Source organism: Micrasema longulum, unplaced genomic scaffold (genome assembly GCF_059751315.1).
Source record: "Micrasema longulum isolate JH-2025_06_02 unplaced genomic scaffold, ASM5975131v1 h1tg001584l, whole genome shotgun sequence".
Taxonomy (NCBI): Eukaryota; Metazoa; Arthropoda; class Insecta; order Trichoptera; family Brachycentridae; genus Micrasema; species Micrasema longulum.
This window is the reverse complement of record NW_028278767.1, coordinates 89,765-161,853: the sequence shown is the minus strand read 5'-3', so window position 1 is coordinate 161,853 and position 72,089 is coordinate 89,765. Positions and strand designations below refer to the sequence as shown.

The window sequence follows — 72,089 nt, the reverse complement described above, 5'->3', positions numbered from 1 at the left end:
CAAATAGTTTTATTCCCTTGTACATAAGGCAGTTCTGGGACATTGCTTTTGATTTCTTTTCCAGTCTTATATTTTTAGATCCTCTTGTTGCATAGTTATGAAAGAACTCATTATTTTTTAGTTTATGTTGAAAATATCTCGGAACTATTCCTTTAATAATTTTGTTTATTTCATTGGCAACATTGAATTTAATTCTTTGATCAATTGTCATGATATCTAGAAGTTGAATGATTTTCTTAACATTATGTATATTTTGTAATGTGTTGAAAATTAATTAGAAACTCTGTTGTGTTATCCATGTAACTAAAAATAAATAAATAAAATATATCTCAGTTTTTTTCATCGGCCAATACTACACTAAACTTTTAAAGTAAAAATGTGATAAATAATAATAGCTAGGGAATTTTTTTCTCACAAGTTTAATTATAATAATAAAAACACGTTCACAGTTTTATTTTACTTTTATGAATAATTTTTAACAGTCGTCGGGTTTTGTCGTGACCGACATCGTCAGACTGGTGGGAGACTTATCAAATTTGTATGTTTTAAACAGTGCAAACAGGGTTTGTTAACCGTGATTTTGTGTAATTATGGGAAAAAAGAGTGTAATTAAAAATAATTTAAGTGTTAAATCAAAACAATTATATGAATTAAAGTTTTGTATAAATCTATGCATTTTAATAAAAACAGATGTAAAATATATAATTATGTGAAGTTTTATAATAAAAATGTATTTGAATTATATGTACTTAAATTTATTTAAAACTATAACAGGGGCCGCTGGTTGGTAGTTCCTTTGACAGCCATTTTTCGTTGATAATTTTAAGAATTCCCAAACCTTTTAAAAATCCAAATACATTAAAAACTTTATACAACACTTTTGTACGCAGTAATTTGGACTTTGCATCCGTTTTGTGGAGCCCACATTACATTACAAATATGGAAAGGATTGAAAATGTTCAACGAATTTTTTCGCTCCCTGTTTCACAGCAATAGCTGCTCGATTGTGAAATGATTTACCCACTAATATCAAAGACGCCCCTTCTTTATTTACATTTATTAAAATGTCACAATCAAAATATTTGAGTTTATCTTTTCTCCTTCTTCGTTCGTTCCCATGCGCCCTCCTCTCTTCATAGTAAACTGTAGATTTTTAATTTATTTTTATATAAGACTCTGTATAATCATACTTTTTATTTTCTCAAACTGAACGGTTTAGGTACAAAGGTAGAAATTGCTTTAAATAAACCCGTCCATAAATGTATTCACATAAATAAATAAATATTTTATTGAGTGATTAGCCAAACAAACCATCACTTCCCCGTAAAGATAGGCAGGGATAATAGAACGCTATATCACTCTGTTTTTGCAGACAGATCTCGCTTCCTCTACATTCATACATATTCTGACGCATGCGCCCTGATTATTCAGACTTTTGACATGCCCATCTTCAACTATTTGTTGAATTTAGTCATGCCATTTCTTTTTGGTCTTCCTTTATTTCTGCATCTATCAACACTCGCATCGTCACTTTTTGGAGGCATTCTTTTGCTGTCCATTCGCTCTACGTATCCACACCCACGCAGAGCTCCTTTCTTGATTTTGTCGATAATTCTTATCTAAACTTTACACAATGTACGCATCTCGACATTTGTACATCTGTCATGTATAATTTTATAACATAATTGCCTAAGGAATCACATTTCGAGAGCATTCAGCTTACTTTCATAACTGCTTTTCCAAGTCTATACTTTGCTACCATACATCAGGGGTGGTACTTCTTTAACTTGATGTTTTGAATAAATTAACTTAGCCTTACATCAAATGTCTAGTAAAGATTTGACGCCATGTCATCTCCCATGGGAATAATGATCACATTAAAGTAATTGGCGAACTTATCGCAGTAATAAAATTGGAAATTGTCCCAAAAGACATTGTCGAACAAGATAAGACAAATGTAGATCCATCTGCCTTAAAGCTCCCTTGAGCCGTGTAAAACATCTATCTACAATCTCAACTGAAAACAGTCGAACAACCCCTTTAATTCCAAAACTTCTTACGTTTGTAAACTTAAAGCTGACAATAACCGTCGAACAACTAAATTGTTTTAAGCTCGTTCAAATTTTTGTAGACATGGGCTGAATTTCGACCCCTAGAGAGTTATTAAGATTAACGTTACACAAAAGAGAAATTACAGAAGGAAATATGGCAGTCTAGGCATTTACATTTTAAATCGGGTTATGGTCCCGTGGCTAATGTTGCGGACTCACGGATCAGAGGTCCTAGGTTCGAACCCCGACTTGATTTCCATTTTCTAATACCGAGTTATTTACAACTAATTGAAAACAAATTCCCAACTGATGAAACGGATGTCAAAACGTTGACAAAATCTTAAAATAACAACATGTGTGAAATGACCACAAACCAGCCAATGACAGGTCTTAAGCCCGGAAAATGCCTAAACTTTTATATTCCCATCTTCGAAATGTTCTTCATTTCCGTTGTAACACGTTTATCTTTTCTTTTCCTTAATATTACAGACCTTTTAAATTTATTCAAAATTGTAAATTCAATATGGGATTACCCTGAACTATTATCTCTCATCAACTTCAGGGTGCCTGGAAGAATAACTAGACAGGTGCCACCGTTTTGTAGCAACAATTCACGGACAGTGTATACTTGTAATGCCGTATTAAACAGATTTCATGAACTCGGCAATAGTTATTCCCACGGATCTGATATATTTAATGTAGGGTATTGTTCCTATAGAACAAACCTTTCGAACTTTTTCAAAGATGGTGAATGGTAATTATATTTATTTATTCATGCATTTCACAATACATACAGTTTTTTGTTCACTTTGCCCAGCTGTATGAAACAGTACTTATGATTTTCTTGTTGTATTACTGTAGAATGTTTTATTACTTTTTTTTTTTTACATTTATTCTTGAATTGTTTAAACTTTCTACGGAATATACTGTATATTTTTTGGGTTAATTTTTTTAAATATAAATCTTTTGTAATTTTTAGGTTTTATTCTATTTACAAATCTTGGGTATAAGGAAATTTATGTTTAAAAAAAAAAAAAAGTATTTTGTCAAATATGTTAGTATTATAAATTATTGTAAATGGCATATTTGCCGTTTAAATAAAATACAATAAGTAGGATTTTTATATTATTTCGTAAAAAATCAGTTGATCTTGGTTTTATAGGAATTTGTTCTACAAACATTTTTTTATAAATTAATTTTTGTATCTGAATTGAACACGTCTTTAAAATTATGTGTTTTGTTTTTTCGCAATTTTATGTTTAAAGATAAAGATCATTTATGATAACCTAAAAATTAACAATTTCAGATTGTCAAAAATGCGGTTAAAGTACTTACTTACGTAGAGCCCGACGATATTATAATTTATAATCGGAAATAAAGGCACTAAAATCAATTACTTACTGCAAAAAAATACAGTTCAATCACCCATTTCCACAATACGGAATATCACAATTTCTTTATTGTTTTTACATTATCAATGACAGTAATTAAATATCAGTCCAACATAAATGTCAAGCATTACAAATATTAAAGCAAGAGCCATTAAAAAAAAAAAAAAAAAAATACTAAACGTGATTAAATATTTGTAAATAACCACTTACCAATTTTTCTATTATTATTTTTCTATTATATTAAGTCAAATATGTTAGTATTATAAATTTTTGTAAAAGGCAGATTTGCCGTTTATGTTAATAAAATAAAATAAAAAAATAAAATATCTCTTCTTTTTTGTGTTTATTCCCTTTATCCAATTGAAGACTTGTATTGATATTGTTATGATATTAATTTGTTTGAAGGGACATACTCTTTATTTAATACATATTTTTTTGGTTAGTTTGATAATCTTTTCATGGTTTTTTTTTTAAAGCGCAGAACTTTCTCATTTTGTAAAAGTGTAAAAAAAAAGAACTAATAGGCTTTCTATTTCTAGCCTGTTCCCTAAACGAGCAAGTAAAAAATTCATGAAATTATTTGGTTTAAAGAGGTTATAATCGACCGTTAAAATTTATGGAGAAGATTATTTGAAGCAAATTTCAAATATCACAGCGGAATTATAATATTACAAAGACAAGATTTCGCAATTAATTGGAGATAATAATCTTTGTTGTAGTTACATTTGCATTAACTGTTTTCAAGGGAGATGTTTAAATAATTGTCAAATAATTATTGAGAATCTGTCTTTTAACAAACAAACAAAAATAACAAACAATATTTAATTTATCTAGATAAAAAAAATACGTGAATAAGGCTTTTTTCATGTCTTTTTCGGTCTTCTTCGTTTTCTGCATCCACCTACTAAAATTTGGACAAAACTCAAAATTTTGTTGGTAAATCCACCTGGTTCATAAAGAAGTATAGAAATTTAAAAAAAAATATGGCGTTGCCTAGTATGTAGGTGAAATAATTTAATTAGATGAATCTCAACCGCATCAATAAAGCTTTCAGCTCTTTAACTTCACAAACATCAACAGATGAAGGAATTAAAGGAATATACCGTAGATGTTTAAATATGGTGGAAGTTACACAGTGTAAGTGGCCACTAAAATATATATGTAATTGGATAATTTATATATCGCCATTTTCGTGAAAATCACCTCAAGGGCGCTCTACAATAAATACATATCCCAGAACTTCTTGCAGCTACAGAGCGCATGGACGGTTGGGATACTAGTTCCTCGTATTTAATTAAGATCAATTAAAAATTTTAACAGATTGGAGCTAGATTACAGGACGTCTTGCAGCTACAGAGCGCATAGACAGTTAGAAATTTAGCCCCCATTTACGCATTTAAATAATTTACAAATGAATTAAGTGTATTTATGATATTTAAAAAAAATATATGTGATTAATAAAAAGGAGTAGAGTACAACACGTCTTGCAGCTACTTAGCGCATAGACGATTGGAATTCTAGACCCCATTTACAAAATTAAGGTATTTAATAGTTGATATATGAAAGCCAGATAATTAATCATCGTGCAGCTACAAAGCGCATGGACGAGTGGAATTCTAATAATGTTAAAATGATATCAATAAATTTACGAAAAATGGAGCATAGTAGTAAACCAGCCAATGACAGGTCATGAGCCCTGTAGATGAATAGACTTCTATATTACTTTCTCTAAAGTGTCTTTCATATCTGTTGTAATATTTTAATAAATACGTAGCGTTTAAAACTGTCTTTTTTTTTAAAATTTCTCTCTGTACATTAAGTAAAAAATAAAAAATAATTGTTAACTGTTTTCGGCACGGTAAACTCCACCCCAGTCAGGTAACATTTTTTATATTGTTTAAAAAAATGGTAAATAAATTAACATATCAAAGATTTTAGAGATCTCTTGAGCTTTTGGCTTTGTGTGGAGTTTAGACACGAAGTTTGATAAAGTCCATTGATAAAACGCGTTTTTTTCTTACACGGGAAGTTACTTTTATTCATTACCTAAATTGGACTTCGTAATTCATGCGATCCTTTCAATCACTTTGTGGTTATCCAAAAATCTTTACATTTTCTAACTAAATAATAACTTATTTATCGAATTAGAAAAAGGACTTTGTTACGTGTATAATATTAAGCTTTTTTATTGATTGATTTGTTGTTTATTATAATATTAGAAATCAAACACTCATTTGAGTCTACTGAACACTTAAATTTATTTTTACAAATAAAAATTTTAAAAAAAAAATTTCTTGACAATTGTTTCACCTGGTTACAATTGCATTTATATATTTTGATTAGAAATTCTTAAAATAGAAATATTTTATAATATTATATTTATGTTCATATAAATTTCCTAATAATATTTCAATCATGTTTTAAAATTAAAATGAACAGCAACTTATTATAATATTAAACAATGTTTGATCCTATCCAAATGCTTGCAGACTGGCTGGATTTCATCCCTAGGGAGTTGTTCATATTTAAATTTATTTCAACAGAGAGGGAAAACATTTTTACTTCACAAAAGTCAACAGATGGAAGAATTGAGGAAATGCGGATGTTCAAACATGGGCAGAATAGTGAATGTTACACAGTGTGTAAAGTGGCCATTTAAACCAGCCAACGTCAGGTCATAAGCCCTGTTGATGCATAGACTTCCATATTCCCTTCTCAAAAATGTTTTTCCTCTCTGTTGAAATAAATTTATTATAATATTATTGACATTTTTTCGACAGCAATTATCTAAAGTTATAAAACTATAAAGCTTCATGAATTATCCCACAATACATACTTGTATGTCAATAAATACTTACTTTGTTATATTTTTCCCGAAATTCAAATATAAATACCTAAATTCCCCATTACCTATTAAACACTTAGCCTCACCCTTAACCATTGGTTTTTACCTCAATTATGATTAATGTACATGCTATAGTTAATAAGATGATTTTTATTTTCTACTTAAGTACCTTAATTTTTAAAGTATATAAGGACATTCAATCCATCTAATCTTTACATTCGTTTGAAAATGCCCTAACAAGGCGAAACAATTGTCACGAAATTTTTGTTTTTATATTTTAAATATTTGTAAAAATAAAATAAAGTGTTTAGTAGACTCAAATCAGTGTTTGATTTCTAATATTATAAGTTTAAGCTTTTTTTTCAATTCATTTTTTCAAAAATATTTAAATGTAATGCAGTATTAAATAGACTTTAAATTAAATGAACTCGGCAATAGTTATTCCCACGTATCTGATATATTTAGTGTAGGGTATTGTTCCTATAGAACAAACCTTTTGAACTTTTTCAAAGATGGTGAATGGTAATTATATTTATTTATTCATGCATTTCATATACAGTTTTTTGTTCACTTTGCATAGCTGTGTGAAACAGTACTTATGATTTTCTTGTTGTTTTAGTGTAGAATGTTTTATTATTTAAACTTTCTACTGAATATGCTGTATAATTTTAAGGTTATTTTTTAAATTTAGATTTATATCTTGTATAATATTAAATTTGATTTTTTTTATTTTTATAAATCTTGTTTTTAAAATTCATGTTTTTAAAGGGAAGGGAAAAGAATATTTAGCCAAATATGTTAATATTATTAATGTTTGTAAAAGGCAGCTTTGCCGTTTATGTTAATAAAATAATAAAATTTAAATAAAATAATAATCATGTTATAAATGTGTTCATTGGAGAAACGTAGAACTGATATTGACCTTAAATGCATGTTCAAAATACTTAATGCTTTAAGTGATGTCCCATCTCTGTTGCAATCATTGTCTTTTCATGTTCCCAACCGTGTCACCAGAAGTCAAAATCTGCTATTTATTAAATCTTCTAAGAGCAACTTTTGTTTTTATGCCCCAATGTCCAAAATATGTAGATTAGTCAATTCGTCACACAACTTGGAATTCTTTGGGATAGATCTTCCGGCTTTTCGTAAATTTCCTTGCGACTGAACAGTGTGGGATGAAGTTGTATTGGCATGGTTTAGCTCGAAGTCTTAAATTTGAGTTTTTATGAATATATTGTATAACATTATCGTATTGCCCTTGTTTGTCTTTGCTACATAGTTTCAAAAATATTCATAAAAATTCAAATCAAATAATTTACTTGGTTTTAAATAATAAGTCCGCTAAACCAAATATATTTTTCCATTTTAAAATTTTGATAAATGTAAATTTAGAAGATTATATTTTTGGACTTAAATTTACAAGACTAATTTTTTGTGTCTAGGCGAATGTAAAATACTGCTCTTTGTGTGAAAAAGAAACAGAAATCGACACGAGTGTTTTTGTCTCTTTTACTGCTTTTAGGATAAAATTCTGAATAAGGAAAACAAGTGAAACTAAGTCCGCCACGTTCTGTAAGAGTAGACCCATTCGCCTACCATTGTTGAGGTCTTGGGTTCGATTCCAGGGAAAGCGGATATAACATATTAATTTAAAAGGTGGTTTACACTCTTATATTTCATTATTCTGAACTGGAACTTGAAACATAAGAGTGATTTACTTATTTTCGTGTAACAAACTACTAATATATGCCGCATTTGGTGTACTTACGCAGTTTACTATGCACCCCGGGGTGCGGATGAAGACACGATGATGTTGATATTTTTAGGGAAAAATAAATCGCGAATCGGTATATATAATAAAAACTCCCATCTGTGATGAGATACCTTTCTAACCCGTTATAAAACCACCCGCTACCAAACTAATAAAAAGTTTTACAAATTCTTAAAAAAGCAGATAAGAAAATTTGTTATTTTTCTGGATTCTTTCAGTATTCCGTGAATTTTCCTGAAATGAGACCCCAAGGGCAGAAGTTACACCCATTTTGCTAGGCCATAACTCAACCCAACCCCGGGGTGGATAGAAACAGTGCCCAGGGGGTCGGGAAACAACTTTACTTCGAGTAATAAGGGTGCGCTTTACATTATACATACTTTGTACACAATTAGTGGCGTCCGTCTACTTGAAACTGAAAGAGTGTCTCAATCGAGCATTGAAAAAGATATATTTAAATACTCTTAAATTTATTTACTAGCGGCCTAAACCAATTTGTACAATATTATGTATCTTTTTTGGGTGATACCGTGTATGTTGGATTTGATCCGACGTTTCGGCTACCATTGCAGGAGCCATCTTCAGGGAAAACTGTGTGTTTTATAGAGAAATGTATGTGTTTATGTACTAGTAATTTGTACCGTGTCACAGTCAGCAGTAGGCATATTTCTAGTTTTGTAGGAAAGAATAATTAGGTTTATGTACTAGTAATTTGTACTATGTCGCAGGCGGCAGTAGGCACATTTCTATTCGTTTTTGTCATATGTAGTGCTGGGAACCATGTTGAATTTAATTTAAGCCCGTCGTCTTTGTTTATATTATTTGGATGTCTGTGTATTTCAATTGCCTCTTTTATTATTCGTGCACTATAATTACTAGGTTTATGTAGAATTTTTGGTTCAAAGGTGAAAAAATGTCCTGTGTCTATAAAGTGTTCCGCTTTTGCGGATTTGTCTGGATGCCCAAGTTTACACGCTCTTTTGTGTTCGTCAATTCTCTTCTTTGTTGTGCGCCCTGTTTGTCTAATATACAATTTGTACAGTTTACAAACGAGTACATGTTATTAAACAAAAAAGGATTAAACATATTACAACAGAAATGAAGAATATTTTAGAGAAGATAATGTAGAAGTCGAGGCATCTACAGGGGTTATGACCTGTTAGTGACGCGAGAAAGAGGCGCAAAAGTTATTTCCTCGATAGCTCAGAGAGCGCATGAACGTAACTAAGATGGTCCAACAAGGTCAGCCAGCACACACATTATTAAGGACGTTTACTGCTACTTAATATACAATGGATTCGAATCGACTCACCTGTGTTGAGGTGTTCCCCCTCGCTCCACCAGATATGATGTGCAGGAATGATGCGGATGTTTAGTTCATTCTTTATTCGGCTTTGTTATAAGGATTGGATATTGGATGCGGTGATGATAATAAAGCTTTAGCGATAACTTTATATGATAGCGGTAGGAAAATTTTATTTTTGTTAGTTTATCGCGCGGATCACAAAAGACATATTCATTTGTTTGAAGAAAATTACAGATGTCACTTTTATTTGAATATGGAATTTGTGAATTGTTGCAATGCGATAGGCACTGCCAGGCTGCTCAGATTCCAACTTCTCAAGGAAAATCCGAAAACCAAAACATATAAATGGCAGTAAACATTAAAAATATAGTATACTTATTTGTATGAAAAAATAAGCTGGAATCGGCTAGTTTCTTGACTCACCGCAGGCGCTGGGCGCGCTTTATTAAAATGTTTATCTATATTAGGATAAAAATACGAACGGTGGAAATGATTTAAAATAAATGTTCACTATTTATTTGTTTTTCTGTAAAAAAGTTACAATAAAACATCTTTATGGTTAGTCAAACATAATGGTAAGCTGCGCATAATCGCTTCTATACACGGTTCGCCCCTGACAGCTTGCCCACCACATACCGCACACTGCATCTGTAGACATAAGTCTCCATGGCGGTGCCCACATACACGGAAAAGTTGTTTGCTTCCGAACGAGAAAAACTGCTTGAAGAAGCTCTCTGTAATCTGGTAGCAAGGAGGTAATCCAGAAGTACATAATATGCTCTTCATTAGATTGAAAAAAAAGGGAAGTGACTTCTTCAATGATTGGAATTAAATTGATGAGACATGATCAATTCGCCGAAATTATTACAAAACTTTTTTAAAACTTTAAAAATTCTTTTTGGAAGCCACCAGATCTGTATATCTGACAGAACCTATGACAAGGCCACGGAAAGTAGAATATAGAAGTCCAGGCATTTTCAGGGCTTATGACCAGTCATAAACTGGTTTAAATGGCCACTTTACACACTGTGTTACACTCTCTATTCTGCCTTTATGTAAACATCGACATTCTTTCAATTTTTCCATCTGTTGATGTCTGTGATCTTGTCCCTCTATGATTACCGAATGAAGCTTCTCGCTACTATCCATGGTCCTGTCCTCTCGGATAAAAAAATCTGGTGGCTTCCAAAAATTATTTCAAGGATTCAAAAAAGTTTTGTAATACTTTCGGTGAATTGATCATGTTCAATCAATTTAATTCCAATCATTGAAAAATTCACATCCCTTTTTTATCCATACAATGACGTGCATTTTATCTATTTCTGGATTACCTCTTCTTCTTTCTTTTTTGCTACCAGATTAGATTACAGAGAGCTCCTTTGGACAGCTTTTCTCGTTCAGCAATCAGCAATCAGCAACTGTTTCGTGTATGTGGGCACCGCCAAAGAGACTTATGTCCTTAGGTGCGGTGTACGGTAAGTGTCAAACAAGCTGTACACAATGAAATAAAATCAGAAATCTCACCAAATCGAACGCTCTGTTGTTAAAACCGCGATAACATCTCCATAAGCCTATTCGATTTTACGATATTTTTCCTTTGATCATCATTATTGATTTATTATTTCAGAAAACATGATTATACATAATTTCATATAATGTTCCTAAGGAGTAGTTTCTGGGAAAACTCATTTACGGACAAGCATATAATAACACTTATTTATAGGCGTATTTACTTTGTAAACGATTATATTACTAACAAAAGCAGAATATAAATTATGGCATCGACACTTTCTACGTATAATATCGTAACCAACAAAACGCGAATTTACAGGAGAACGATTTAAAGATATTTTTGTCTGGTATAACTCTAAATATAGACCGATTTTTATTTATTTATCTTGTTTTATAAAAGTTAATAAAAAAACTGGAAACATTTTGTGGTTTTTGTAAAAATGCAGAAACGATATTGTGCTTCGGAAAATATGAAAATATCCATTTTACAAATGTCGGGGTTAATTAGAAAAAACATTATTTTATGTGTTACATAGGACAATTATTTTAAACGTGGAAACGATGTAAATAATCGTTAGTAGTACTAACGATATTAAAAGTTGTTATTATGTATAAAGTTATAACAAATATAAAATATTTATAATAAAATCAAAAAAATATAACTTTTTTTTTCATTGTATCAAGCAAAAAAAAAATACGAATTTCGAATTCGAATTTCCGAAATATAAATATAAGAACTTAAATTCCCTATTACCTATTAAACACTTAGCCTTAACCCTAACTATAAATTTTTCACACAAATATGATTATTGTACATGCTTAAGTATTTTGAATTATATAACAATAAAAGTATATTCAGTCCATTGCATCCTCAAATTCGTTTGGAAATGCCCTAACAAGGTGAAACAATTGTCACAAAATTTTAATTTTTATATTTTAAAAATATATTTAAGTAAACATATTACAACAGAGATGAAGGACATTTAAGATAAGGTAATATCTAATAATGTCTAGGCATCTACAGGGCTTATGACCCGTCAATGGCTGGTTTAAGTGGCCACTTTACACACTGTGTAACATTTACCATTCTGCCCATATTTGAACATCTAAATTCCTTCAATTCTTTCATATGTTGATGTTTGTGAAGTTAAAGAGCTGAAACCTTTATTTATGCGGGTGAGATTCATCTAATAGAATTATTTCACCAACATACTAGGCAACGCCTGAAAATGTTATTTTTTCAATTTCAATACCTCTTCGTGGACCAGGTGGATTTATCAACAATATTTTGAGTTGTGTCCAAATTTTAGTAGGTGGATGCAGAAAACGAAGAAGACCGAAAAAGACTTTAAAAAAGCCTTATGACCCTCAATGGCTAGTTTAAGTGGCCACTTTACACACTGTGTAACATTCACAATTCTGCCCATATTTGAACATTTAAATTCCTTCAATTCTTTCATATGTTATATGTAGATGTTTGTGAAGTTAAAGAGCTAAAAATTGAATTATTTCATCTACATAAGGCCTATAGATGCCTAGACTTCTATATTACCTTCTCTTAAATGTTCTTCATCTCTGTTGTAATATGTTAATATAAACAGCTCCCCAGGGAGTTGAATCCAGTCCTGTCAAAAATTTTAACAAACTCAAAATATTGTTGATGTATTGAAGTATTCAGAAGACTTAAATCAGTGTTTTATTTTACATATATTATAAGTGTAAATATGGAGTTCTACGAAATAAACGCCAAATCAATAAATGATAATATTTGTTCATGAGTTGAAAATCTAGACTCTCACGGAGTACAATCTCAAAAATCTAATCAGATCCCGGAAACAACGTCGTATCTCCAGTACAAACATGATTTTACGTCGCTTGCGTAATGATACGAATACAGGCACAATATATCCCGTTATTTCGTGACTCCTATTAGGGTATTTTCGGGGTTTCTTAATCAAAATATTCGGGATTCAACCCGGCGATAACCCCTGCGTGTGCGGCACGGAATTATCATACAGAAGACATGTTTTACATACATTATGGTACTACGTACGCTGGTGAAGTTGAAAGGTCAAAGAGGATTCACGAAATAGTTTTAAAAATGAAGACTGCGAACCACCGTGAAAAAATCAATATATCGAATTCACTAACAATGCGATTTTTCAACAATGTTTTAAAACCATTTTTTTATTTTATTTTTTTTTATTTATTTATTTACAATTTTAAAAAACCCGTTAGGGTTACATAAGAAACTTAATATCGTCTAGTCATTTTATGTCTCGTCTAGTCTAGTTAGTTCAGTCATCATGTACTTTTTCAGATTGATTTTAAATTTGTCTCCAGTAAAAGTTTTCAAGTAGTAAGGTAGGTCGTTGTAGTGTTTAAGTTGATTATGTAGTATTTTTGACTGTCCTGTGTTTGTCTTTGCTTTTTCAATATGATAGTGTTGTTGTTGTCTGGTGTTATATTTGTGTATGTCAGCATTTTTGACTAATATTATGTCGTCGTCTTGTATGTTTCCCAGTGTTATTTTGTGCACAATTTTTAAGGTCTCAATTTTAGTCAAGTAGTTTATGTCAAACTGGTGTGTTTTTTTGTACAGTTCAGTCGTAGAGGTCAGGTAGGGTAGGTTGTATGTTAGTTTAAGAATTTTATTTTGTTGTCTTTGTATTCTTGTTATGTCTGTCTTCTTACCAGTTCCCCAGAAGGCGATCATGTAACTCAATTTACTTTTGACATAGGCTTCGTACATCATAATTTTTTCCTTTCTTGGTTTAAAATCTTTAATTTTGTAGAAGAGGCTATGTAGTGATGCCATTACTTTAGTGAGTCCGTCTTTGTGTTTTGTCCATTTTAATTGTCTGTCCACTTTACACTTTATATACATAAAAGGGCGGGCATATTGCCTTAAGGCAATTTCTTCCTACCTACCCAAACCGTTCAGTTTGAGAAAATTATAAATACATGGACATATTGAATCTCACAATTTTATACAAAAATTAAAAGCAAAGATTAACAAAACAAATATATATAAAACAAATAAAAATAACACTATACTATGAAGAGAGGAGAGGGGGTGGGAAGGGAAGAAGAAGTATAGAGGAATATTTTTAATATTCAGATAGTGACATTTCAATCTTGACTTAAATGTAAATAAAGAAGAGTAAACAAACCATCATTAACACGAAAAATCTTCAAATTAAAAAAAAGGTGAAGAACTATCTTATAGATACTTTATAGTGCTCGTTTATAAATAAATCTGTAAAATATAAATAAAATAAATGTAATATAAACCTGTCATAAAAAAAAAAAAAATGTTTCCCACCGAAAAGTCTTAAGACTTAGTGGGTAACAAATTCTTATGTGTATTTTTTAATTATAAAATAAACGCTGCTCTGCAGCACTGAAACTGAATAAAACAAAAAATGTATATTTCTTACATGAGAGAAATAAACCAGTTTATTAAATAATAATTATATGTAAGGTTATTAATGAAAGTACAAAAAACAGAAAGAAAAAAGCATAAATGGAAGTTTTTTAAAAATAAAAGTAAAAAGAGTTATTTTAAAGTTTGTAGTTTGTAGTTAGTATTTACAAATGGAAATAATATTTAAAATGCTGAAAATTTGTAAAAGTAATTTAAAGTTAAGAATTAAAATAAAGAATGAAAAACATGCTCACATGTAAAAATAAAATAAAATATAGAAATAACATATTTAAAAATGAAAAACATAAATATACACATACATATTTTAAGGGATTCAATGAAACGATGAGAAGAATCTTTAAATAAGACAATACATTTAAGTCAATTTAAAAACATCTTCAAAATTATGACACATTATAGTAAGAGCAGCAATATATTGATTTTATAAACATATACAATATAAGTAATGAAAAGTATAAAAACATGTCAATGCAGCAGAGAAAAAAGAAAGATGTCTTTAGTAGAAAAACTGTACGTAACTCATAAAGTTGTAATATTTTTTTTTTTTGTTTTTTCACTAACGCCCGAGGGGCATTTACAAGAAATAATTAAAAAAAAACATACTCAAAAATAAAACACACAATATAAGAGAAAAAAGATTTGAAATCAGTCAAAAAAGTTAAAAATTTAGAAATAATTACCATTTCTTGTAAGAACAACTAGTTTTAAGTAACACCAATCATAAGATCTCTTAAAGGATAAAAAAGAAGCAGCTTTTTAAATAAATATTCCAAATCAACCATGTCGGGAATCGAACCCGAGACCTCTTGCAAGGTAGACAAACGCGCTAAATATTACTATAGATAACTTATAAAGCGCCTTTTTGTAATATAATACTTCAAGGACGCTCTACAAAGTAATTTATTTAGTGATATATCTTTAGCTTTTTAATCTTTTTTTTTCTATTGAATATGTTCTGTAACTTGAATTATAAAAAAAACCTTTTTTTTTTACATGATGGTTGGAAGAAATTGCCATTTGGTAATAAGCCCGCCAATGTACAAATAACATTATGTACAAAAAGTTAGATAAATAAATTATATAAATAACAAGATAGAAAAACAATGTACTTTGTCACCACATGCTAAGGATTTATTTTAATGATTTAGATCGATCAACAAGTGGGTTGTAAGTTTTTTCCAAAAAATCACTTCACTCTCACAGTTTCGCAAATCTGCTGATAGAGCATTTCATGGCGTAGGGCCTGCGACCGCCGCAATGGCCGGCTTCCGTGGTGTAGTGGTCAAGACGCTTGACTCACGCACGGAAGGTTCCGGGTTCGATTCCCGGTGAGAACATGAAAATTAAAAATTGATTTTTCTCAAGCCTGGGTGCTCTGTGATGTAATACACCACTGTAATTAGGCCTCCTGGCCTGTTGTGGTGCAAAAAAATGTAAAAAAAAAAAAAAAATGTAAATGCGCGTCCGCCGAATTTAGTGCGCTGTTTGCGTCGAGGTATAATAACTTTTCTTTTATTTATTTTATTAACAAAAACGGCAAATCTGCCTTTTGTAAACATTTATTATACTAACATATTTGGATTAATATATTATTTTATTTTTTTAAACATAAATTTCCTTTTACCAAAGATTTATAAAAAAAATTAAACCTAAAAATTATGCAAGATTTATATTTACAAAATTAACCTTAAAATTATACAGCTTATTCATTAGAAAGTTTAAATAATAAAACATTCTACGGTAATACAACAAGAAAATCATAAGTACTGTTTCATACAGCTGGGCAAAGTGAACAAAAAACTGTAAATATTATAAAATGTATAAATAAATAAATACAATTACCATTCACCATCTTTAAAAAAGTTAAAAAAGTTTGTTCTATAGGAAAAATACCCCACACTAAATATATCAGATACGTGGGAATAACTATTGCCGATTTCATGAAGTCTATTTAATATGGCATTACAAGTATACACTGTCCGTGAATTGTTGCCACAAAACGATGGCACCTGTCTAGTCATTTTTTCAGGCACCCTGAAGTTGATGAGAGATAATAGTTTTGGGCTATCCCATATTGAATTTACAATTTTGAATAAATATAAAAGGTCTATAATTTTTCTTCTATCGTTAAGTTTTAAAAAATTCAATGTACGAGTATTTATTAAAAAATCGTAATTTAAAAATTCATGCCTGATTCCAAGTATTCTTTTTGGCGTAGATGTAGCTGATCTAAGCTGACCAATTACACCATGAGGCCTAGAAGATTGTGTTTTAATCACTCTTTTAAAAAAATCTTTTTTGTATTTTTGGTACTTTTAACTATAAAAAGCTGTATAGGCGTTTAAATAAAATATAAATTTGAGGCAATAATAAACCACTTTGCATGGAAGCGCAAGTGAGTACGCGTCACTATATCCTTTGAATAAATTTTGCTCCTAGCTTCCTTAAAGGATGTATAAATCTCCTTATTCCTGGCGGGTAGAACAGATGTGCTGAATATCCCTTATATCCCGGAGGAAGATATTTAGCCCCGAGGGAACGAAACTTACAGCTGCAATTTTATATTTCAAACCCCGAAAAACGAGTGACAAATTTTATTTCGCTCGTCCCAGAATTTATTTCAATAATTTTTGAGAAACGTTGAATTAATTTTACTTGGAGGGTTGCTGATGACAAGTTCCGTTTGAATAATTTTAAATAGTTGTGAATTTGAATCTCGAAAAACGTGCGACTTAAAATTAAATATAATGGGCCCTACTTATTAGATTTCCTTATACCAGGTTTACATTAAGAAACAACTATACCCGATTTAACTATTTATAACCGATAAAAAATAAAGCTTACTAATAAAAAAAATATTACCTGGAATAACAATAAACTGGTTATTTCGTGCTTATTTTTTTAAACAGTCAACACTGATATGTGCGCGTGCGCGGTAACTTTTATATTCAACAACAAACAAACGTCAAAGTCAAATCGAGACTTCTGTCAGTGTAATCGAGAACATGGAGGAAACCGTTAGACAAATAAATCAAAATTAGGAAGAAGGGGAGAAGTTAAAAGAGCATTCTATAGTTTATTCGTGTTTCTTTTTTTATCACAATAAATGAAAACACAAACAAACATATAACATTTTTGATATTATTTGAAATTACTTGAAAAAGATTGAAAGACTTCGAAATTATGTAAAATTTAAAAAAAAACTGATAAACTATTTGATCTTTCTCCTATTTGATCTCCATTCTACAGGACTCATATTGACCATATCGAGTCTGTCCAGCACCGTTTTCTAAAAAAAGTGGCATGGTTGCTTGGATTACAAAGGGGTAGAACAATTTATTAATCTGTCTTCATTGGAGAGACGTAGAGCTGAGATGAACCTTATATGCATTTTCAAAATACTTTATGCTATCAGTGATGTTCCATTTCTGTTGCAATCAATTTATTTTCATGTTGCCAACCGTGTCATTTTTTTAATATTTTTTTTTTATATTTTCGCCTCTCATTACATGCCCAAAATACTCAAGTTTTCTTTTCTTTATAGTCTTCAGTACCTCTTTATCTTTTACCATCCGTCGGAGAACGTCATCGTTTCGGACTCTATCCAACCAGGAGATTTTTAATATCCTCCTGTAGCGCCACATTTCAAAGGCTTCGATCTTTTTTGGAGTGTTTTGGGTGAGTGTCCACGTTTCGACGCCGTAAAAAAGTACTGTGAAGACGTAACATCGAGTAATGCGCATTCGGAGGTCTAAATTAAAGTCTCTACTGCAAAGAAGGTCACGCATCCTGAAAAAGCAGTCTTGCGCCACCTCTATTCTGACTTTGATCTCTTGCGAGTGATCCCATTTATCATTCAGCCAGCATCCTAAATATTTATATTGATGAACTTGCTCAATTAACTGCGCTCCAAGTTTTAAAGTCATTGGGAAAGTTGGTGGCTTTTTCCGAATAACCATACATTTAGTCTTGGAAATATTCATCTCTAGCCCTTTATTCAAACTTGCCGTGTAAACTTTGTCCAATAATACTTGTTATTATTATTATTAATCAAAGTATTTATCTAACCTATCAATTTTAATTACTTAAACCAGGGCCCCGATTAAAATGGAAATTATCATTTATCTTCAATTTTATCTACAAAGTAAAAATAAGTTTTCCGTATGAAAAGCAGAATATGCATACAATTTTTCAATCAATTTTCAAATCAGGTTACCGACTAAGATATTTTAAATTTTGATGCAAATATTATACTCATTTTCGTACACAAATATGGATTTTTATTTACAGACAGTTGAAGATAACTCTGTAACTTCCTATTGTATCGGGGCCCTGGAGTATTTAAGCATCCAGGCCAAGGATTTCGCATCAATTATGTGGATGTTTAAATTGCACGAGTGTCTGATTTTAACTCTTTTATTAGTAAAATATATATGAATGCATTTTTTTTTCATAGAAGAAAATCTTTACTCCACATCACTCATAAAAACAGGTCAGATATCTGAAGAACCTCAGAGTTATCATTTTTTTAAACACGGCGATATAGTTTTAGATCGTATGCAAAAAGTAAATATTTTGTAAATTTTATGAGATGAACAGTATCATTAATGAAATTGAAATTGAAATTGAAATTGAACACCCGGGCTGAAAGGGTTCATTAATATTAATTTATAATGTCACAAAAAAGTTAACAGTAAAAGCCCTCCCTCGACACACAAAAACCACTGATAGCCGATCTCTTCAACAATAATATTTACCCGTAAATATGATAAAAATATGTCAATAATCTTTGTTGAAATATGGTATTGTAGGATGGGGTGGTGCATATGCCAATATGTTAAGCCCTTTTAAAGTAGTACAAAGATTACTTATTAAAGTGGTTTTAAAGAAACCCCCAACATTCAATACAGAAAGTCTACGTAACATATTTGAGGTTCATACAGTAGACACTCTTTATAAAATAAATTCCATTATACAAATTTATAAAGAAGAAAAATAAAAGAATTTGAGATGAATAAGTCACTCAGATAATAATATTGAAATTCCTAAATACCACCGCTTTGTCTTCAAAGGTGTAATAAATTATAATAATCTCCCAAATGGACTAAAAACGATTAAAAATAAAATATCAAAAAATAAATTTACCAATAACTGCATTAAAGGTTAATTAGTATGAATGTATATAATTTTATGTTAATTTCTTTATATATTCTATGTTTTTTTTTTCATATACGTTCGCATATTGTCAAACCTTATTTTATTGTTGTCATTATATCGTATTTACTGCATTTTGTGGTTACCTACCGTATTGTATGGGACTCGTCGCACATTATTCATTCGATGTGTATCAGTTAAATTTAAAAATAAAATGCTTTTTTTTCAGAAAACGGTTTTGAAATTTAACATACTTTAAAAAAAATAAAAAATTATAACATTTCTTGATTTGAATTTTAACAAAAAGGTTTCTAACTTTTTACTAAGCTCTTTATTGTACCATTTTTAATACAATCACAAATTTTAAACAATTATTTTTTTATACTTACGCACCCACACACACGCACCCTCTCCCTCATTCATTCCCACACGCACATGTATTCTCTCCCTCATTCATTCTAGCATACACACATTCACATACACATGAATACAAACGTCACACAAATACAATTACGAAACTTCTTTTCTTATATATTATGTGTCATTATATTTACAGTGGATTTTTTTAATTGGCTTTAGCATTGTTAATATTTTTCTGCTTATTTTGTTTGTGTAATAGCTGTATAAATCCAAAATAAAATAAAATAAAATAAATATTCAACATTAAATAAACTTTTATAAATAAACAACTATAACAGTGTAAGTCACACTCCAAGCACAAGAGTTAGTCTCTCTTTTGGAGAGTTACAGTGATAACATTTACGTACAAAAGTAGATCTGTATAGATTTTTTTTTTAAATGTACCTTTTATGAAATTAGTCAATAAAAAAAATATTAACTGATCATCAAACGAATTCTTCAACGGCGGTCATTTTTTTTCTACGGTTTTTTTTCTGCAAAATCGTATTTTTACGCAGACGTGACGCGTTACTCTCGTAAAGTCGTGCGTAGACACTTTACCCATAAAGATGTAATTTTTCCCTTATGATAAATAGTCTGTTCTTATCTGAGGCAATAAAACTGTATGGCGTTTGACATTTTTATAACGCAAATGTACGAGAAATACTCACTATTGCGACCCCCACATGCGACATCTAAGTACGACATTCCGGGCGCCCTATTCCCGAAATTGAACGATATTTTTTATTACATTCGTAAAATAAATTAAAACGATTACGCCCTATGATAAAAAAAAATGTTTGTAAAAAATATTTAAAACTGACAACATGTTATGTTATTTAGGTAAAATAATTTGTAATAACCTGATACTGTAATTTATTGCAATAACTTTCATAACATTAATAAAATTTTACTAAGCTAATCAACATAAAAATTCCTTTTCCGCACCAAATGGAGCATAGAGCACTTCATTTTTACACCAACCGCAGTGTATCTTGATCATTTTTGTTACATGAAGGAAAGATAATCATTCTTACGCTTCGGGTACCAGTCCAGGGACTATGAAATATTTTAGCGTAAAATGACATTTTTAAATAAATATTTAATCTGAACTTTGTCAGGAATAGAACCTCACCATACCATAACGCAATGATTTTAAAAGTTTTTTACTTTTGAAATAAATTTTGCGTGTGACGTGAGGTTCTTCTTTGTCAGTTCTCCCGATTGGTTCGTTTATGGTTAGCAAACCGGATAACCTTCACAGCTCTTTCATCGGTTGATTTTTATAAAGCAGTGACGTCATTCAAAGAAGTGCGTTTTTATTAAAATATTTTTTCATAATTTTTTTCGTACATTTTCAAGAAACTTTGCCGTACAATAATTTAATGGTCCAATTTTTTATACATTTTTTTATATCAATCAGATATAAAAAAAATTGAATTTGAATCAGATTTGAATACTGTCCAGCAAAACTTGTATTTCATTATCTCTGTGCTTTTTAACCAGTGCAAATCTCTAAGATGTTGCGAGATGTGAGAATGTGTTTTTACTCCCGTAATAAGCCTTGCTACTGCATTGAAAACAGACTGAAGTTTATCAGTTTGGTATTTTGGGAAATTTGCGAATATTCCATTGATGGACTTGCTCAATAACCCGCTCTCCAATTTTTAAAGCCATTCAGAAATTTTGTGGTTTTTTCAAATGAACATTAGTTTTGTCTTGTAAATATTATTTTTTGCCCTTATTCAAACTAGCAGTGTGTACTTCATTCAATGATAGCTGCAGGCTTTTCATACTATCTGCTAGAATTCATATTATCATATCGTATTCAAGTCGACTTGTATTAATTTTTTTCAAAATAGTATTGATTTAACGAATAAATAATTTTATACCCAAATAGCATAGTATTTGAAAAAATAATTTGCCTTTATGTAAATTTTGGTTGAAACTTCGCGTATATTTTACAATATTATTACAGATTACTCTCATCCCTGCCTATTAATTAGAACTCGCGCTGTAATCTGGTAAATCGTTTAATTAATGGATATTAATTAGCTTTGATTAGCTGATTAAATATCCGAAATATTTTATTCGAACCCGGCCATCATTATTATGATAATGCGAATTAATACGGTTTGCTTCATTACGTTGGAAATTTTTAATAATATTTCTATAATTACCAAACTTTACTAATTCGGCTATAAATATAACGAGCTAACAAATTTAAACTTGAATCTCCTGTCATATAAAAGAGATTCGTATTTAAAATTTAAAGCCTTTTTCTTTAAACTAATCAATAGATTTATGGAAGCCCTAACGAATTGGCATTAATGAGTATATATTATACAATAAGTTTACAAAACGTTTATTTACTAAATTTTTGGGAAAAATAAAATAATATTAACTAACATTTAAAAAAAATCGCAATCAAGAATAAAGTGCACCCCTGTCGGTAAGAAAAGCCGAGTTTGACATTTGTAAAAAAAATTATATATTTAAAAATTCAATGTTTTATGTTTCAGAACTCAACCATAAACAAGTACCTAGGTACCTTTTTATCAATAAAAAGTATTTTTTCAAGCTAATAGCAGGCAAAACAACGTTCGGGTAGGACGACGTCTGTTAGGTCCGCTTGTATACTATGTAATAACACTTAATCTAAACAACCTTAAAATTTTTAAAATTTACAAAGGTATAATTATGGCATATTCTACGCAGACACGGCAAGTGTTTCACCGCGAGTCAGGAGTGACAACACCGCTTGCTTCTTGAATGCTTGCCTTTGCTGTAGGAACACGTCGACTGTACCGTTTAATGAGATTTCATTTACTTTTCTGAGGATCCTTGGCAGAGGGAAAAAGAATCCGATGTTGGTTTTATAATTTCCCACAGCGTAGACAGCATTGGTACGCAAGTCACGGCGAGGTACATTAAAGTTTATCTGAGCAAGGATATTATGGGCATCTTTACAGTTAGATATTAATTTGTGCAAGAATATCAAACCGGCCAAAATCCTTCAGAATTCTGAACTGAAGATATGAAAGTACTCTAGATGATCATAATAGTTAATCATGAAAGTATTTGATCCAATTCTAAACATTTTCAATTTTTAAAAATTACGTTGCACCGCGTTATATGAATATTATAATTAGGAGACCATATTTAAAAATTGAATTCAAGCAAGCTACGAACAAACGATTTATAAAATGTTATTGCAAGTTTTTGCTTTTGAATGGCTTAGATATTCGCCAAATAAATCTACAGATTGTGGACGTTTTCTTGGAAATGTGATGGTTAAATTTAAGTTCGTTACCAAAAAGTATCGCAAGATTTCGAATTGTCTCGGCGTTCATTAAAATTGTGTTGTCGATTGAGTAGTTAAAAACGATTTTTTTTCTTGTAAATTCAATAGACATACATTTATTTATCTTAAAAAATAAGTCGTTTTCATGACACCAATATAAAAAAGAACGTAGGTCATTTTGTAATTTGTGACAATTGATTTTATAATTTTGAATATTTTAAGGTTATCCGCAAATAAAACAAATTAAAAAAATTAATTTGTAAAACAATATCATTGTTAAATATCAGAAATGGTAGAAGTCCGAGGTTGGATCCTTTTTATATACCGAGGATATGGAATAAGAGCCTGTAAAACCACTGATAACATCAATCTGAGATATGTGCGAGAAGTATGATTAAAACCAATTTTATAGTGAGCCATCTACCCCAAATCTCTGAGGTTTTTACGGTAGAAGATTATGATTGACCTTATCGAAAGCTTTACAGAAATCTGTATATCTATATAAATTTGCAAATTGTTATCGATGCTGTCACTCAAAAATTGGGTGTATTAAATAAAATTAGTTGTTACAGATAAGACTTGTAAAAGTCAAACGGTTTCCTGCACCCATGAAAGGTGTTTCAGTTTATTAATTTATTTTTGTTTTTTATTTTCACTCGAAGAAAAAAGGAACGCAATGGACATCACTTTGCTTGAACAGGGCGTTAATATGTTGTAACCAAGCATACCCCGGAGTAAATCAGTGGGATAACGCCATGGATAAGTCCGAATTCCCTCATGATAAACCAAAAGCTAAATATCCATAAATCAATGAAATATAAGTAAAATATTATCAGCTTACAGTGAATCATGATCTTGACAGCTGTGTGAAGAGACACTGCCAGGGTAGGATGGGTCATGACACAGCTAAGTGAAGAATTGTGGTAGGAACGCTGCATTGTAATCCGAACAGTTGATGTAAAACCTGAAACACCAATAAAATAATATAAAAACAAATTACTTGGAATTTATTTTGATGTATTTTAGCCAGAAAAATCGCATGTAAGTAGATACTGGCTAATTTTGGTTTTGTAAGGTTGACACGTCTGACGGGACATTTTGTTAGTTGGGAACACTGCTCTCTCCCGCTTTTTCAATGAGTTATGTTCGCACGCTTTTCGGATTGTTGAAAAGTATTTTTCGCTATTTCGCGTTGAAAGTATATATAACTTAACGCTTAAACTCGCTCAACATGTATTCAAAAATTTCTTTAAAAATGTTTTAAAAAATTATGTTGCCTGACCCTTAATAAAATACTTATGTGGTCTTTTTATACCCAAACCTTGTTACAAATATTATAAAAGTTCAAAATATTGTTAAAAAATTACCAGTCCTGAAAATGTTTTCTTAGGCAAAAGCGTTCGACGGTCAAAATTAAATAAAAGTAAAACGTAACCAAGAAGTTCCTAACCCTGTAAATCCCATACTCCAGTCTCAAAAATTGTTTTCCCTCTCTGTTGCAACAAATTTAAATATGAAGAAGTTTTATTGATAATTTTATTTTTAATTTTATCTGAATCATTACTTGTATTTCTTACCTGCTTCAGTTTCTTCATCCTGTTGCATTATATTCTCCAGAGCTTCACCGTCAATTTCTCCGATTGCATTAGAAGCCGGCCTTTTCAAAATCCACGAAAGCTTGGGTCTAGGCTTTCCGCCGACCACCACGCAGGTCGCATTTAGTTCCGTCCCCTCCTTGGCGGATACTGACCTGCTTCCGGTGTTAATAGGCCGGCCGGAAACGAGGAGCAAAGGGTCCGAGGGTTTTTCTAGAACAAAGGAAAGGGTTGTTTATTGGCATGAACGCAAAAATACAGAAAACATGAGCAAATCAAATGTTACTTCACAAATAAAAAGACAGACATAATGTACGATAGATGTTAGATACAGTGACGAATCGAATAATTTCTATTTGAAAGAAGGGGTTTTTTTCCACCAGAGTCACCGACTTAGTGACAATGGCGTCTGAGGCCCATTTCACATCTATCATTTTAATCTACACGCACGGTAAAAGTATTTTCTCCTACGTGACCCTGGTTAAGATGTCGCCATTCCTACCGTGGGTACCAATATTGTCTCCGGCCTTATAATTAGAACTAAACTCTCATCGTATGTGCTTTGCTTTTAACATTTTCACCGCAATCGCGAATAAGTTATTTTCGCGATCAACATCGGGTTGTGGTCCTGTGGTTAGTGTCTCGGACTCACGGACCAAAGGTATGTGGTTTGAATCCCACTTTACCCCAACTTGATTCCATTTTCTAATAGTGAGTTATTTACAACTCGTTGAAAATGGCCCTCAAAATTAAATATTTGGGTAAATCATAAGAACGCAAATATTTCTTTTCAAAAAAAAAACAAATAACTCGTTTAATCCACTGTGTTGTGTAATCGATTTTGAAATAATTGTATTTTCAAAATCAATATAGATAGTGTAGAAATTTTTTTTCATTCATAATTTTTAAAATAAAATTGTTCATAAACATGCCCTCACAAAAACGCGACATGATTGGCCTTGACACTCATGACGTCAAGATTCATGATGTGAAAAATAATGAAAAACGTCAAACTTTAGTGCGAATCGTGACGTATGAGGAGCGTGGCCAAAGCAATAAAGCGTTTTCGCGGGAATTGAAAGTTGAAAATTTAAAAAGATTTTTTGTGCTCCTAATAAACATAGTTTTTTTTTTACTTGAAAGTTTTTAATTAAAAAAATGACGTTTCCCCATTATTCTTCTCCTCTTCTTCGATGGTGGTCCAGCCCAAATCGAGCCTTGGCCTCCTTCAACTTTTGCCTCCAACTCCGCCTGTCTTCAGCAGCCATTTTTTAATTTGCGACTTGTAGAAGCTGTGCTAAATCTTTTTTTACTTCATCCTCCCACCTCAGTCTAGGTCTTTCAATCCTTCTTTTACCCCCTGGATGTCCAGTCAGGACTCTCTTAGTTACTCGCGCATCGGGCATTCTTTGTACGCGTCCAGCCCATCTCAACAGGAGCAGAGTTTGAGACGTTTCCCTTTCATGTATTCAAATTTGAAATTCAAATATTTCGTGATTTTTAAAAAAAACTTTATATAAGTCATATTTTCTATAAATTGCTATTTTTTTCTGTGGTTCTGAGTGATACAACAACTCTTCTATGAAATAAACTCAAATGACATAACTTCGCGATATATTATAATGTGTAGCTTATTATCCATTAATTTAACACATAACTCATATAAAAGTTCATTGAAAATAGCACAGTGAATTCATTTAATATAAGGTACTCTCATTACGCTTGTAATGTCAACTGGCCGATTTGTTCTAGAAATAAATAATGCCAAAAACGGCCGCGTCAAGCGCCATATGTGTTGCGAGTCATATGTCAAAAGTATCATCTCAAAGAAAAAAAGTCCTTAAGAAATAATGTTTGAAACACTGTTTTTCAAATCGAGATTCTTCAAAGAATTTGTGTAATCTGCATGTTTACTCTAGGAGAAAAATCTCGCCACTAGGTTTTAGATGTTCAAAATATAGAACACTTATTTGTATGAAGAAATAAGCTGGAGTAATTAGCTAGATTTTTGACTCATTGCTGGCGCTGGGCGCGTTTTATTAATGTTTTAGTTTTAGTTAGAAAAAATACAAATGAAGGCAATGATTTATAAGAAATAGTAATTATTTGATTGTTTTTCTGTAAATAAAGTTACCGTAAAACATTATTCATCAATGATGTCGGGAATCAAACCTTAGACCTCTTGCATGGCAGGCTAACGCGCTGACCATTACACCACGAGGCCAAAGATTAAAAAGGGTGTTTTCACACTAGAATATTTCATTGTCCCTGGACTGGTACCTGAAGCATAAGACTGATCATCTTACTTTCATCTAACAAAAATGATCAAGATATGCTGCGGTTAGTGTACCAATACAGTGCCCTATGCACCATTAGGTGCGGAAAGGTAACGATGATGTTGATGAAAACATTATTATGGATTGTAAAATGCAATGGTAAGCTGCGCATAATCGCTTCTATGCACAGTTCGCCCCTGGTAGATACGTACTCTATGCAGTATCATTGAATCATTTAAAGTAAACAAACATTGTCAAAACAGGAAAGGACCAAAATGAAAACCTTGAGGAATTCCTTTAATTAAGGAGTAATTACGTTTTGCAGATATAGGTGATAATCGTTTTCAAAGAACGTAGTTATTTTATTAATATCTTGTTTCAATAAATAACATTAATGTTTTCACGAGTTTGCCTTCGTTTTTGTTTTTCTTGTGAGATTTCCTCGCTCTGTTGTACCCCTAAACATCGTTCTTTCTTGCTTGATCCAATAACGACTTCGCTTAACTTTTTAGTATCCATCTACGAAGAAAAGCCATTAAAAAGTTCCGGCTGACTTTATTACCTATTAAGGCTTTCATTTTACATTTTAGTTTTATGTTCATAAATTTTCATCCAAGATCTAGATCAATGAGCTAAGATTTCATCATGTTAATATCATAATACAGCCCTAAAATATTTTTGACGTGGTATTTTTAAAATAAAATTAGGTCAACCCAAATTAGTATAGTCAAGCACAAGATTTAACCACCGGAAGGAGAAAATATGGAATTCTTGACGTAGTTTAGATTTGAAAATTGTCTTCATAAAAATTTTGTAAAATCAATTATCGTGTTTCGAGGTATTATTGATATAAAAAATATAATTATTTTTTTTACAAAGCAACTAAAGTTTTCTTCCTAAAAAAGGCGAAGAACAAAATGATATATAAACAAACATTTGGACAAACTCAAATATTGTAATGAAACCAACTGGTCCGAGAAGAAGTTTGAAAATTGAAAAATTGTTTTCAGGCGTTGCCTAGTATGTGAAATAATTCAGTCAGATGAATCTCTTTACAACAATAAGGGTTTCAGCTCTTTAACTTCACTAAAATCAACAAATGGAAGAATCGAAGAAATATGGATGTTCAAACATAGGCAAAATGGTGAATGTTACACAGTGTATAAAGTGGCCACTTAAACCAGCCAATGACAGGTCATAAGCCCTGTAAATGCCTAGACTTCCAAATTCTCTTATTTAAGGTATTCTCCATCCCTGTTGTAATTTGTAAATATATAAAAGTGTTTGAACTAAACTCCATAAACTATTTTTTTCAAATTGAAGGCATAATTTAACCAAGGTTTTTTTTAAATTAAAACAAAATGTGTGATTTAAATTTATTTTATTTCTATAATGTTTTAAGTATGTCCAAATATTTGCAGACAAGCAGAATTTCCTCCCTGGGGAGTTATTTAGATCTAAAATTAGCCGTTCTTCGTTTATGTAAGCATCTATTTTATGACTTTTTTTTCTAGGTTCAAAATGGAAAGTCTTGAATTTTGCTATATTTTCCAATTGAATGATAATTCCTCCTTCCGGATCCCACGATGGTGACTTCATCAGACTAGGAGAAGAAAAAAACACAGAAGCAGTAATAACAACCAACCTAGAACAATCAGCTTGATAGGGTCTGCCGAAATCCAGTTCCCCTCGGGGTCAACTCCTCGGCACACCCACGCTCCGTCGTCCTCCTTCCGGACCCTGGTGATGATAGCGTCACCAGACTTGGAGACGGACAGTCTTGCACCCCCGCTTTCTGGATCCATTTCCATTATCTGGAAAGAAAGAAACAGGCCATGAATATATAAATTAGGTTTCCAAAATCATTTTGGGTGCCTGGAACAATAGTTTAATTTTTATTTCTAAGACATATCGAACAAACATATATTCACACACTCGCCTTCTTCAAATCGACCCCTCCTAAGTGTAACGCCGTAACTTACAAATATTTATTATTTGGTTTTTAAAGTATTTCGTCTTGAAATTTGTTTTAACACAGAGTTAAAATATTTTTGAGAAGGGAATATGGAAGTCTAGGCATCTAACAAAGCTTACGACCTGTCATTGGCTGGTTTAAGTGGCTATTTTACACACTGTGTAACAGCCACCAATCTGTCTATGTTTGAACATCCATATTTCTTGAACTCTTTTATCTGTTGACTTTTGCGAAGTAAAAGAACGGAAACCATCATTTATGCGGGTGAGATTCATCTAATTGAATTATTTCACCTACATACTAGGTAACGCCTGAAAATTATTTTTTTTCAATTTCTATACTCTTTTTTTTACCGGGTATTTGATTCAACAATTTTTTGAGTATATCTATGTTTGTTTGTATGTTTCAGTCTGTAAGCATTTGGACATACTCAAAACATTGTTTTGTCTTTATTTATAATCTTCCAACGAAGACAATAATTATTAAAAATATTTTGCTAGTAGTTAAGTTTTTTTGAGACGCATACTGTCGTATCTCATGTATTTTAGGAAGTGTACTCTTGTAGAACCCTTGCGATAATTTTCGTGGGACTAAAGAGATGAACGGAAGCGACAATGGTATCAGTTACGATTGTGTTTTCCGGATTAGACAGACGTCCGCCGCGTATATTGTTTTTTTTTAAATTTTTGAATGTCATTGTCACCACGTGGCCTATGAGATTTTAAAAAAATATTACAACTGAAAAATAAATATGATTATTGCATATTTTCCTATATTTCTGAAAGCACGTATCGACATATCAATAGAGCCAGATTTGCAATACGGAGGAAGATAGAGAAAGATGAAAAATTAGGCATGTCGTCTTAAGAATTGTCAAATGTCATAATAAAATCATGTTCAAGCGAGAAAATTTCGCTTTAATTGGGATTTTTTTACATTCTAAATCATTTTGAAGTGACTACTTTTTATCACAAAAGCCTATTTAAAATACGGAAGAGAAACACTGTAATTTTAATTTAACATTTGTTTATTTATTTGTTCATATTTTTTCTCTCACAAACTATAATTATTTAAAAAAATAATGTGACTTCACTGGGGTTACCCGTGCCGAAGACACTTAACAATAAAAAAAATTTGAAATATTTTTACATTTGAGAATAAACAAAGAAGACTAACTTAATAAACAGAGATAATTAACAAAATATTCAGACGGTTTTAAACACTTCGTATTTATGTTTTTAATTAATTTATGTACATCTATATTATTTATATTACAAAACGCACAATGAAAAGAACAAAATGTATGTATGTATGTATGTTTGGATAATTAATATAGCGCCATTTTTGTGAAAATCACTTCAAGGGCGCTGTACAATAAATAAATATCCCATCACGTCTTGCAACTACAGAGCGCATGGACGGTTGGGATTCTAGTTCCTCGTCTCCAATTATGATATATAACAAGTATGATATATAGGAGCTAGATAACAGCACGTCTTGCAGCTACAGAGCGCATGGACAGTAAGAAATCTAGCCCCTATTTACATTTTTTTAATTTTTTTTATTTAACAGTGACGTTTTAAGTTTAAGTGATATTTTAAAAACGAAATAAAAAGCAAATTTATAATAATAGAAGTAAGATAACAACAAGTCTTGCAGCTACTGAGCGCATGGACGGTTGAAATTCTATACCCCATTTACTAAATTTAGATATTTGATAGTTGATAACATTTACAAAATATGATAAATATAATATAATAGCTAACATCACAAAAAGTCTTGTAGCTTCAAAACGCATTGACAAATGGAATTTTAACAACATAAGAATGATCTCAAAAAGTAAACAATAAAAATTATTTTTAAAAAACACAATAATAATACATTGACCAAAGAACTAGTAAGTATGGCAATTAAGTGAACATGTAACAGTACAAAAAGTAAACGATAAAAAAATAAACAAAGATAGCATTCCTTAACTTATAATTAAGGTTAACAAGATGATAGACGCTACTCAAACTCGAAGGGTCCCTGTTTTATTTAGGTATGCAGTTTACAGGATCTATTGTCCTTTTCCTAGTAAATAACTGTAAAAACATTTAGTTCACATTTGGCTGTTAAACAAACCTAACATAAGCTATACATTTGTGGAGCAGTTGATTCAATATTGGTTTGGGCGTATAAAACAATACATTTTACTTCTTCCTAGCTCCTCTATCAATTTTTTCATGGCCTTTTCAAACATTTTTTCATTACTAATTGTTTTAATAGATAGTGGAAGTAGGTTATAAATTTTAATTGAATAATATTCAAAATCCCTTTATCCGAAAGTAGTAGTTAATCATCAAACGCAGAGTAAAGTTTTGGCGCCACCTATTGGTTGTATTTGGTCTTACACCGTCTGAGATGATCTTATGAAAGCACGTATCGACATTTCGGTAAACTTAAATTCGCCATACCATACCATAGTGGATGGAGATACTTGTTTAAGTTTACCATTTCGATATGTTCCAATGAAGATAGCCTTTATAATCGCGGCCCTGAAATGGTTAATACTGCCTTATTTTCTACATGTGTATCAAAAAATATTAAAACACTCTGCAATAGGAGTACCAATTCAGTGCTCTATGAACCACTACGCTGATATGGGTACGGAAAGGATTATGATAAAATTAACGTGTCCACCTCATGACCTAATGGTCGGCGCATTTGCCAACTAGTCTGAGGGCTTGTACCTGAATATAAGTCTGCTGGTGTATCAATGCAGTGCCCTATGCATCATTCGGTGAGAAAAGGTAATGCTTATGATAAAATAACCTGTGGAATCAAATTTCCTTTGTTACTATGATAACTGGGTACTTTGCGGTTCCTTTTAATGACTTGTGAATTTTTTTATTACAGGCATATAAAAATAATTACCCGATAAAAAATTGCCCTGTTACGAGTGCCGTAATGTCAAAACGGGACATTAAAAAAATTACTTATTATGTAATTTTAAGCAATTTTAATAGATTAATGTTAAAACAATGCTTTTATTTGATGTAAAAATTATACAAAAATCTTAACAGATTTTTATTAAACTGTAAATTTTGTTTTGCCCTCGTTTTAAAAATATATTTTGTCCAAAACTTTCAAAAAAGAAATTATTGGATTTTATTATTATCTGTCGAAGCGTCCAAACAATTGTTCTTTCCAAATATTTCTAAAAAAAACATAGGTACCTCAAAGTATATGTTAAAAATACGCTGTTTTTGTGAAAACATCAATTAATTGTCCGCATCAATTTGATAACAGCAATTGTCTTTGTGAATTCGTATGAATGAACTAAAAAATCCCTTATTTAGCGACATTATCATTTATCATGTAATAGTTTAAATTTGTTATGGATATTATTTTACACAGGTTTGTAAGTGTTCATTGAATATTTTTACAAATCTTAATATAGAGAGTTCAAATACTGCATTTTTTTTTTTAAAACCGCCATATCAATATCAATTATTCATCCTAATTTTTGTTCAGTTTTACTTTGTTTGCTCTAAAGAGTATAAAGTTCCAAATATTGTCTAAAAAACAGCAAATGTCCATGTGCTGTACAAGTCACAGTTTGGACTGTATTCTACAATCCTGAAGCAAGGGGTAGGTGTTGGCCGTGTCTCGCTGCCGTCGTCGCTCTCGGGGACGTAAATCCCGGAAGTTATGATGTCTTGAAATCCCTCTCAAGTCCGGTGTCACTGCGTAGGTCGGTAAAAGAACTGGTTCGTAGTCCTGGAGTGAAGCGATGGTCAAGTCCAAGGGGTAGGTCCAGTAGTAGAGCGGGAGTTCGGGCGGAGTGACGAAATAAAACGATGTGACTAAGATGAAGTCTCGAGGCGAACTGATTTCTCAATTAAAAATGTACACATTATACAGAGCGTGTAACGGGCTCCCGTTACTTGCGTCCGAACCGGCGCACAGTGTTTTGAGCCATACAAGCTACAAGATAAAAAGTCACTTTTGAATTCTTAAACGATGACGTCATGGGGGCATTACCAGATAGTTAGTGTGACGATTGTAAGCCTAACTGGGGTGATTAATGCTTAGGGTGATTCATACCAGAATATGAAAGTCGGATAATTGGTTTTTGAAAGCCTAATTACATTTATTTGCATTTTGGCGTCCGACGTGTAAAGGTTGTTTATCAAGTTTAAAGTTTTTTATTTCGATTTAAAAAAAAATGGAAGCTATTTTGGAAGGTATGTTGTATGGTTTTTTTTCTAATATTTTAATGTATTTCATTCAGGTATTTAAAAAAACAATAATTTAACTTATGTATTTTTCAGTAGTTAAAAAAATATCAATTTCTAACTTCTCGAGAATTTATCTCGGAGAGTATATCAAAGTAGCAAAATATTATTTTTATTTTTCAATAGACCAATTTATTGTTAATTCATTACAGTTTCGATATTTTACCGCACGAAGTTGCATCTATCTTATTTTGTTATTTTACAGGTACCAGATACGAGATTTCCAGGCAAGAATTGTACGTGATGTGGAAGAGTTTGACGAAGAAAGAAAGGCTTCAAGGAGTGATAAATAATATTGTTAGTAAATTTGAAGTCGGTGAACTCGGTACAAGTGGTGAAAAACTGTTAAAAAATCAAATTGAGCTTATTTGTTTAAATATAAGCAGAAAATGGACCGAATCTGGCTGTAAACTAGATAGATTTGTTAATAAAAAATTTGAATGGCTCGGCGGTAGTGAAAATATTTTGATATGTGAAAACTTTCGACAAAGTCCTTCAGTAGACATGAATGAACCATCTACGTCTACTGGAAGGCCCGCAAAGGATTTCGGGGCATGCAGTGATCAGTGCAAAAGGACAAAAGTGCGTGATTTAGTGAGTACGAAGACATCTGAAGAACTTTCGTTTGCCACGCAGGTATCTATTCGAGCATCAGGAAAACGCACAGTTGCCGATCTCCTAAAGAAAATTTAGAAAGCTACTCCCAATGAAGTAGCAAAAATACGTAGGGAACGTAAACAAGTAAACAAACAGCGGGCATTGACAATTGAGGAAGCGCTAAGTTTATACGTTGACTGTAAATTATCTTCGCATTCCTACAAAGTTATGCGTAAAAATGCCATAAAAACCGACCACAAAATATATCCGGCATTTTATAGTTTAAGAAAAACAAAAAAAGCATGTTGCCTGAGCGAGGAATTTGTCAAAATAACGGAAACTAGTGCAGAAATCCAGCTACAAGTGATTTTAAATCATACGGTGGAACGATTGCTAAATGTAGAATCAGAAGTCTTAAAAGAAAGAGTTCCTTCAGGTTCTGTACTGACTCTTATATGCAAGTGGGGTGGAGATGGAAGCTCGGGACATAGTAATTATAAACAGAAATTTTACACAGAGCATGCAATAGATGAATTTTTATTTATTATGTCATTCGTTCCAATACAACTAAGGCTTAATGATGACCCTAATATAGTAATTTGGCAAAATTTGAGCCCTTCCTCAACCTCTTATTGTCGTCCTATTAAATTTATTTTCGCCAAAGAAACTGATATTCTTACTAAGTCTGAAATCGAAAAACTTCAAGATGCAATTGAAAAACTTGAAAATTTTAATGTTAATATTGGAGGTGTAGTATTGTCCATAAAATTTAAAATGCTTTTAATAATGGTAGATGGTAAAATTTGCAACGTTTTGGCTGAAAATAAGTCAACCATGTCCTGTTATATTTGTGGCGCCAAACCCAGTGAAATGAACTCTATTAGTATTAATAGAGTTTCTCGACAAGAATTTTATTCTTTTGGCTTATCTACATTACATGCTCTTTTTATATTTCTCAAAATACATCTCTTTGAAAATCACTTATAACAAATGTTTTATTTAAAAACCTTTAAGTTTTATCATCATCGTACCATATCCGCTCCCTATGTGGAGCATATGGATTCCATAATCTGCCTCCGGCCAAGCGATCGACCTCCCGTACATCCTCCCAAGTTAAGTCTACGTACCGCAACTCTGACGCAAACTGCCCCCAAATTGTCAACAATGGACGACCAGGACGCCAAGAGCCTGATGCTTTGTAACACAGGCAAGCATGGTTAAGGCTCTCGGAAGGCATAAGTAGTACATGGCCTTGCCAGCCAAAACGCCTTGGATGACAGTAGATACCAAGGGTTGCTGTGTCCGTTGCCTCACTTCTGTGTTCCTTACAATGTCAAACTTTTAAGTTTATTTAAACCCTTTCAGTTGTCATGTTTAACATAATAAAATCAGCTGTAAAATGGTTATTCTGACAAAACAAGTGAAGGCAGATTAGTTCTCTCGGGTGAAATCTTTATTTTATGCCTAAGTATCTAATATAATTTTCAATGATTTATTTTATAGGTTGACCGATTTATCAGTCAATAGAATTAAAGTAATAATTTCAATTATTTATGATCCTTAAATACATTATTGGATGCAGATATCAATTTCCAGAAAATTTATTTCGTTTATGAAATAACAAAATGTGACATATTTTTTATAAAACGAATTATTATTACATATTTAATAAAAAAAACCTCTTTTTAGGATTAAATGAATCGCATACATGAGTTAAAAGTACATTCAGAATTTTTAGTTTCTAGCTTGTATGAAACGAAACACTGTGCGGCGTTAGGCTAATCCATGAGTGGGGGGGGGGAAATATCTCCCCCACTATTCCCGGCCGGCGCGCCTCTCCCAAAGTGCATATGAGGAGGTGCCGGCGCTCGGCTCGGTCACTTTGCTGGGAGCGTCGCACGCGCTACATCAATTACAATGTCTTTTTCAGGGCAAACATTAGTCTCGTCAAATATAAAATGCCTTTTTAAAAACAGACTTTAGTCTCGTCGAATACAAATGCCCTTTTTAGGGCAATAATTAGTCAAACGTCAAGCTCCAGGCTCTTTTTAGGACCTGTAACATAATTTTATATTTTATAGTACCCAGGTATCGCTAAAGTCGGATCCGAAAGTGGAATATTCATCCTTTATTGTAGGTCTAACATTAAGCCGACAGATTCCGGGGGCCCTTACTATATTATTGCATATTATATCATTATTATTTCATATATATTACATGTATTTTTGACCGTCCGTAACAGTCTACTTGTAGGATTTTGCTGGTTGAGAGTTATGTAGCTCCAATCCCAGTTGAAGATTGACAGAAGACACGAGGTTGGGGTTTAATATGTATTTTTTTTATTTATATATCATGTAACACAAAGTATTTTACAGGTATAATACATATGAAATACATTTCCAGGAGTTGCAACAACTCAATTCGAGACTTAAATAATTTAGCATAAAAAAAACACATTTTGAAAACAGCAAAGAAACGAAGCAAGTTTAGCTCCTTTATAACTTAATAAAATACAACAATGGAGGAAGTGGTAAATTTACTAAGGAAAGTAAGGTCGTTAATACCGCATACCACGCAGAAATTTCAGCCATAGTGGCAGTGACGATAAGAACATATCCATCTTAGTTATTAAAACATCTGGATGCCTAAGAAATGTCATACGGTACGATGAACACATGTGGATTGAAAACAAGATTCAGATATACAAAACGTGTGTCAGACCAATCATGGTGTATACAATAGGTGCGAGAATAGATAGAGAAGTAGAAAAACTAAATAACTGCTCAGAACGTCAGAGATAAAGTACTAAGTGCAATCACTGGGAAAACTCTAAGGAGCAGAATCCAGAGTCAAAAAATTGGACGAGATTGCGATACCCAAGGCATAGTAAATAGATTATAAAGAGATGACGTCAATAGAATGGACAGCTCATAGCTCACCTATACCATGGCCTACGAAATCCTAGCTGTTCGCCGTTTGCCCGAAAGACCATCAAGAAGAGGGAAGAACAGCTAATATTAAATACATGGAGAAAAAATATACGAAACTGAAGCACGAACATAGCGGCGATGATGTATTGAACTGACTGAGCTGACTCTTTGGGCTGAATTGCTTGGGCTGACTCTTTGGGCGGACTCGTTGGGCTGACTCGTTAGGCTGATTGGGCGTTACGACGCCTTGTGGTCTCTTTATTTACCAAGATGTACAATAAAACACTACTGCCAATTAAAATTTACATAAATTATATTATTCGGTAAATACGAAAATAGGTTTTAAAAAAGCACAATAGATTATTAAGGTCTATAAAAACAAAAGTAAACAAAGAAGAATAAGTCAGTAATACACATTTTGATGCATAGTTAGAGAGGAAGAGTCTAAACTGGCAATCTCAGCTTGGAAAAGATCCACCTCTCTCGGTAAGCTGTTCTACAGACTAATCATTCTCCCCAATGAGAAGACTCCCCTAGGGAGTCATTAAGATTAACAAATTACAATAAAGGGGGTGAAATCCAGTCTTTTGTCGACAAACATTTAGACAAAATCAAAATATTGAAATAAAACAAACTGGTTCAAGAAGAAGTTTAAAAATTGGAAAATTATTTTCAGGCATTGTTTGGTATGTGAAATAGTTCGATCAAATGAATCTCTTCACAACAATAACGGTTTCAGCTCTTTGACTTCACTAAAATCAACAGATGGAAGAATCGAAGGATTATAGATCGGCATCGTGGTCAACGCGTTTGCCTCCCATGCAAGAGGTCTCAGGTTCGATTCCCGACATGGTTAAGATGAAATATTGATTTTAAAGACTGTTTTCAAATTAAAATATTTCGTACTTCCTGGACTGGTACCTGAAGCGTAAGCGTACTGATCATCTTACCTTCATGAAACAAACAAATATATATATATATATATACTCTGCGATTGGTGTACCATGCCGTGTCCTTTGCACCATTAGGTGCGGAATGGGATTGATGATGATGATAGGTGGCTAAATAAAGGCAGAATGTTGAATGTTACACAGTGTGTAAAGTGGCCATTTAAACCAGGTAATGACAGGTCGTAAGCCCTGTAAATACCTAGACTTCCATATTCCCTTTTTTTATGTTCTCTATCCCTGTTGTAATTTGTTAATCTAAATGACTCCCTAGGGGCTGAAATCCAGTATTTCTTCTTCAAACATTTAGACAAACTCAAAATATTGTAATATAAATAAAAATATTTTATGTCAACCATGCCGGGAAACAAACCCGAGACCTCTTGCAAGTATACAAACGCGGTGACCACTACACGACGAGGTCAAAAATTAAATAATATACAAAATTTATTTGGATCTAAAAATCATTTATTTTGTACATCTAATTTTAAATTCTAATCAAAATAAAAAAAGGTAGTACTTTATATAATTGGTACACTTAACACATTGTAGTCGGGCGCTTCGAACAATAGACTCTAGCCTATAGCGGGTGTTTTTCGCGATTAGCGCAAAAATATATCGCTTTCTTAAAATTGACACAATTTCGAAACCAAATAATATTTTCGATCGAAATTTTCAAAGAAATCATATTTGACATTTGATCATCAAAAATAAATAAATTTAGGTAAAAAGTGGTCAATAATTGGTTTTACTTTGCATAATCGGTCGGAACTATCTATGATTTCTTCATTGTTAGAAAAATGCCACGCTTTCCATATCTGCCGAAACCGGTCTCTGGACATCGTTTTAGCAAAATAAGGAGTTTCGGTTGTTGGTTCAGTAGACCAGTACTCGTCCCTTATATCCTTTCGAACTTGTCCCATCAAAATAATCAGCCCCAAAAACTTTTTCATTTCTTTCAAAGTAATATTTTTCCACTTTCCCGATTTTTTATATAATTTGTAATTATGTGAGTTTTGGTGGTAATATCTATTAGATTCGTTTATAAAATATTCAAACAAATCATCACCGATAAATAACTCTATCGCATCACTTACAGTTTGAGGACAATGGACATTTGAATTCAAACCGCGGCGGCCTAAAAACGATTCCAGAACTGGAGGATTATCAAACGATGACCACTCGTCCACATCCTCATCTGAGCTCGTCTCCGAATCAGAATCACTTTCAATAGTGCGACGGTGAAACGTTCTAGGTCTTGGTATTTGTTCATCATCACTCGGTTCTTTGTCTGACAACTCTTCAATGTCATCATTCCATGAACAATTAGATAAATTGTCGGCATACACTTCATCGTCACTATCATTGGCTTGTAAAGACATTTTTGTAGGGGTAACGTCCTATACAATGCTAATATATTCAAATAAGAAAATACCAAACAGTAAACAAAACAGTGCGAGCGGTATGAAAAATAGTCCAATACGTGAAATGACTCAAACTAAACTGGAGATTGAGATCGCATAAAACTCTAGATTTCTGGCGACGCCTTTACAAGTGGCACACTAGCCAATCCGGACAAGGCATCTCAAATAACGTCGACAGACTGTCGCCTAGCACCTCAGGTAGCAAATCACCCTTCAAGGCGTTTTATTTCACGCTGATAACAAACCCGTTTAATGCCGTTTCCCGCCAACAACCGACAGTCGACAAAAACGGCATTTGCCGTGTCCCGCGGTTGACCGACAGTCCGCGAAAAACGGCAAATGCCGTGTCCCGACGACAATGTGATATTATTGATATTTTTATGTATTTCATTGCTTTATATTTGTTTTATTATATATTGTACTATATTATTTATGTTTAAAAGTAACATGTATTCTTGGCACATATATATACTTTATATTTGTATAATAATGATTTTTAATTTCTAAAATTTTATTAGCTAGGCATTTATAATTAAGTAGTTCTAGTTTTTCTTTTTTATGTTATTGTTTTATTAGTATAGGACTACTTGTGCTCTAAAGATAGAAAATCTCCATCTTAGAACAGGCTGAGCCATGTTAAATGAAGACTATCATAAACAGAGAACACTCCGTTTTCATTTTACATGAATTGGTTTTATATAGATTCCCTGTTATAAAGTATGTATATTATATTTTTGCAATAAATTTATAAATAAAAAAATACTCTCTTACTTTTTCAGAGAGAACCCGATAGAGTCCATTAAATTCTCTGTTGATTTTTTGTTTAATTCGAACATTTTGAGTTCAAACCTAATATTGATGGTAAACGGTTCAGTGTACTGTTGAAAAAATGGAGAGCGTACTCTTCAATGTTTCAAGTGTCTACTCCTCTCATTCAAAGAGTTTAAAGTGTTCACCTTGAAACTGAAATTTTCACCATTGCATGGAAAAAAATCGTACGCAAAAACAAACGAAAAACTTATAGAGTATATTTCGATCAAGTCCGAACATCTATATACATAATTCTTTTGTAAGTGTGATGTCACTAAACTCCTAAATGGCTAAACCGATTTACGTGCGGTTTTTTGCATAATAATAAACTTTGCACTGCGCATAATTGTAGATCTTAAAATCTTTATTCTAAAAAGTTAGAAGCAATTTTTTTAATTCATACCAGACCTATCAGGGTTGCATTCGATGAGAATGCATATACCATTGGGAAGAAGGCAATACAAAAATTCCATTCAAAAGGCATTACAAATTTTTTATTTTTTAAATTAATTCATTTCACTTAAAACCTTTAATTTTTTCTTTTGTATATGAACACCTTACTGGGCATAACCCGTATCGAGGCATTCATTTACATTATTTTTATATTTTGTTCTAGTTACAGAAGTTGGTATTTATGATATTATTTGCACATAAATACACACACATAAATGTATACATACATGTACACATACATAGTAAAAGTAGTAATAGTAAAATCAATAATGATAAAAAATATTGGTTTTTATTTATATTTTTTATTCCTTATTTAATGTACATTTTAAGTACAGTTTTTTTAAGTAAAATATTTGAATCTAAGCTCTCACAAGTCCAAAGTTACAAAAATAGGTTTTTACCAAATGATTTTTCACTCTTTATAATTTGGAAAGTTTAGAATGCCAAAAAACAACTTTTTCGTTTCAGATTTCCGTTTTCACTAAGAGACGTGTTTGTCAGTTTTCAATTCAGTGTCACCCCACGTACTAACTTTACTCCGCTTTACTGCTACATACAATCTCGCTGTCAAAGTATTCGCCAGGAATCTCACGGCGGAGTGTGAAGCGGGGTGAGTGTGCCTTGCGTGTATACAAAACCACGCCGGGGTCTTATTCTTGAACCATTTCTATGCTATACGCATTCAAAACGTTGTGTTTTCTTAAGTAGTAGTCTTACCCAATTTCTTTTTCTGGGTTTATAGTTATGAACATTTCTATTTAATACAATGATGTTAAACTTGCTTTGTTTCTTAAACGTCATTTAAAAAAATAATTGAATCCCGAATAAGTTGTAGTAACATCTGGCAATTCGTATATTATAGTATTTTACCATGTTTTTTTACTGGATTTCAAAACATATTTCTTGCTATATCTTTTACTATGTATTTTATTTTTTTACTTTGCTGAGTTTTTAAATACGTTTTCACCATATTTTTATTTGTTTTCTTAACGTTGAATTTTACTTTATTTTTCACTATGTCCCATACCGTTATTTATTTTTGCATGTATTTTTTTTACATATTTTTTTATTATTAACACTAACTGTTTCTTTTATTTATATTTTTGACGGACATAGAACTGGGTAAATAACCCTAGTTAGATAGTCAAATCAACTTTGAATATATGTTTACCTTTATGTATGTAATATGATAATAAATAAATAAAATAAATAAATAAAAAGGCAATATTTTGAGTTTGTCCAAATTTTTGTAGACAAGGACTGGATTCAACTCCCTGGGGAGCTGTTTATATTAAAATATTACAACAGAGATGAAGAACATTTAAGAGAAGGTAATATGGAATGTTACACAGTGTGTAAAGTGGCCACTTAAACCAGTCATAGACAGGTCATAAGCCCTGTAGATGCCTAGACTTCCATATTACCTTCTCTTAAATGTTCTTCATCTCTGTTGTAATATTTTAAATAAAAAGGTTTTTTTTTTAGGAATAACCCGCTAAGCCTTTATTTAGAGGCTTGTCAGCAGGTAGGATAGAGGGGATAGGAAATAAGGTAATGAAAAATACACCACAACACCCAGACTAATTGAGAAAAAGCTATTTCTTAGATTTTGTTCTTGCAACTGGGGGGAATCGAACCCGCGACGCCAGTTCGCAGTTAGCCGTCTTACCAACAGCACCACGGCGCCTGTCAAATAAAACAATTAATTCTTCTCAATCCATTTAACATATTTTTATCGGAATTCGTGGGATGTGATATTTCCCTATTAGAAGAAGGTAAACCAGTCCGTACAGGGTTTGTCATTTTGTTTTATCCCGTCGAGTGTTGACAATTCTCAAAATGTTACAGAATAGGAATCCTTTAGTTGCTTTCCTTAGTAAAATGTATTTTCAAGAAAAAGCACCTTTGAAAGACTAACAAATTAGAGCAGCAAATACTTCACACTCGGTAAATAGAAAATAATCCCATAAATCAACAAGTTACAGTTTATCAAAAAAGTTTAGTTAATATTTACGTATAACTGTAGAGTTTATGGGGGGGTTGGTGATCCTTTCTTTGGTTGGACATTGACAGAAAACACGATTTTGATGTTTGATGGTGTATTTTATTGCATGTTAAATAAAATACGACACTTTGTTGTGAAGCGCCACAGATTAACAGCGATGAGGAGTTGATCTGATTCCACTTGGATTATGCTGGAACTGAGTAACTGTGTTGAGCTGACTTGGTTGGGCTGACTCTTTGGGAAGGCTGCTTGAGCTGACTTGTTGGGCTGACTCTTTGGGCTGACTGACGTTATCATACTCTGCGATCTCTTTATAGGCCGCGCTCATTTGTTCTTTATTACAAACGGAATTTGTAGTATTGTTGATTGTGACCTTTAAGTAACAAAATCCTCTAGAAATAAAACATTTATGCTTCTTACTTATTTTATACATATTAGATTAAAGATTTTAATATCTACAAACACGCGCAGCGCAAAGATCTACATTTCTCTGAAAACAGCACGTTAATCGGTTAAGCCATTTAGGAAGAATTCAGTGACATCACATAACCAGAAGAATGATATAATATGTGAAGATGCAAAATAAACAACTTAAAATAATTAAAAATTCATAAATATAAAAATTGACAATATAACTTTAAGTGCTTTTAAGTGAATGTGTTTATTCCGCCTCGTAAAAAGGTCAGCATGTTTGCTTACTATGCAAGAGGTCTTAGGCTTGATTCCCAGGGTAGTTATTTTCATATTTTGAAAATAAACATTTTCACCCTTATGATTTACACAAATATTTCAATTGTGGGTTTATTTTCAACGAGTTGCAAACGACTCATTACTATGGGACTGGTAGAAGAAGGATAAAAGCCGAGTGAACGCGATCAAAATGCGATCTCTTAGACAAATGTGTGAAAAATCAGTAAATGACAGGGTTACGAATGATAAAACCAGGCGAGAGGGTAAATCTGAGTCAGGATCAGAAAGGATCTTTCAGATAGTTTGGTCGTGTAAAATTTACGGATGACGAAAGTATGGTAGAACAATTATATGTGGCGAAAATGAACGATAACGTAAGACGAGGACGACCAAGGAAGACGTGGCAAAATCAGGTAAACCAAAATCTTAAGTCTGGTCATGTCAAAAGCGGGCTGAACAAAAGGGCATGTATGTAAGAAGGAGTATGAACGTGAAAAAAGCTAGAAATGTATGCCAGGATAGACGTGTGTAACGGTCCATTCTCTCTGCCTATGCATATGGGGAAATAGCGGGATGGTAGTGGTAGTAGTAGTAGGAATCTAATTGTGGTCGCGTGGGGTGCGAACCTCGGACGTTTGATCTGTGAGTTGTTGACGTGAAACAAAATTTATTAAAAGAGGTATTATTACAATTTAATATTTTAATGTCCCGGCACCTGAAGAGTAAAACTGATCATTTTGCTTTTATATATTATTAAAATATTTGTTAATAAACTGAGATATTTAACCTTTGTGTTTATTAAGTATTAACGATCAGCTAAATACTATTCAAATGATATATTATGCAATTGTACAGTCATCGCTTTCCTATGAAATATTAGGATGAGGAGGAGCTTATAACAACCATATTAAACCACACTCCACAAAAATCGCACTTTTCCCTCTTTCCAATTGTTCCAAGAAGCTAAACTTTTAGATATAAGACAAATATATCGTTTTCAATGCTTAAAGTATATATTTCAGAACCAAAATGTATTTCAAAGAAGGAATCGTGTGTGTTATTTCTATAACACATAGTAAAACGAGGCTAGCACAGAGACATGCATATTTTATAGGCCCAAAATTTTTAATTCAATTTTTACTGATAATATTACACTGATCCCAAACTTTTCATTATTTTAAAAAACACGTACTATACTGGATTCAAACTAAAGATATTAACTCTTTTTTTCTACGATATATTTTTTTGTCCTTTAATAATAAGGAATATTTTTATGGTTTTTTTTATACATTTTCTATTTCCTTTTTCAATTACTATAAAATAAAAAGTAGATACCTTATAATCTTTATAGTGAATATTTTTTCTCTCTTACAGGTAAAATATTTTACCTGTCTTTTTATTAATGGAGAAAAAAATCATAAACTTTTTTTGAATACCCACGAAAAGGCCATGCCCTTGTGGGATTTTTTGTTTACTATTTTTACTGTTAATGTGTATTTCATTGCTATGTAGTTATCCTTTATTTTTGTATACTCTGTTTTACCTTTTATGTATAATGTAAAAAACAAAAAAAAATCAATGTAAATATACAAGAAAGACGATAAAGATACGCTGTTGGCGTACTAATGCAGTGAGCTTTGCACCGTTGAGTGCTGAAAAAAATGATAACCATAATGCTGATGATGTTATTAATGTGTTAGTGCCTGTAGGCGAACCACGAAAACATACAAACTTCGTTTGTTTTACCAGGCACACTAGAATATTTTATTTGAGAACGCTCTGTCGTTCTGTGTTTTTATTTGAAAATGATTTGGAAACGAGGAAAAATTCGTATCAATTTGACACATTTTTCTAAAACCCTCAAAATTTGCTAAAATCGCTTTGGGATTACCATCTCCATGGTGCGATAACCGAAATCTGGAAGAAAGTTGAAGAAACTAATTAGAAGTTTTTGGCCAAACTTCTAACGACTGTGTCCAGTTACAAACAATAACGTCGGATTCTTTTTAACATACATATTAAACATATAAATATATAAAGACAGATGCTGGTTTCCAGATTCGATCGAATTTTCAGCCTTTATAAAATAAATTATTAGCTATATCGCTAAGATCTCATTTGAGTATCTCCAAATGTGTCTGCAAACATTAGCAAACAGAGTAGAAAAACCTCTTACAGGGCTAATGACCTGTCGTTGGCTGGTTTAAGTGGCTGCTTTACATCAACATTCACCATTCTGCCTATGTTTAAACATCCTCATTTCTTCAACTCTTCCATCTGTTGACGTTTGTGGAGTAAAAGAGCCTTTATCATGTGGTTGAGATTGAAAAGAACCTTCTCTTAATGTTAATGGTACCAATATTCAATAGAGGAAATCTATAAAAACATTTATAGATTTCCTCTATTGTTTACATTATTTAAATATTTTTTTTACATTTATTATACCTATTGAACGTAATTTAAATTTTTGTATTAATTGTAAACAATTTTTTTGGTGTGTGCATGAGTTTCTTACACTAATATACAAAGAAATTGACAATATATGTGTACATACTGTTTGTTTACCTAATTAAATAAAAAAATAAGTAAATAAAAAATCTAGGAGAACTAATGGACGAACAACTATGCTGTCGAGCTCATACAAATGAATTAAGCGGTAAAATATTTTTCAGTTCACACCGAAGATTGCAAAAGTTCTTACCCATTAATACTAAATGCTCACTCGTACAAACATTACTACTAAAATTTATTTACAGGGACAGAAAACGTTTTTGAGGGGGGAATATGGAGGTCTAGGCATTTACAGGGCTTATGACCTGTCATTGGCTGGTTTAAGTGGCCACTTTACACACTCTGTAACATTCACCATTTTGCCTATGTTTGAACATCCATATTTCTTCAATTCTTCCATTTGTTGATTTTAATTAAGTAAAGGGGCGGAAACCTTTATAATTGTAAAGAGATTCATCTAACTGAAATATTTCACATACTTAAACCAGCCAAAGACAGGCCATAAACCCTGTAAATGCCTAGACTTCCATATCCGTTATTTAAAGTTTTCTCCATCCCTATTGTAATTTGTAAATATTAATAATTCCCGAGGGGGTGGAATCCAGTCTTTTGTCTACAAACGTTTGGGAAAACTCAAATATTGTAATAAATAAAGGCTTTGTAAGATCCCCTGTACACTCAACTCAATTTCGTTGAATATTGGACAAAAACGAACTGAAGCGACGTTGTGGGAAAAATGTCAATACAACTGATCTGGATCTCGGGGGTGTGCCATCTTGAGTTGAAACCATAAATAAATAAATAAGTTGAGTAATGTTTTAATTTTGGTAAAGTAACTAGCTTAACCGGATCCAAAACTCCAGCTAGAAGTCTCGTATACCCGCGAATTAAAACAATTAGCGAAGTTACATTACTTGTTGGATTCAAAGTAAGAATTAAATTGGGTTAAAGCCACGAATCGACATCAAGCCGCAAAATTTGATTAAAGTACTTAAGGTCGGAGAGTTTATATAGACTTGACAATATTTTGGGGTGAGTATAAAGGAAAGGTTTGTATCAACTGCAGAGATAATCTCGAATTTCTAGACTTTATATTAAGGATTGAGATTGGGGGAAAATTTCCCTTGATTTTCGAATTTTTGTACCTATATCTCAAAGTAATAATGCGTAACCTAGAGAGACGCCTTATCACTATGTTCCATAGAACGCAAGCGATGTTGGTTTGTTGTTAAGCAACCAATTGGTGTCCATTTTGTCTTATTTGACAACATAAACATAACGGTTTGATCGGATGCTTTTGTAGCTGTGCGTAGCTTTGTTTGTAAATAACTTGGATATTTACGGTATAATAAAAAAAAATCGACTATGGTGAATTGCAGTATGTTTGGTTGCAGCAGTAGGAGCGTTAAAGGTTTAAGCATAATCCCCCAGTCTACAAACGTGCGTTTCCAGAAATTCTCCAGCAGCCTAGTGGACCACATGGTGACGATATCTACCTACTGTCTACAAAAGATTCTCTTCGGACATCTATCTCCCTTTGTTAACCATGGAGTTGATACAGTGCTTTATTAATTTAGTTTTTTATTGCTTAGTTCTTGGCATGAACACTTGACAAACTTACTACTATGCTCTATTTTTTATAAATTTATTGATATCATTCTAACTTTGCTAGAATTTCACTCGTCCATGCGCTTTGTAGCTGCACGATGATTGGTTATCTAGCTTTCATATACCAACTTAAAAATACCTAAATTTTATAAATGGGGTCTAGAATTCCAATCGTCAATGCGCTTAGTAGCTGCAAGACGTGTTGTAATCTTACTCCTTTTTATTATTCATATTATTTTTTAATTTTTTTTTTAGTATCATTAATACACCAAATTTATTTGTCAATTTTTAAAATGTGTAAATGGGGGCTAAATTTCTAACTGTCTATGCGCTCTGTAGCTGCAAGACGTCCTGTAATCTAGCTCCTATCTGTTATAATTTTTTATTGATCTTAATTGAAAACGAGGAACTAGAATCCCAACCGTCCATGCGCTCTGTAGCTGCAAGACGTACTGGGATATTTATTAATTGTACAGCGCCCTTGAGGTGATTTTCACAAAAATGGCGCTATATAAATTATCCAACTATATATATATATATATAAAAGAGTCAGTTTTCACAGGTAATTGATTTCGAATATTTTCCCATGATTTACATTGATTTTTTGTCCTGTTTGTATTATATTGCTTAAAACTTTTCTTAAATCAACATGTTTACTTCAGATACAATTTTTCTCAATTTAGGGGATACATTTGTGAATTAAAGTATGTTTACTGTTGATAATGTTGAATATGTCAGGGCCGCACTCGGCATTCATATAAAGTTTGAGTTTTTATCAAGTAAAGGTCGATTAAAATTTTACTCGAAAATAGCAACGTTAACCTTAAAATCGCATCTAAAGCGTTTGCGTACCATGCAAGAGGTCTCGGGTATGATTCCTGACATGGCTGACAAGAAATAAAAATTAAGTAAGGCTGCCATTTTGTTGAAAGACAAATACACAGAACTCGTTCATGCACAGAGCTGCACAATTATATTCTAAGGAAATACCATTAAAAAAAGAACAAAAAAATATTATTTCTTTTATATGTAAGTTTAAAAAACATGCGTTCAGCAGATAAATTAGTTTTTTAAAAGTAATCTAATTTGAGTTGGCTTTTTAGATAAAAAATTTTTAAGTGTACGTGTATTTATTTATTTATTTTATTTTATTTTATCAACATAAACGGCAAATCTGCCTATTACAAACATTTAAATTACTAACATATTTGGATTCATATATATTTTTTTAACAAAACATAAATAACCTTATACCCAAGAATAAAAAAAAAAATAAACCTCAAAATTATACAAGATTTATATTTAAAAAAATAAACCTTAAATTTATACAGCATATTCAGTAGAAAGTTTAAATAATAAAAAATCCTACAGTAATTCAACAAGAAAATCATAAGTACTGTTTCATACAGCTGGGCAAAGTGAACAAAACACTGTATATATTATAAAATGCATGAATAAATAAATATAATTACCATTCACTATCTTTGAAAAAGTATAAAAAGTTTGTTTTATGGGAACAATACCCTACACTAAATATATCAGATACGTGGGAATAACTATTGCCGAGTTCATGAAGTCTATTTAATACGGCATAACAAGTGTACACTGTCCATAAATTGTTGTTACAAAACGGTGACACCTGTCTAGTCATTCTTTCAGGCACCCTGAAGTTGATGAGAGATAATAGTTCAGGGCAATCCCATATTGAATTTACAATTTTGAATCAATTTGAAAGGTCTATAATTTTTCTTCCATCGTTGAGTTTAAACAAATTTAATGATTTAAGTGAAAAATTGTAATTTTAAAATTCATGACTGATTCTAAGTTTAAAATTTACTATTTTTTTTGGACTCTTTCAAGAGAATTTTGGTGACAGTTGTAGTAAGGAGTCCATATTGTAGAGTTATACTCTAACTGGCTTCTCACTAATGAAGTATACATCAACTTCAAAGTGCCTATATTGTTAGAAATGTTCATAATTTGTCAATTCTTTAATAATTATTACATATAAGTTAATATTGGGACATTAATTTATTATGTTTTTACTATTTAAAGACTTAATAAAAAATAATAAAAAAAAACTTTTTTTAATGTGTTTTTACACCAAAATATTTCTTAGTCCCTGGACTGGTACCTGAAGCGTAAGACTGATCATCTTGCCACCATGAAACAAAAATGATCAAGATACACGGCAATTGGTGTACCAACGCAGTACTCAATGTCCCATTAGGTGCGGAAAGGCAATGATAATTATGATTAAAAATTCAGTTGATTGTTGAATTAACTACCGCTATTAATAAATAAATATCAAAATGAGTTTACCTGTCCGTTTTGTGCCAAGCTGCCATCGTTGCATTACTTGGTAGATTACACTCCAAAATCTGCTTTACATTCAGTTCTGACAAAACCTCATCTGTAATGATCTCGATTCTTGGTAACCTCTCAAAAGGCATATCCCCTTGATAATCATCATCAATGTTATTTAAAACCCTTACATGACTCTTGGTAGAAATAATATCTTGCCTGGTAGTCATTTGAGGCGTTGGTGTTGCATCAGCCAAGACTAGTTGGTCATTGGTATTCCTTCTATCAATGTTTTGAGTTACTTGGACATTTGTGTCCTTTTCATCTTCTATTTTGTTCGGTTCTTCTCCTGTCACAATAAATATTTTACCATCATCAACAAGCGTTCCTTTTACTCCTATATTCATTTCATCGTATTTTCTTTCCTTTTTAACAGTCAACATCCTATCACTAACTATGGCAATATTTTTTTCATTTTTTGCACGCATTTCATCTAAAAGTCTATCAATGAACGTGTCTCTGTACACGGTATGCTTTTGAGCATTGTCACTAATATTTATCTTACTTTTGTTTTTAACACTTTCAACATTTGAAACCACTTGACTAACATTTTTAACACTTAAATTACTCATATCTCTCATTTCACTGTTATTATAGTTGTATATTTGTTTTTGAATATCTAGGGGATTATTTGGTGCAGTATTTTCAAGGATGTTTTTATCTAAGTAACTATCATTAAGTTTAATAAAAATCATGAGATTTTATTTTGGACGTATTTATTTCAGGAGAGAAATTTTTGAAAGATGCGTTAATATCTATAGTTGGCCTTGCGCTGGATTTACTTTCGATGATATTTTTTTCGTCTCTTTTGTTAGAAGAGAAGTATTCTGTTGAATAGTTGAATTTTCTTCGATATCCACAGCATCTGTTTGACCTGCAACAAAGAAAGAAAATAGTTATTAAAAAATATTTATAAATACTGCCTAAGACTAAAGGTAATATACTATTGCTGTTTTTTGTGTAATCCACGGGGGGACTGGAACTGACCCCGCCATAGCAAATTTGCACATAAAGGAGGTCATTTGCTAATTATTAGATCAGACTTTCCGTGACTAAAATTTAATGGTTTGGGAGATATTTATTTATTATATATATATTTATTTATTTGACACTTTATATACATATACAATAAAATTTACATATAAGGGCGAGCATATTGCCTTAAGGCAATTTCTTCCTATCTACCCAAACCGTTCAGTTTGAGAAAATTATAAATACATGGATATATTGAATCTTACAATTTTATACAAAAATTAAAAGCAAAGATTAACAAAAATAAAAAAAAATATATATATATAAAAAAATAACACTATACTATGAAGAGAGGAGAGGGGATGGGAAGGAAAGAAGAAGGATAAAGGAACAATTTAAATATTTAGATGGTGACATTTCAATCTTGACTTTAATGTAAATAATGAAGGAGCGTCTCTAACATTAGTGGGTAGATTATTCCACAATCGAGCGGCTACTACTGTGAAAGAGGAGGCAAAAAAATTAGAGCGATGACAGGGTATTAAAAGGGTTCTCTCGTTACTAGAACGAAGAGATAGTCCGTGTTGTGAAAGAGGTTGGATGAGCTCTCTCAGATAAACAGGCGAAGTGGGATTATTTAAAATATTGTGAAGAAGTGATAGAATGTGAATGTTTCTTCTATGCCTGATACTGAGCCAGTGTAGTTGCGTGCGATACTCGGTTACGTGGACGAATTTGCGAAGATTAAAGATATAACGAATACAAATATTCTGCAATCGTTCTAACTTATCAAGCAATTCAGAGTTAGCATCTATACATACGGCCTAAGCCAATTACAACAGTTACATGAAGAAACATTTATGCAAGAAACTGAACAAAAAGAACATAAAACTATTTAGCAAAGACAAACAAGGGCAAAACAATAATTGTAAACAATATATTCAAAAAAACGAAAGACCATGAACTTTGATCTAAACCATGGCAATCCAACTTCATCCCACACTATTTAGTCGCGAAGAGATCTACGAAAAGCCGGAAGATCTTTCCCAAAAAAATCCAAGTCGTGTGACGAATTGACTAATCGACACATTCTGAACATTAGGGGGTATAAAAACCAAAGTTGCTGTTAATTAATGTTAATTTTTCTACTTTATTGAAATTTTCCAAAACTTGACCTTCAAGCATTCAGAACTTTATTAGTTTTCATTATTTCAGTATTTTTTTAGTTTTTGTTGGTAGTCATAAACATTTTAATAAAAATACGTCGAAATTTCTCTCAAATAAGGGTTTAAAAACAATAAAGTACGCTTTTAAACTTTACGATCAAATTTAACCTGAAATGAAAAAAAACTACGATGTTTCTATGATTTATTTATTTTATTTTATTTCTATTTTATAAACATAAACGGCAAATCTGCCTTTTACAAACATTTAAAATATTAACATATTTTTTTTTTTTTTTTTTTCAAACGTGAATTTCCTTATACCCAAGATTTATAAAAAAAAATTAACCTAAAAATTATACAGCATATTCAGCAAGTTCAAATAATAAAACATTCTACAGTAAAACAACAAGAAAATCATAATTACTGTTTCACACAGCTAGGCAAAGTGAACAAAAAACTGTATATATTATGAAATGCATGAATAAATAAATATAATTACCACTTATTCTACTCTAAGTTAGTTTTCTAGTTCGTTACTTTTTTCAAAAGTTAGTTTTAGAGAATTTCCGACGTATTTAATCACAAATGTTTATGACTACCAACATGTACTAAAAAAATACGAAAATAATGAAAAAAAACTTAATGTTCTGAATGCTTGAAGGTAAAATTTTGGAAAAATCTCAATAAAGTATAAAAATCGACATATCTCCCAAACTATAAAACTTTTTCTTTTGATAGTAAGGTCCAATAATTATAAAATGACTTCCTCTATATGCGATTTTATTTTATAACGGGTTCAGTTCTAGTCACCCTGTATTCGTAAACACACTACGTGTTATCTATTAAGGATGCTTTGAAATCACTTGGGAATTCGTCTCCCGTTCGGGATGTTTGGAATCACTCAAGCACTCATTACAAAATCGCCCTTGAGTAGCGCCTGCTAACGTCACTCAACATAAACATTCTCGTTTTCATTGTAGTAATTTGACTAAGCCACAAATGTCTTATAAAACAATTTGGTGTATTTCAGTTATTACTGCGGTGAGTAATAATAAAACGCATCAGACATATCTATCCAATACATAAACTATTAACGAAGCCACTTCGGGTGGATTCCGAAACAAATTTTAAAAAATCCAAATATTTTAGTAAAACTTTTTTCGAGTTTAAGAATGATTAAAGTTTTAACCATCATCAATAAGTTGTTTTCTCAGGAAATTATAAAACCAGCATTAAAACAATCTTCCTTTTATGTTTGGAGTAAATAAAGAACTTAATAAAGTTAAGTCTTTGTAAATTGAGAGAGACAATAAAAACTTCCGAACTTTTCGTTCGAGCGACAGAAAACGTCATAAAAGTTGATAAAAATTTGAATAATTTTATAATTTTTCGGTAAGCACTTCGAATATTGTGTTGAAAGAGTGATACCAACAGAACTACTGTAAAATAACAAAAGAAAATAGATTAAGCATTTAACCCTCTACTGCGCGGTATCTAACGATTATTATTTTTTTATTCTCATTACTTATTTATTTATTTCGACGGCTTACGCCTTTGACAAAGTATAAAATAATTTATAAAAATAAAAGACGAGAGATGCTTTCATCCGCAAATTTGAAATATCCAGTGACCGGTTTCATCGCTTTCGCGACATCTTCGAGAATGGTATCTTTATTAAGGAGTTCAATGTATTTATACAAAATGTATTTATACTAAAAGAAATATACTTAAACTCATTAAAATAGCATTAAATCAACTCATTAGTTAACCCAAAAAATTTTTTTTTTAATCTATAATAATCCTTAAGATAAAAATATCTTTATTTAATTTACTTTCATATAAGTTTGAATTATTTGTCCTCACCTTTGTTTTGTATAAATACATTGAATTTGCATTGTTACTGGATATTCTAAATTTGTGGATTAAAGTATCACTCGTCTTAAATTTATATAATAAAATGTTGATATTAATTTGTGTAAAAGTCTAAATGTATTTCAACAGAGAGAGGGAAAAACATTTTTGAGAATGGAATATGGAAGTCTAGGCATTTACAGATATGACCTGTCATTGGCTGGTTTAAGTGGCCACTTTATACACTGTATAACATTCACCATTCTGCCTATGTTTAAACATCCACATTTCCTCAATTCTTCCATCTGTTGACTTTTCTGAAACCTTTATCACGTGCGCGAGATTTGCCTGAAAACAAATTTTTAATTTTTATACTTCTTTTACCAAGTAGTCAATTCAACAATGACGTCCATATTCTCTTCTCAAAAATGTTTTCCCTCTGTGTTGCAACAAAGTTAAATATGAATTACTCCGTAGCGAGGAAATCCAGCCAGTCTGCAAGCATTTGGACTTGTTTTTATTTATTAATTTTTTAAACCAACAGAGTCATAGTAATAAACAATACAAGAGAAGAAACAGAAATAGTAAGTTAATATAAAACAATGAAAAAAGTAAAATAAATGTATACATACAACATACATATACATGCACCCACACATCCATATATATACATACACATATATATATATATATATATATATGTTTATTTTACATCCATACATACTTTATTTTATACATACGCCAAATGGGCATTTTTATGGACACATTTATACATAGAAAAATATTATAAAAAAGTAGAAAGACTCAATGGTTTATGGGAGGGACTTTGTCGGAGTGGAAACTGGAGAGAGGTGTTTACACTTGAATTTGATTCAGTGATCGTTTGAAAGAAGACAACTTGATATCAAAGAAATCAAGACTGGTATGTTTGTTGGCAGACCTAAGAATTCTGGGCATAGGCTAATAAAACCATAGTTAGTTCTATGGTTATCGGTACGAAAGAGTAAGTTTTGTCTAAGGTTTCTAGTTGGGATATTTAATTTTATTTAGCTCTTCTATTGATACACATACATACATACATACATCAATATACACACATGAACATGCATATATATACACATACATACACACATGAACATATACGTGTACACTAATGCGTATACTTTTGCATACATATATTTAATTAATAATAAAATAATGAACACTAATAAGTAAAACGATAATAAAAATAGTAACTTAAAAATCTTTTATGACGTCTCTATCACAATTTTGATATATTTTTTAAAACAGTATTTTTTTTTGTTAATATGACATAATCAAAACATTGTTGAATCGAATTGAATTTAAAAAACGTGGCCATCGAATCAAAAACACAAGTCTAAGATTCTGTTTTTTTTAATCACAAACAGGACTCTTATCTTCATCCACTGGGACTCGCCATACAAAGGGTTAATCGTTTAAAACAAACGTACTAGGAAAACATTCTAATGCTCAGCAAATTATGTATAGTCATTCTCTTAAAATAGCACGGATGCTGGAAACGTACTTTCCAGAGAACAAGCGAAGATACGACGCCAGTTGAAAGTCCTTTATCCATACTATCTGCGAAAAGTGGAAACTGAGTTGAGCTGAAAATCTTGGCAAAAGTTTGTCCACGCCCGAATTAACAATTTTGTTCTTCTTTGGACGGGGGCCGTTTTTATGAACAAATAAATTATACAACAGAGACAAAGAACGTTTAAGAGAAGGTTATAAAAAAGTCTAGGCATCTACAAGGCTAATGACCTGTCAATGACTGATTTAAGTGGCCACTTTATACACCGTGTAACATTTACCATTCTGCCTACATTTGAACATCTATATTCCTTCAATTCTTTCATCTGTTGATGTTTGTGAAGTTAAAGAGCTGAAACCTTTATTTATGCGGGTGAGATTTATCTAATTATACATATATGTATTTAGATAATTAACACAACGCCATTTTTGTAAAAATCACCTCAAGAACGCTGTACAATAAATAAATATCCCAGCACGTCTTGCAGCTACAGAGCGCATGAAAGGTTGGGATTCTAATTCTTCGTCTCCAATTATGATATAAAAGAGCTATAAAAGAGCTCTCCAATTATGATATAAAAGAGCATGTCTTGCAGCTACAATAAATAAATAATTAAAAAAATAAACAACTTTTTTTTGTATACATGTAGAAACAATAAAAAGCAAACTGCCATCCAAAATAAATAGTGAAACTTTACATAGTAAAAAAGAAAAAAAATGTATGGATATGAGAAAAGTAATTGAATTAAAAAGTATTTAATAACTTGTAAAGAATTTAAACAAAAAATATAAATATATACATTTACTTATACGTTTAAAAAATAGTATCAAGAAATTATTGTTAAAAAAATAAATAAATATTAGGTAACAGTAATAAAAACATAATATCTGGTACACAAAAGATAATCATAAATAATAATACACATCAAAAATAGAAAAAAAGTTGTATGAGAAAGAAAGTTTCATTACGACATTAATAATTAGTTTTAAACAGTGCATGTAAGAACGTTTTTAAAATGGATAATTGTCGTATTGAAAATATATTTATCTCAAGTATATTTGTTGGCTATATAATATATATATTCTAGGTATTGTGGATTGTTTTAAATAGTTTGAAACGCGTTGTCTGTGTAATTCAGAAGATTCGGTCTTATCAGTCTAAATGGCACACAGAATGTAAGTCTTTTAAGTAGAACAGGGGATACTTTCGAGTATTTTAAACTTTACAAAAAATCCCCAGTACGAAGGGACTCTGATTTCGCTACCTCAAATCGACTCATAATAATCGTTCGTGAAAATTACGCTGTGAAATTTACAAAAGCATGCCCTGAAAGGATAAAAGCTTGAAATGTTCTTTCATCACGACGGATTGTCAAAAATTCAATTTCGACGTTGTCAAGAAAGTTGGAGATTGTTAATTTATTATTATTATTATTATTATTTATTTATTTACGGACAAAGTCCATTATAAACATTACAATTAAAAGAAATTTTTACAAAGGAATAAAAAAATATAAGGAACAGAAATAAGCAGCAAAGACAGATGATAGATTTTTTAGATTAAGTAAAAAGCATAGTCTAACTATACAGATTCTTTAGCTGATTTGTAAAGAAAGACATCCTTACACCATAATAATCAAGATCTCGATGATCGTTCACCCGCCTGATCATTCTGGGCAAAGGCGACTGTGCACCATAATTGGTCCTGTAGTGACCGAGGAAAAGCATTTCATTATTTCTTAGTCTACGGGTGGGAACGTTAAAAAGAATCTTTTGCAAAATTTCAGGGGCATCAATGAGACAGTTCATAATTTTATACATGCAGATTATATCTGCAATGCATCTGCGTTTTTCAAGACTTGATATGCTTAAAAACCTCTCCATATCAGAATATGAATAGTCTCCTCTTTCCAATCCCATCTTCCATGCAATTTTTCTTATAAAACGATGTTGAACTGATTCAAGGCGCTTGATATGAACAGCATAATGAGGGGACCAGATTACAGATGCATATTCAAGAATAGGGCGAACTAAAGAGCAATAAAGTGTTTTAAGTGTAAGCATACTTTGGAAATCAGACGTAGTTCTATTAATAAAGCCTAAAATTTTTAAGGATCTGTTTACTATATTATCAAAGTGTTCCAGAAAAGTTAGTTTATTATCTAGGATCACTCCAAGATCTCTTATAGAGGTGACAATCGAAAGAACTTGGCCATTAAGTTTATAATCAAAAATAAAAGGATGTTTACATTTATGGTATGAAATAATTTTGCATTTATCGATGTTAAGTTCCATGTTATTAGTTTTGCACCAAGTATGAAATGCATTTATGTCTTCTTGGAGTCTGACACAGTCATCAATATTTTTAATTAGCTTAAGTATCTTGTTATCGTCAGCAAAAAGCCAGAATTTTGTAAAAGAAAAAACATTAGCAGCATCATTAACAAACAGATTAAATAGAAGAGGGGCCAAGTGGGCACCCTGTGGTACACCAGAAGTTACTAGGAAGCTATTTGATATGAAGTTATTGATTTTTACACTTTGTTTTCTATGGGAGAGGTAGGATTTTAAAAACGATAAAAAGGGATCTCTAATGCCTACAGCACGAAGTTTAGCACATAAAATGTTGTGATCAACTTTGTCAAAGGCCTTGGAGAAGTCTGTATACAGTACATCAGCTTGAAGATTATTCTCGAACGCTGTAAAAATAGTATCAGTAAAAGAAAGCAAATTGGTCGTCGTTGATTTGGCTGTCCTAAATCCATGCTGCTCCTCAATCAGCACATTTTTAAATATAGGTGTTATTTGTTTTGTAATAATTGATTCGAATAGTTTAGGTACAGGAGATATCATTGAAATGGGTCTATAGTTAGTTACGTTAGATTTATCACCAGATTTGAATATCGGTCTTATTATAGAAATTTTCCAAATATCAGGAAATACACTCGTTGTTAAAGACATATTAAACAGTAAAGACAGAGAAGTTAAGAAGCCTGGATGCCGCTAATGAGACGTGTATATTGCCTGTTTCCATACAACCAAGAAGTTTTGCACGTCATTTTTTAAAGTTGTCATTGAATATAAAACCGTAGTTACTTTCGGAAACATGCTAAAAAAATATTTATTCAGTGAGGTCGCAAAATTTATTTTTTTACAAGGCAGTAAAAAAATATTGTGAAATGGGAAAAAATCATTCAATAGGAAAATGAAACGAAATTAAAAAAAAGGTTATGATATATGTGTTAGACAACGTGTAAATAAAAAAATATATGTACATTGTTATTATAAGGGCGCCCAAAGTAATATTTTCATGTGTGCCTTATTTTAAGATTCAAAATAAAAAGAAATAACATTATTTATTAATTAATTTATTTATTTATTGAGGAAATCATACAGTCTTTATATAAAACAAGGTACAAAAGAACAATAAAAAAAATAAGACTAATTACAGATTTCACACTAATTTATCATGAATGCAGCAGGAGAGGGAAAAAATAATTGAATTATAAAAAAGTAAAAATATAAATATTAAATAAAAAGGGAGAAGACATTGTATGGCTCCAACTCTACTTTCCTCCCTCTCTCTCTGCTTCCATGAACATTTGAATTTCTGTGTAAAAATTCACAACCAACAATAATTTATTAGATGCAGGTAGTACATAGGTGTATATATGAATAAGTATAAATTAAGGGTTGAAATCAAAAGTTAAAACTGAAATTAAAAGTTTTCATTACAATTAAGTTTAAAGTTTAAATTAAAAAGTTAAAATTGAGAGATAAAGTTAAAAATCCAATTAAAAGTTAAAAGTCAAGCAGGAGATAAATTTAAATGTCTTTAACAGATCTAATAAAAATATGGTATTTATAATGTAATATGTCGATGTCACTAAAACTGTCATTATAGCAAATTTGTATTCTCTGTGGAGTGTTATTTTTAAAATAATTATTCATTGAGTTAGGAATGTCGAAGAGTACGGATTGACAAGTTATACTTCTATTTCTGGGCTATCAATTACGTTATTAACAATAATTAAAAAGTAATAAAATATATGCATTTCGGTGGGCGTAATGCGAAATATTTCAATCATAGAATTAAGAATAGTCCAGAAACCGCATACGCGCATCAAACAGAAGGCGCCTAAACTACTCCTTATGGAGTAGATTTACGTTTTAACCATTAGTTTCTTTGTAGACGTCGCGCAACACGCAACTCCCGATTTGAATTCAACCATGCCGTGTTGTGTCATTTTAAAGAGTAGAAATACTGCTAGGATCAAAAAGAAACAGGATGGGATTACATTTCATGTATAAGTAGCAAATGCATGTGTAAGAAGCAAATGCATGGCATAATTTTTTTTATTCATTTTCCATCCGTCAGATTGTCAACGAAAACAAAATGAACATTTTCTTAGCGTTGCTAGGGTAGTTAATTTTTTTACGCTACTTTCTTATGAGCTATAATACTTTCTTGCTCATCTAATGAGAGAACTAACGAAAATATATTTGTTGATTTTTGTAAATTTTAAGTGCTTAAACCTTCATTGATCCGAGTTGAATTCACAGGATTGAATTTTTTTACCTACATAGGTACCTACAGGGTGAAATCTGAAATATTTTTTGTTTTTTATACTTTTTTTTGGACAAGTTTGTTTTACTATCAATATTTCAAGTTTGTCACCATCTACCTATGTTTGAACATCTTGATTTCTTCGATTCTTTCATAAGTTGATTTTTGTAAAGTTTAATTATTTTATAGTTAAAAACATAAATGATTTAGTTATAATCAATTCCTCATTGTGAAATTCCATTTCGAGTAAAATATTTCACAAGATTCTTTTTTTATTTCTGACTTTAAACAGATTATTAACTACAGATCGACCCTGTGAAAACTTGGACATTCATTTTTCCTTTTCGAAAATAGTCTTCATCTCTATTTTTTTGCTAAATGTATTTTTTATAAAAAATGGTTTCCCAACAATATTTTGAGTTTGTCCAATAGACAAGGACTGGATTTAACTCACTGGAGGGCTGTTAATATTAAAATATTAAAACAGAGATGAAGAAGATTTTTGAGAAGGTAATATAGAAGTCTAGCCATCTATAAGGCTTACGACTTGTCATTGGCTGGTTTAAGTGGTCACTTTACACACTGTTAAGCTCGGGTTTCCTAGGACAGCGGTGCCCGTATTTTAACGGCCGTAGTGAACATTAACGCGGTTGACAGCCGTCGTAACGGTGACTAGAGAGTGGTATTCTATAAAAATGGTGTTGATAACACCGTTAAAAAATAAAACCACTCTCCAGTCACCACTACGACGGCTTTCCACCGCATCACCGTTCACTACGGCCGTTAAGATACGGGCACCGCTGTCCTAGGAAACCCTAGCGTTCACCATTTTGCCCATATTTGAAAATCTATATCCCTTCAATTCTTTCATGTATTGATGTTTGTGAAGTTTAAGAGCTGGAACCTTAATTAATGCGGGTGAAATTCGTCAGCTCTTCTCTACAAAAATTTGGACCAACTCAAAATATTGTTGATAAATCTACTTGGTCCATGAAGAAGTATAGAAATTAAAAAAATACAATTTTAAGTATATGGGTGAAATAATTCAATTACGCGAATCTCACCCGCATAAATAAAGGCTTCAGCTCTTTCAAACATCAACAGATGAAATAATTGAAGGAATATAGATGTTCGAATATAGGCAGAATGGTGAACGTTACACATCGTGTAAAGTGGCCCCTTAAACCAGCCAATGATAGGTCATAAACCCTGTAGATGCTTAGGCTTCTATATTACCTTCTCTTAAATGATCTTCGTCTCTGTTGTAATATGTCAATAAAAATATTAATAATAATAATAATGTATGGATAATTTACATGACGCCATTTTTGTGAAAATCACCTCAAGGGCGCGATACAGTTAATAAATATCCCAGCACGTCTTGCAGCTTCAGGGCGCATGGACAGTTAGGATTCTAGTTCCTTGTCTCCAGTTATGATATATACAAATATGATATATAGGAGCTAGATAACAGCTCGTCTTGCAGCTACAGAGCGCATAGACAGTAAGAAATCTAGCCCCTATTTACATTTTTATTTTTAAACATTTTATTTGACAAAAAAGTTTAGAGTTTAAGTGATATTTTAAAAAACGAAATAAAAAGCAAATTTATAAAAACAGAAGTAAGATTACAACAAGTCTTGCAGCTACTGAGCGCATGGACGGTTGAAATTTTAGACCCCATTTACTAAATTTAGAAATTTAATAGTTGATAACATTTACATAATATGATAAAAATAATGTGATAGCTAACATCACAGAAAGTTTTGCAGCTACAAAACGCATCGACGAATGGAATTTCAACAATAAAAGAATGATTTTACAAAAATCAACAATAAAAAAACACAATAATAAAACATTGAGCAAAGAACTATTAAGTATGGCAATTAAGTGAAAATGTAACAGCACAAAAGTAAAATATAAAAAAAACTAGTCAAAGACAGCATTCTTTAACTTATTATTAAGGTTAACAAGTTGATAGACGCTACTCGAAATAGTTTCAATGAAACAGCGTAGTGCCATTTCCCTTATTTTTATTCAATATATTTACTGCCCATAACCGGTGCTGCCACCCGCAATATCACGAAGCTTCGTTATCTAGGAACACTCCCCGCAATATCTGCACGAGGCTTCCTATCTACCCTTATCTGCTTAGCTTGTTCTCGGTTTTACAGTGTTCAAGTGCCACCCCTTCCTGTGGTAATTCCTTCACTTCGACTCGTGCAAGTTTTCGCGATACTCGGGCTCGGGACATTTCCGAGAATTACAATGCTGAGTAATGCCGTTGCAATGAGTTTTTGATGTTGTAAAGCTCCTCAATATTTATCTATCCGCATCCAGTAATGCATTGGGCACTGCATTAAAACTCCAACAGCCGGGTATCAAGATCATTTTTGATACATGGAAGGTCAGGTGGTTCAGGAGCACTTCAATATAGCAGTTTAAATAACTCAAAAAATCGCACTTTTCCCTCTTTCCAATTGTTCCAAGAATCTAAACTTTCAGATATACAAACAAATCATCACGCCGTTTCCCCGTAAGGGTAGGCAGAGAGGATAGAACGCCACAACACTTTATCTTTGCATACAGATCTCGCTTCCTCTACATTCATACATCTTCTCATGCACGCGCGCCGATTATTCCGACTTTTGACATGTCCATCTATAAGTATTTGTTGGATTTGGTCATGCAATGTCTTTCTCGGTCTTCCTCTATTTCTGCATCCATCAACATTCGCATTATAAATACTCTTAGCCGTTCTCTCGCTGTCCATTCGTTCTACATGTCCAAACCAGCGCAGAGCTCCTTTTTGATTTTGTCGAAAATGCTTGTCTCAGCCTTACATAATGTACGGATCTCAACATTTGTGCATCTATCGTACATAGTTTTACCACACATTCGCCTGAAAGATCGCATTTCGACAGCATTCAGCCTACTTTCATCCCTGTTTTTCCAAGTCCATACTTCGCTCCCATACATCAGGGATGGGACCAGAACTCCATTGTGAACTGCCAATTTTGCCTCTTGTGACAAGCATTTATTTGCCAAGGTCGATTTAAGTGCACCGTTCACTCTGTTCCCGGCACTCACCCTCCTTTCAATATCTTTCTCAGTCATTCCATCCCTAGTGAACATACTTCCCAGATACACAAATTCCTCTTCTTGTTTTAGTATAACTCCATTCACAGTGATTTCACATTTAGCCATACTTTCATTTCTTTCAAAAACCATCACATTCGATTTATCGACATTCATCAGCAAATCGCTTCTCTTGCATACATCGTAGACCTTTGTTACCAAGAATTGCGGTTCCTATTCGTTATTAGCAAGGAGTGCAGCATCGTCAGCATACAAAAGACGGTTGACTTATTGTTTTTAATGTTTTAAATATATATATAAGAACCAAAATTTATTTACAAGTAATTCAAATAGATCAAGTCAAAGAAGGAATCGTGTGCTAGAAATACCACATTGTAAAACGAGGCTAGCACAGAGACATGCATATTTTGTAGGCCCAAAAATGTTTAATTCCTTTTTTACTGACAATATTTCATTGATCCCAAACTTACAAAATTTTCCTGCTTTTAAAAACCACGCACAATCCTGGATTCAAACTAATAATATAAACTCTTTTTTTCCATGATATATTTTGTTGCCCTTTAATAATAAGGAATATTTTTATGTTTGTATATTTTTTATTTACTTTTGATTACTTTAAAAAAAAAACTTATAATCTTTTACAGAATATTTTATTTTCTCTTTCTTCGGTTACAAAAAAATATTATAACTGTCTATTTATTATAGGAGCAAAAATTCATAAACATTTCTTGTATACCTAGGAACAGGCCATGCCTTTGTGGGATTTTTGTTTACTATTTTTACTGTTAATATGTATTTCATTGCTTTGTAATTATCCTTTATTTTTTTAATACTCTGTTTTACCTCTGTGTGTATTGTAAAAATAAAACAAAAAATTAAAATTAAAATATAAAAAATAAAAAAAAAACACATTTATTAACAATATTTTACATCCACTTTCCCAGGAATTAAACCCAGAATCTCAAGAACGGTAAGCGAATGCCCCAACCACTACACCCCGAGGCCGACTTGCCAAAAAAGAGTTGTCCAGAATTCTGATTACATTTCATTCGCAGAACTGTATTCTTCATCTGCCGATGCGGGATCTGGAGCGTGCGGCCGCGGTCTCAATTTGGGACTAACACTGTATTCCTCCACTGTCATACTGGGAAATTAGAAAAAGGTGATTGTGCTGACCATGTGTATTTGATTGATCACAAACTGACAATACTGCAGTGAGGGGTACAATGAAAGTTTTTAAAGTTTATTTGTTTTGTTATTTTCGCGGTTTGATTGTAAAGAAATATTAAATTTTCGCTTAATTAGTTTTAAAAAAAATTGATTGATATTGATATGCGAAACTGAAGAAAGACTCAAGTCTTTATGAACAGTTTCGGGAAAGGGGTGGATGCTTTCATTGTATTCTTCATCTGCCTAAACTGGTTTAATTGATATTATGTACTGTTTTGACCTCGTGGTTTAATAGTCAGCGCGTTTGCCTACCATTCAACAGGTCTCGGGTTCGATTCCCGACATGGTTGACATGAAATATTTATTAAAAATGATGTTTTCATACTAAAAATTTTCATTGTCTCTGGACTGGTACCTGAAGCGTAAGACTGATCATCTTACCTTCATGTAATAAAAATTATCAAAGTACGCTGTGATTGGTAAACCAATGCAGTGCCCTATGCATCATTAGGTGCGGAAAGGGAATAATGACGATGATGAATGATGTACTGTCACAGAAATACTTTTTTTTGTACCGTCCAGGGCCGCGATTATAAATGCTATCTTTATCGGTACAAATCAAGACGGTATACTGTACTATCTCTATCTACCTTGGTATGCTCTACCGACTTGTCATCTCAACGTAGCATGATCAAATCCTACCAATTAATGACGCCAAAAAGCGCTGTTAGGGCTTTGACATTATGATTTACACAAATAGTGTGTATTAATACACCGAAAACTATTTTTATACTTGGGATACGTTCCACGCAGTACCGTATAAAAAAATTACACTAAAAAAGAACAATGGTGGATACTATGTGTCATTAATTTTGAAGATGTTTTTAAATTGACTTAAATTTATTTTCTTATTTAAAGATTCGTCTCATCGTTTCTTTGAATCCCTTTAGTCGGGTTGTGGTCCCGTGGCTAGTGTCTCGGACTCACAGACCAAAGGTCCGTGGTTCGAATCCCACTCTACCCCACCTTGATTCCATTTTCTAATAGTGAGTTATTTAGAACTCGTTGAGAATGGCCCTCAAAATTAAATATTTGGGTAAATTATAAGAACGCAAATATTTCTTTTTCCAAAAAAAAAAAAAAAATATGTATGTGTATATTGTTGTTTTTCCTTTTTAAAAAAATGTTATTGTTATTTTATTTTATTTTTATATCTGAGCATGATTTTCATTCTTTATTTTAATTCTTAACTTTTTCCTTTTCCTCATTTTTTCGCTTTAATTTTAAAACAACTTCTATTGATGTTTTTTTTTCCTTCTCTTTTTTGTACTATAATTAATCACCTTACAAATAATTACTTTATAATATGGAAACATCGCTGGTCCACTAGAGTTAAGTCTAACTGTGTAAAATATAAAACTTTGTAACTCTACTGTATGTTTCCCAAATAAAAGAAAATAAATAAATAAAATAGTAAAGACGCCATGAATTGTGATTTGGCCGAATACAGAATATTCGGCCACGCTCTCGATCTAAGCGCCGAATATTCAGCGCCAAAAGTCCTATAAAATATAGCTCATTATACGATATTTCCACTAAAAACATGTCCTCCGCGTTTCTTGCTTTATCAAAATTTAAAATAGTTATCATTTATATTTTAAATGGGTTTCTTTGATAAAAAGCAGTCACTTCAAAGCGTATATAAACTCCAATAAAGTCAAATTCAAGAAAAAATGCTCGCTTGAACATATTTTTAATTTTTTTTGACAATTACCCAGACGGTATGCTTATTTTTCGTCTGCAATTATCTACCGAGATAGAGATAATAACAAAGCCGGCTCTTTGGACATCTTGAGACGTTCACTCAGGAAGATAGTAAAAAACGTTAGAAAAAAAATAATATATGAAAAAAAATAAGGTGGCAATGTTTTTACGGCGAGATGCTCTTACACGTTTAAAAAGAAGCATCTAACCAGTCTAGCAACTGTATCAATCCGTTCAGATTTAAAATTGATAGTTATGTCACAATTTTATTCGACTCCAAATTTATTTATTTTTTTGTCATATTTTAAATAGACTTAATATAATAAAAACTGGCTACCTGAGAACGAATACAAAATAAAATTCCTTTCAAGGTGATGCCACTGCATGACATAACTGTTTTGAATATCATAAACTTTCTGCTCACACAAATTTTAAATATACATTTGGTCATGATTGTGGCGCCTCCGTCATAAACAATCCTCAAGGACCTACCGAGGAGCGAAACCACGCAAGCGAACGCAGCTCGTTAAGTTACCAGCCTGCGGTTCGATACCCAGCCGGAAGTAGAGGGCGACAAGAACAAAGGCTATAAAAGGCGCGAAGTTCAAGGCCCGTCCTTCTCTCCTTGTCCGAAACTCAACTGCAGTGCTTCCTCACATAAAATTAGTCTTCTATAAAACACGTGTTAGATATAAATTTGAAGTAAGTTAGATTTTATTGAATGTGTAATAAAATATCTTTGTATTACACGCCAGTTTTCTTATAAAATAAATAGTGTTATCCATGTAAGTAAGCCGTTCTTATTTCTTGTGTGATAATTTATATGTGAATCCTTTTCCCCGCCACCTTCTGAAAAGAACGTAGTAGGGTGTTGAGCGAGAGGTCATAAGGTACCGACGGGACCGATTGCAGGCTCCAGCAGGGACGCGAGGCCCCGAGCGGATGGATGCAAGTAAAAAGGAAGATAGCCTAATCCTACCTCACGCACACGCCTGTGAGTATAAAAGTTACACACAGCGTGTACAGAGAGACCCCGACAGGTAAGCCCAAACGCCTCACACACCCACATGATGTTCACATTTACAATACTCAGGGAATCTACATGTGTCTTAAGTTTCGCAAAACAAAGTTCGGCGGAAGGTCTCTGGAAAATATGGGCCATTCCGAATTTAATAAACTGCCCGATGAGCTAAAACACAAAAAATTTATAGAAAATCCAGAAGTGTCGCAATTAAAAAATATTACTTAAATCTTTATGATAGTGAAGTTATTTTAATTGTAATTTGATAAATACGTTATTTTTGTACGGTCCCTAATAAGTTTTTTTAATAACTTCTGGGAGTATAATATGTACTTTTTGTATTTTATGTTTTATTAATAATAAAAAAAAATATATAAAAAAATATCAGATATTTTAATCGTCTCTTTTGTTTAGTTGGCGGCATGTCGCTTTGTAAATCTTGCCTTTCCACCATCAATTTGTGTTATCAATCATCATCATTCCCTTTCCGCACCTAATGGTGCATAGGGCACTGCATTGGTATACCAATCGCAGTGTATCTTGAAACAATTGGGTAAATTGTGAAAACCCAAATGTTTCTTATTAAATGAATATCAAAATGCGAACTCTGAGACAGTTGTGGTAAAGGAGACACGATTTCCTAGTCTTGAAAGTTTATGCTCCTCAAACTCTGAAGAGGCGCCGCTTTAATTGCAATGACAGTTTATTTAATTATTTCAAAGGTCCTCAAAGTTTGAGGCAAGTTGAACATGTTTAGTTGGTGAATTCGAAAATTATAAAACTGCTTTCTGGAATTAGATTAACAGGAGAATGAAGATAAGGGTTGGACTATAACGTTAGTGTTGAAGGGCTCTTCTGATAACTTTTGAACTAGTTTTAAGATGATCTTTATCATTTTAGGCTTGACAAAGGCAAAGTTCAAAGCTTCAAAAATACGTAATAAAAATATTATTAACATTCTGATGCAGGACATCATCATCTCTGGATGTAGGACATCGGGTTGACGGTTCTTATAATGACTTCGCCAAGGCCATTGATACTATCAACCATGATTTTTTATTAAATAAACTGAATGAGATTGGTTTCTCAGATGGTATTTTATTTATAAATTTATTTATTTATTTTGTTCATTAACGCCCAAAAGGCATTTACAAAAAATAAAAATGAAATACATGCTAACATACTAAATAATAAACAGAATATACAGAAAAAAATTGTGAAATTAGTTAAAAAGGATATGATAAAAAGTTTTACGAAGTAAAAAAAAACAATAATAACAAAGGTATGCAAGTAAAAACAGTAAGCATATAAACAAAAAATGCAAAGATATAAGCTTATGAAATAAATTCTGTAAAGCAAACATTATTTATATAAAGTGTTACGGTAAGCAAGAAAGACATTTTTAAGTTAAATTAATAAACAAGCAAGCATATATTATCACGAAAAAATAAGAAATAAAAATATGTATCTTTGAAATGCGTATTTGCCAATACTACAATGCAATTTGATATAATAGTACAAAATAAAAAACAAGTAAAAGGTAATAAAAATAATCAAGTAAGTATTTTTTTTTTAATTTATGGAATTGCATTGTCAATAATAGTTTGACGAGCAGCTACAAATAAACTTGATATTGTGGACTTATAAGATGGTAAAGAATTGGACAGAATGTCTGCAGCCGTTCCATAAGTGTTACCTAACCTATGCAGTCTCGGTATCAATGAATTGTTTTGTTGGTTGGAAGAAGTACTGGAGCAATGAAACAATAAAGTACTCCTAGTGTTGACAGCGGGTACTCTAAAATTAATCAATTCAAGTATTTTTGGTGCGTCAAAAAGAGAGTTTACAATTTTATACAGTACAATGAGATCATTAATAGTTCTTCTTTCAGAAAGTGTTGTTAGGTTAAGCAGTGTTAATAAATAGTCATAATTCACATTTTGTATTGGAATGTTTAGTTTGTAGTTTATATATCGTAGAAATTTATGTTGAATGTTTTCTATATTATAAACATGAACATTATAGCAGGGTGACCATATTGGTGAATTAAAATCTAAATTACTTCTTACAAGAGAACAGTATAATATTTTCAATGATCGGATGGACTTGAAATTTTTTGTATTTCTCAAAATAGAGCCCAACATTTTAAATGCCTTGCTTGAAATTTCATTGACATGATATACAAAAGACAATTTTTCATCAAAATATACCCCGAGATCATTTATATCTTTTATATATATTTATATCTCTTACAAACTATAATTCATAATTAAAATGATGTGACCTCACTGGGGTTACCCGTGCCGAGGACACTTAACAACATACTTTTATATTTATAAAAATATATCTAAAAAAATATTTTTATATTTGAGAATAAAAAAAGTTGACTAACTCAATAAGCAGAGATAATAAACAAAATGTTTAGAAACTTTTAAACAAATGTATGTTTATAATTAATTATTAATAACATCTTTATTATTTATATTACAAAACGCACAATGAAAGAACAAAAGCCTAAGATAAGCTATGTACTTGCAGAGCAGTTGATTAAATATTAGTTTTGGCGAATGAGACAATTTATTTTACTTCTACTTAGCTCCACTATCCATTTTTTATAGCCTTTTTGAACATTTTCTCGTTACTAATTGTTTTTATAGATAGTAGAAGTAGTTTATAGATATTAATGAAATAATACTCAAAATCCCTTTAATTGTGTTAAAATACTTACTTTTATATATTTAAGGTATGTTGAAATTAATGGTGAGCTACCTCTATCTACCGTTTATTTGCGTCAGGGTGTTTCCATACTTTTTCGGGTATCTCGCAAGGCTCTAACATGGGTCCATTGTTGTTCTGAATTTTCAGTAGTAATATTAAAAATATAATTTTTTAAAGGTGAATTCTAACGATTTTTGTATTTTCCAAGCGGATATATCTCATATATTTGAATGAGGAAGGCAAAACAAACTTAGGTTTTTTAATGTTTTCAAGTGTTTGGCCACGTCTTTCACTAAGGCCCAAAAAAAATTTTTTTTTCGTAACAAAATGAATGACCAGAATCTGATACGAACGAAAATCAAATGTTAAGGATCTGGGCGTTATATTTGTGAGCACCCTGACATTTCATGAACACATGGAGAAAATACGTGGTAATTGATTGAAGATGTTATGATTTGTTCAGCGTACTGCCGGTGTTTTAAAAAAAAAGTACCCGCGTACTGAGAACTCTTTACAACACCTTGGTGCAAAGTAGACTCGAGAGTGGCTCGATGATTTGGGGGCCGCATGAACTGAAGTACTGTTTTATGATTGAGAAAATCCAAAATAAGTTTCTGAGATATCTCTACATGAAAGAGTGCGGGTATTATCCATGGCTTTACCCGACAGAGTTTCTCCAGGGTATGCTCGGCTACAATAGTTTAGAGACTAGAAGGAATGTGTGCTTGACTACACATTTTTATCGATTTTTGCGCGGTACGATCGATAATTCTGAGATTATTATGAGCACAGGTTTGTATGTTCCTAAAAATTACCTAAGACAGCGTCGGCATAGATTGTTTCATATTCTGATATACAGGAACACCCTTCCTGTTGGAAGGGCTACCGCTATGCTGAACAACATCGCCCTGGATATTGGTCTGTTCCATGTATCCGAAGGAGTTTTATTTTTTTACCATATTACGAAACAAAGCTTTTAGAATCATGTTGAATAAAAACCGATACAAAAGTGTAAATTTTTTGTTAAATGAATCAAAAGTACTAGCATATAAGCCAATAATATTTTTCAATACGATGGTTTTTGTGAATGATATTACAATTTTTTTTTAAAACACAGAATTTTGGAAAAAAAAATATCAAAGCCAACATGAACAATATCACAATACCAGAGAAAAGGTAAAAATCAGACTCCCATCCATAAAAAAGGCGAAGTCAGAAAATTCTATTTTATGTACGGCAGTAAAAAAATATTGTGAAATGGGTAAAATATTTATGAAGAGAAAAAAATATCGAAATTCAAACAGAAGGTTGAGAAATAAATATTAAATAATTTCAAAATTTAATTTATTTACATTGTTATATTGTCGGCCTTATGGTTTAATGGCCAGTGCGTTTGCATGCCATGCAAGAGGTCTCATAGTTCTTCTTCTTTTAGTGCCCTGTCAGGTATCCTCAACGTTAGCAATCACTCTGGCAAAGTGTCTATGTCCTGTGCTGCCCGGAGAATCTGCTCCACAGTCCTGAAGCCAGTCCAGTCTCGTATATTTCGCAGCCAGGACATCTGTCTTCTTCCAGCTCTTTTGTGACCCTCAATCTTGCCTTTTTTTATAAAATAAATATTTGCGTTCGTACGATTTACCCAAATATTTTGAGGGCAATTTTCAACGAGTCGTAAATAACCAGATACGAAATTTTATGGTGGTTAAGAGTTCTCTGTTCGTTCTTGCTCGACTTAAGACTTCTGAGTTCGTTATCAGGTCTGTCCAAGATATCTTAAGCATTCTGCGATGCAACCACATCTCAAAAGCTTCCAGTCTGTTCATGGTGTTCACCTTCAGAGTCCAAGTCTCACAGCCATACAACAATACAGATCACCCGTAACATTTTTTCAAATCTTTTTAAATCTACCCGGCATGGCTGGTTTCAAATATATATTTAAGTGGGTGTTTTCACACCAGAATATTTCATAGTCCTTGAACTGGTACATGAATCGTAAGTCTGATCATCTTACCTTCATGTAACAAAAATTATCAAGATACGCTGCGATTGGTGCACCAATGCAGTGCCCTATGCATTATTAAGTAAAGAAATGGAATGATGATGTTTTTATTTGAGCAAACAAACAAACCATCACGCCGTTTCCCCGTAGGGGTAAACAGAGTGAATAAAACGCCATATCACTCTGTCTTTGCATACAGACCTCGCTTCCTCAACATTCATTTATCGTCTCATGCACGCACACCGATTATTCCTACTCTTGACGTGTCCATCTTCAAGTATTTGATGGATTTTATCGTGCCATGTCTTTTTCGGTCTTTCTCGTTTTCTGCATCCATCAACATTCGTATCGTAGATCCTTTAAGCCGTTCTTTTGCTGTCCGTTCGCTCTACATGTCCAAACCAATGCAGCACCCCTTTCTTGATTATGTCGATAATGCATGTCTCAGCCTTACACGCTTCACGGGTCTCGACATTTGTGCATCTTTTATACATTGTTTAACCACACATTCACCCGAGGGATCGCATTTCGACAGACATATAATTATTTTTCCAATTCCATA

General features: G+C 32.0%; 1 protein-coding gene across 1 annotated transcript; it reads right to left on the bottom strand.

Moving 5' to 3' along the window:
* Nucleotides 1-23,265: 23,265 nt before the first annotated feature.
* On the bottom strand, nucleotides 23,266-50,521 carry LOC148274770 (uncharacterized). Its single transcript, XM_088236628.1, has 4 exons — nucleotides 49,605-50,521; nucleotides 28,698-28,866; nucleotides 24,759-24,989; nucleotides 23,266-24,145 (listed from the first exon to the last, which is right to left on the bottom strand). Exons 2-4 carry the CDS (start codon nucleotides 28,861-28,863, stop codon nucleotides 23,886-23,888), a joined length of 657 nt encoding a protein of 218 aa, XP_088092754.1. The 5' UTR covers nucleotides 28,864-28,866; nucleotides 49,605-50,521; the 3' UTR covers nucleotides 23,266-23,885.
* Nucleotides 50,522-72,089: the final 21,568 nt, after the last annotated feature.

Bases quoted from the DNA above. Each gene is read 5' to 3' on its own strand.
- LOC148274770 (XM_088236628.1), bottom strand. From the start codon at position 28,863: ATGGAAATGGATCCAGAAAGCGGGGGTGCAAGACTGTCCGTCTCCAAG. The intron at 24,990-28,697 runs GTTGGTTGTTAT...CCTTTGTTCTAG, and splicing joins TATCAAGCTGATTGTTCTAG to AAAAACCCTCGGACCCTTTG. The intron at 24,146-24,758 runs GTAAGAAATACA...TTGGTGTTTCAG, and splicing joins GGATGAAGAAACTGAAGCAG to GTTTTACATCAACTGTTCGG.